This window comes from Aedes albopictus, chromosome 3, assembly GCF_035046485.1.
Source record: "Aedes albopictus strain Foshan chromosome 3, AalbF5, whole genome shotgun sequence".
Lineage (NCBI taxonomy): Eukaryota > Metazoa > Arthropoda > Insecta > Diptera > Culicidae > Aedes > Aedes albopictus.
The window spans coordinates 18,265,116-18,332,789 of NC_085138.1; the positions used below are offsets into that span (position 1 = coordinate 18,265,116).

The 67,674-nt window shown below is 40.3% G+C and overlaps 3 protein-coding genes across 3 annotated transcripts; 2 read left to right on the forward strand and 1 right to left on the reverse strand.

Moving 5' to 3' along the window:
* Positions 1 to 4,547: 4,547 nt before the first annotated feature.
* LOC109418192 (carboxypeptidase Q) lies at positions 4,548 to 6,326 on the forward strand. Its single transcript, XM_019692361.3, has 3 exons — positions 4,548 to 5,742; positions 5,811 to 5,936; positions 6,004 to 6,326. The coding sequence occupies exons 1-3, from the start codon at positions 4,559 to 4,561 to the stop codon at positions 6,128 to 6,130; spliced, it is 1,437 nt and encodes a 478-aa protein (XP_019547906.3). The 5' UTR covers positions 4,548 to 4,558; the 3' UTR covers positions 6,131 to 6,326.
* Positions 6,327 to 11,417: 5,091 nt separating this feature from the next.
* On the forward strand, positions 11,418 to 13,273 carry LOC109428018 (carboxypeptidase Q-like). Its single transcript, XM_019703673.3, has 3 exons — positions 11,418 to 12,827; positions 12,889 to 13,014; positions 13,076 to 13,273. The coding sequence occupies exons 1-3, from the start codon at positions 11,476 to 11,478 to the stop codon at positions 13,206 to 13,208; spliced, it is 1,611 nt and encodes a 536-aa protein (XP_019559218.3). The 5' UTR covers positions 11,418 to 11,475; the 3' UTR covers positions 13,209 to 13,273.
* Positions 13,274 to 13,704: 431 nt separating this feature from the next.
* Positions 13,705 to 60,109, reverse strand: LOC109418242 (solute carrier family 7 member 14). Its single transcript, XM_062860091.1, has 11 exons — positions 59,448 to 60,109; positions 59,138 to 59,291; positions 48,612 to 48,743; positions 35,391 to 35,489; positions 33,722 to 33,930; positions 24,747 to 24,918; positions 24,058 to 24,654; positions 21,621 to 21,767; positions 21,394 to 21,559; positions 20,729 to 21,324; positions 13,705 to 20,668 (listed from the first exon to the last, which is right to left on the reverse strand). Exons 1-10 carry the CDS (start codon positions 59,571 to 59,573, stop codon positions 20,739 to 20,741), a joined length of 2,388 nt encoding a protein of 795 aa, XP_062716075.1. The 5' UTR covers positions 59,574 to 60,109; the 3' UTR covers positions 13,705 to 20,668; positions 20,729 to 20,738.
* Between the last annotated feature and the right edge of the window lie 7,565 nt (positions 60,110 to 67,674).

Here is a 67,674-nt window from a genome sequence, read left to right on the forward strand (position 1 = left end):
GACTTTTATTTCAATTCGTTTCTGGTAATAGCGATGGCTATGAACATATGAATATACATGAGTTGTATATGTAGAGAAGAAAGAGAGAGAAAGTGGATAGAAAAGATACAAAGTAGGATGAAAGGGACGGGCCAGGGAATGAACCCATGACCTTCTGTATACGAATCAGAAGCGGTAGCCATTAGACCACCAAGCCTGTCCTTTCTTCAGTCTAAATAGGCTCTAATATTTTTTATTTTATTTATTTATTTATTTATTTATTTATTTATTCATTTTATGGTATTCCTAATTAGATAATTATTCTATCTTCCCTACTGAACATATGTTCTTTAAAAGGGACGTTAGAAACAATGAACTAGCTAGTTACATATATTCTAGAGATTTGAGATTATCAAAATTCAAACAATGAAAATGATAGTTATAGCAATTAACGTACAATAAATTCACCAATGTTAGCTTTTACATAACTTATTAAACTACGTTTAAACTGGTGAACTGTTTGAGCATGTTTCAATTCTTCCGGTATCTGGTTGTATGTGTAATATATCTGATTAGAGATAACTTGAGAACAGAAGTGGAAAATCTTTGGATAGCAACATTAGGATTTATTGACAATGATGTGAAAAAATTAATTTTTTTCGAAAAAAATCCAAAAAGTGTCAATCCATGATAACTTTTTTCAACGTTAAAAAAGTACATATGTTTTAATAGTTTGTGAAGCATATACATATTGTTAGTGTACGTTCTAAATTTCATTCAATTCGGTTCACTGGTTTCCGAGATATGACAGCTCAAAAATGAGTTGTCTAAAAAATAGTGTTTTACCCGAACGGTTCTAACTTAGCGAAAGTTTTAAATGTTTTACCCCATTTGTACCAATGATGCACATATCGCCCCCTTAATGCTAGAACTAGGTAACTCGTTTTGGGAAGTACGGGTAAAAATGGCTGGTTAAACTTATCCTGCTATAAAACAAACACTTTGTTGGTCTTAAAAGAAGAATCATTATGTGTTTTTGTAGTTTCAATCGACAAACTTTTGTTTACTGTGATAAACGTTCAGATGTAAACAAATTGCTCGTGATTTCGCAAAACCAGTTACCTAGTTTTAGCATTAAGGGGACGATATAATAGGTTGACAAACATTCAAAATTTGAGATTTTTTGATGCACTCTATGAAAAGTTACAGCATGTTGAATTTTTTTGTGAGAAAAAAATTTGCCTATCTCAAACATTTTGGCCATCCCCTGTACATACAATGGTACATTTAAACTTACAAATAATTTTGCTAAGCCTATTCTTATTAACTAAATGAGAAACATGGAAGTCAAATATTACGCTTTGCAAGAAAACTTTTAGTTTCAGTTTAGTTTTAGTTTAGTGTCAGTCAATTGTGCGCAAATGAGTTTGAAGGAATCGTAGTAAGCCGTGACGGCGGACGGTTGCATTTTTCGTTCGCGTGACGTTTTCACTTCGCTGGGAATTCGGGCAATAAAAAAGTTTCGTGCTGGGCAAGGTGCTGGTGATTCGGCAGGGAAATTGTGCAAATAAAATTGATTCGGCCTACAATTTTGCTTTTAAGTTCTCGGCGTTTTTTCACCGCGCGTCGACGTTTCCGGTGCTAGTAGGAAATCGGTAGTGGCTTTCGCGGGAATGCATCAAATTCCAGTTGATCGATTGCTGATTTCAACCAGTTCTTATCGTCTTCCCACCGCACGTTGTACATTTCAGTGCCAGTAGAGGATCTGGAGTGACTTGTGCGCGAGAATTACTACGTAGCTAATCAGCCGGGCGCGTACTAGGGGGGATCGAAAGTGACGTCGGTGTGGGTTGATCGAGAACCGTTTCAAGACTGCGGAAAAACTACGCACCAATTGGAACAAAACCAAGGACAAATAATTCAGATAATCAATAAATGAGGCTTTCAAATCTAGACGTTGATTATGCTGAGCTACCCTTGGTTTTTGTTAGTGAAGGTCAAATTTCATCATTGAAACTCGGTGAGAATATTCTATTTTTCACTTTACCATCCATTACACTCGAATATTCCAATATTTCAGTCTAAAACAGATTTTGTTGTTTCTTTCTTCCTACATATACATATATGCACCGGTGATAGCACAATCGACCCCATTCGGCATCGTATGATCCTCTAAATCGAAATCAATGAATTTTTAGTTGTGAATCAGTATTTTTTGATATTTGTTTATTGATTAATCATTAATGCTTCCACTTTTTAAAGGGTAATTATCATTTGGGTTTGCCTAATGAGGTCACAGTAATGCCACAGACAAACAGACGTAACACTTGCGAAATTTCCATCGACCACGCTTTTAACGGTTATTTTAAATTTTCATAGTTGTGGCTTTCACAACCAGAGGCGCGTGCATCGTTTTTCTATGCGTTTGACGTTTCACACTAGCGCTTTCTGTTGACGATATTGCACAACACAGTGATTCGTGCAACTTTTTCACCAGGTGATGGTAGTGTGAACTGGGCGATGGATTTCCATGAAAATCGTTCAAGGTGTTACGTCTGTTTGTCTGTGGTAATGCTTTTTAAGTTAATGCAACATATTCATCTAATTATTTGTCTCGAATTCGACGAAAATCGATTTGTAAGCTTAAATGGGTTATCGCTTGGGTTATGTATGAATAATTGATTTGATTTTTAAACTTTATTATTAAGGCTGACACAAATTTCGTTTTTCTCTTATGTCACCCATCCAAACCCCCATACCATTAAGGTGTAGCTGTCTCTATATGAGAATTCCTACCAAATATTTATAACAAAATAATGTCTAAATTTCAGATAAAATTGTGGAAACTTTTACCGATTCCATAATAGACTCGCAGTTATAATTCTAAGTAGTTTGTCGGGTAATAATACAGGGTATTTAATCCAGTCGGGGAAGGGATCGTTATATTTTCTTCTCGTTTCAGAGAGCGAGCAATGGCGCTTAAACCTAGGCTTTCGAGCCAGGGCATAAGGGGTTAATACCATAAATACCTTTGTCCCATCCCAGGAAGAAGAGGAGCCCCAACGGAGTGACATTAACTTTCTTAGCAACGTCACTCCCAACGTTTTTGCTTCACATTTATTACACATACGATACGGAGCGGCTGACGAGATGTCGCCGTTCCATAGTTCTATTCAATTGTATTCAATAACGCTGCACAGTAGGCCTGGCCGCTTCAATACTTGTAATACATCTCCGATGCCTTGCAAGTATTGATAATGACAAGAAAAATGGTAGAAGTAGTCGATTCTATCATTTTCCAGGATTCTTTCAATGAATGGCTGTGTATGTGAAGACTAGACTAGACTAGACTAGACTAGTCAATTGTGCGCAAATGAGTTTTATTATGGGAATATCCATAGCCTGGTACACGGTTTATATGGGAAAATACAAAAAATGGAAAAACTCAAGTTCCTGTATACTTTTTGAGTTCCACTTTGGTCCCATATCAACTGTGCAAAATTTCAGATCGATCGGAAAAACTATATTTTAGCGCCCGCCATTCTTAGTTTTTCATACGATTTACTATGGGGAAATTTTACTCCTGCAAAGAAAAATCGCTAGGAGTCACCCCTAGATCCCTGAAAATAAGTCGACGAATGATTTCTGTAGAAAACTTTACTAGGAATCAGACCTCTGAAGACAGCAAATCGATGCGACGTTCGTGGAATAAGTTATTAGGCCTCACCCGATCGATAAAATAGCGAGATTTTATTATTTATTGTTATTCCTTACATGTTAAACAGCGTTTGCATGCCATTCGGTTTTCAGTCAATAACTTTTTTCACATGCCTCAGATCGCTTTGCGGTCTTCGGAGGGTTGGTTCCTCGTAAAATTTCCAACAGAAATCATTCATCGATTTATTTTTAGGCGTTAAGGGGCAACCTGTGGCGATTTTTCTTCGAAAAAGTGATTTTCCCCATACTAAAACGTATGAAAACTTAAAATGACTGGCGCTAAAATATAGTTTCTCCGATCGATCTGAAATTTTGCACAGTTGATATGGGACCAAAATGGAACTCAAAAAGTGTACAGGAGTAAAATGTCTTTTTGTGTCCCACGCTAATATCCACTTGCTTGGACTTTTTTTTGTCAAATTTTAAATGAATCTTATACCCAATGTTACAAAAGAAGGAAATGAAATTTGTTCTGTTCTAAAGTATTCTCAGGATTCAGGAACACTTCGGCTTACGTCGACGGAAAAATCTTGAGTACATATTCAACGAGAAAGGCACTAGGATTCACATGAGTTTTTTTTTAAGAAATGTATTTAAGGTGATTTATCGGTAAACTTTTTTATGCTTTCACGCACCCTGTATACCTCCATTATACATAAAGGAAACTCACAAAGCCATGACTAGTAATTTACATCCACTCCGGATGGTGCGATACTGTTCACCGTTATCATGCTGTTTAACTGATGCATTCAATCTTTTGAAACTGATAACCAATTTTCATCAGCTCTCATGTGATTGATGGAGAATCTTAAGCCCTATCGATAACAGCAAACAAGCTACAGCATTCAACGCCAATCTTTCCATGTTCAGTCCACCAGCAATGCTGAAACTGTTCGCATTGAGTTTTCTACTGCTCGGCAGCATCACTGGCCATCCCGTGAAGGAGTTCAACAGCTGCCAGCTATCCGAGGGCCTGTTGTACGAAATTCGCAGCTATGGCCCTATAGTGCACAAGATCATCAACGAAATCGTGCACGGTCGCTTCGCAGGACAAACATGGCAAAGCTTGGCCGAACTAACGGATACCTTTGGACCACGCATGAGCGGATCGCAAGAGCTGGAAGATGCCATCGATTATGTAGTCAAGGCGATGGTTGACGATGGTTTGGATAATGTCCACACGGAGGATGCCCCTGTGCCGCAGTGGGTTCGAGGATATGAAAGAGCACAGTTAGTCGAGCCGAATCGTTTGGAGTTGCCCATCCTTGGTTTGGGTACGTCAGTTGGTACTCCGCTGGGTGGAATCACTGCAGACGTGGTTGTAGTGGAGTCGTTTGAAGAGTTAAACGAGCTGCCCAATGAAGACGTTGAGGGCAAGATAGTGGTATACGTTCCACAATGGGTGAACTACGGTGTGACTGGAGAGTATCGACGTCTTGGGGCATCCGCTGCAGCTAGGAAAGGAGCCGTGGCCAGTTTGATCAGATCCGTAACTCAGTTTTCGATTGGATCTCCCCATACGGGAGTCCAGAGCTATGAGGAAGATGTTGAAAAGATACCTACGGCCAGCATTACGGTTGAGCATGCAGAAATGTTGTTACGTAAGTACCGTCGAGGAGAAAAGTTGCGCATTCATTTGGAGATGCAAGACGAAAACCTGGGAATATTCACATCACGGAATACGATTGGAGAGTTGGAAGGATTAGTCCACAAAGACAGTTCGGTTGTGGTAGTGTCGGGCCACTTGGACAGTTGGGATGTTGGAGTTGGCGCAATGGATGATGCCGGCGGGGTGATGATCTCTTGGAAAGCTTTGACTTATTTGAATGCCATGGGCCTAAGACCACGACGTACGCTTAGAGCAGTTTTGTTCACCGGTGAAGAACAAGGAATATGGGGTGGCACCCAGTATTACGAGGATCACAAAGAACATGGAGAAGAAGAGTTCAACTTTTTCTTCGAGTCAGATAGCGGCACATTCGATCCACGTGGCTTTGGATTTTCAGGAAATGAAGAGGCTAGGTGTATTTTCGAAGAAATTGTTAAGTAAGCATTTCATTAAGTTATTGCAGACGCGGAAGCTATTTGGAATTTGATTGATTTAAATCTTTCAGATTGATGTCACCACTCGGTGCAATGGAAGTTACCAGCTCTTCTAGTGCTGGACCAGATCTATCGGGCTGGAGCAACGCTGGGTACCCTGGCGCGGGATTACTGAACGCGAATGAGAGATATTTCTGGTAATTGCCCATTCTGCTTTATTTTCTCAGGACTGAAGAATCTAAATTAGACAATTATTCTTTCTAGGTTCCATCACTCTGCAGGAGACAGCATGTTGGTGGAAGATCCAGTGGCTTTGGATAGATGTGCGGCACTCTGGGCAGCTACAGCGTACGTTATAGCTGATTTAAGTGTTGATATACCGAAAAATTGAATGAACATAATATAGGCGAAGGCACATTTCTTGTTGTTGTAACTGAGCAAGGGTAGTGTAAGCACTCCTAGCAAAGATAAGCTCTCGTCTTCAAGTTTAAGGGTCACTCGTGATACTCCGCGGAAGAAAACACTTATGGATTAGATTGAAGAAACTCCCTCTATTCTGTAGTCTCGTATACACTTATATAATACCCCGGACAGACATGTGATACAAGTGTGATTCCTGTACAACGGTACGCAGTGTCAAGAAAATTCTAACAAGACTGACTTAAACTGAGAAAATTTTCAGTATGGCACTCATTTCAAGCGCAATTGTACAGTGATTCTTGTATCACATGTGTGTCATAAGTATAACACTTCCTCTTTGATATCATACTCCCTGTACACGTTGTACAGGGAGTATCGACAGTTAGCCTCCTTACTCCTACCTTCCTGGCATCCGCCTTCAACACTGGAAGACGCCTTCCACTTCCTTATTATTCCAATCCAGTGACCTTCAAGCTCCGGTGCGTGAGTCGCATACGGCACTAGATTTTGAGCGGCTGTTATTAAAATATCTTTTTACTTTTATGGGAATAAATATTAACTACTGTAATTTATTAGTCTAGAAACAGAAATATGAACAAATTACAAAGTTTTCTGAATCAGTTTTGTTAATTTTGGATAGAAAAGCACTCAAAAGCTTGATGGTTTTTAGTTTTCTTTAAATACTCAGGTTAGTTCATCCTCATGTAGGTACTTTACTTATGAATTTTCTCAGCGTTTTGAAAGTGAATTCATTTCAACTCACCCAATTTATATTTTTTTAACAGAATCCCTCTTCACATATTTTTATGCTTTTTGCCTTTCTCGTACACTAAGTGTACTGGAAAGGCTATATGTTCACTCCAAAAATGATTTTTTGATAGAAGGCCCGGAGGGTCGAGTCACATATACCAATCGACTCAGCTCGACGAATTGAGGTGATGTCTGTGTGTGTATGTGTGTGCGTGTGTGTGTGTGTGTCTGTATGTGTGTGTACAAAAAAACTCACATCACTTTTTGGCAGTAAACCTCATCCGATTTCAATGACCGACGGTTCATTCGACGCGGAATCTGGTCCCATTGTTTCCTATTGAAAATAGTTCGGATCGGTTCAGCCGTTCCGGAGATATGGCCATTTAGGTGTTCCGGAACGGTACCCCAGGAAGGGACCAGATATGAAAATGCATTAAACCTATGCATGCGACACATCAAACTACGGCATTTTCGATAACCTGATGAGCGGTAAGCAGGAAAATAGTCTCAGACCATATCTGAACCGGAAGTGTTCCCGAACCGGTTCTGGGCGTCCCAAAGTGGAAGTGGCCAAATAAACAATTGAACCAAACCCATGCAAGCGACACATACCACGGCATTTTCGATGACCTGATGGACAATGAGCAGGAAAACCATCTCAGATCATATCTGAGCCGGTAGTGTTCTGGAACCGCGGTTCTAGTCGTCCCTCTGGAAGTGGTCAAATATACAATTGAACCAAACCCATGCATGCGGCATATCAAACCACGGCATTTTCGATGACCTGATGGATAATGAGCAGGAAAATCATCTCAGACCATATCTGAACCGGTAGTGTTCCGGAACCGGTTCTAGGCGTTCCACTGGAAGTGGTCAAAAAAACAATTGAACCAAACCCATGCATGCGACACATCAAACCACGGCATTTTCGATGACCTGATGAACAATGAGCAGGAAAACCATCTCAGACCATATCTGAACCGGTAGTGTTCTGGAATCGGTTCTAGTCGTCCCGCTGAAAGTGGCCAAATATACAATTGAACCAAACCCATGCATGCGGCATATCAAACCACGACATTTTCGATGACCTGATGGATAATGAGCAGGAAAATCATCTCAGACCATATCTGAACCGGTAGTGTTCTGGAACCGGTTCTAGGCGTTCCACTGGAAGTGGTCAAAAAAACAATTGAACCAAACCCATGCATGCGACACATCAAACCACGGCATTTTCGATGACCTGATGAACAATGAGCAGGAAAACCATCTCAGACCATATCTGAAACGGTAGTGTTCTGGAACCGGTTCTAGTCGTCCCGCTGAAAGTGGCCAAATATACAATTGAACCAAACCCATGCATGCGGCATATCAAACCACGACATTTTCGATGACCTGATGGATAATGAGCAGGAAAATCATCTCAGACCATATCTGAACCGGTAGTGTTCTGGAACCGGTTCTAGTCGTCCCGCTGGAAGTGGCCAAATATACAAGTGAACCAAACCCATGCATGCGACACATCAAACCACGGCATTTTCGATAACCTGATGAGCGGTAAGCAGGAAAATAGTCTCAGATCATATTTGAACCGGTAGTGTTCCGAAACCGGTTCTAGGCGTCCCGCTGGAAGTGGCCAAATATACAATTAAACCAATCCCATACATGCGACACATCAAACCACGGCATTTTCGATGACCTGATGGATAATGAGCAGGAAAATCATCTCAGACCATATCTGAACCGGTAGTGTTCCGGAACCCGTTCCGGGGTTCCCACCGAAGTGGTTAAATCTGAAAGAGGAACAAACCCGTACATGCGTCACATCAAATAGCGGCTTTTTAGATTACCTAATGAACGGCCAGCAAGTGTTTCGGAATCGGTTTTGAGTGGCCGGAAGAGGCCAAATGTAAAAGTAAACCAAATCCAGGCATATGACACATCAAATCGTGGCTTTTGCGATAACCTGATGAACAGTTAGCTAGAAAATAGCCTTACGTCACACTTAAGACAACTGGTCGTGTTCCGGAATTGGTTCCGAGAGTCCCGTCGAAATTGTCAAACCCCGCATGTGACACCTTCAATTTGCAGCGTTTTTTGTTAACCGATGAGCAGTTAACAAGACAATAATGTTAGACCATATTTGGTTCAGCCGGTAGTTACCCGGAATCACATCAGGGTAGTAAAATGTAAAATTTAACCAAACCCATGGATGCGGTACATCAAATCACGACTAGTCTTGTAAACATTCGACTTTTTTTACTACCTTCATTTCGTTGCCGCAGTCGGGTGTCAGTCGGCTTTGTTACATTCGTGCGCTATTGTTACCTCTTACCTACACACAACACGAGCAGTAGAACGAAGATCAATATGCATGTTGCATTGAATACGACACACAGATGGGCAACATAGCTCTTATTATGGAAGAAGACAGGAATAACAAAAGCCGAAAAGTCTTCCGAAGCCGCTATCGTGGTGAAGTGCATTCGTTTGACATTTTTGTTTCGAACAGTAGTTTGATTGCTTGTGTTGCGAATGTCGGAGACAAAGGACGCCGAATATCGACGAAAAGGTTCAAATGACTGTGATCTCTAACAAGACTTATCGACAACCTGATGGAAAAATAGGGTCAGACCACATTAGATTCCCGGTAGTGTTGCGGGTTCAGCCGTTACTTCGAAAGTGATTAGAAGTAAAAGTGAAGCAAACCCATTCATGCAATATATCAAATCGCGATGATTAGGTAAAGGTGAATAAATAGCAATAAAATATTCTCAGACCATAATTGGGACAACCGGTAGTGTCATGGTCCATGACTCATGGAATCAGATCCGGCTATCCCACCGGAAATTACCAAATATAAAAATGAACCAAACCCATACATACGACACATCAGATCGCAGATTTTTTGATAATCTAATGAACGGTTAGCAAGAAAATAGCCTTAAATCACATTAGAGACTAGCTGTTGTGTAGCAGAACCAACGTTCATGTGAAAAATTAAATCGTGGCTTTGTTTAATGGCCAGTGACGACTAGGTCTAAGTTCTCATATATGGGAACAAAATATAGACAAAACTAAAGCGATCTCATCAAATCGTACCATTTCAGATTCCTAAGGTGTAAATTTATAGCAGGATGGGTCAACGTTGAATGAAAAAATAAGAATTTGATCGCGTCAACAGAAGATGGTGGCTGTTTTAATGAATTGTGAGCTCTAAAACTATGTAAAATAAGTGTATTTGGTTTGGGAAATATGTTCGGAGTCCACCAGATTATCCAAGATAGCGGTCCAAAGTCCAAGATAATGGCCCAGTATTCATGTTAGTGCCTATTTTATAGGATTTTAATTCTTGCATTATGGGCCTATTTTGTATGAAAATATGTCCAGAATTCAAAATTTGAAATCAGAAAACCCAACCTGTGCGCTGTTTCACAAGGTCTGCAATATGACATAGTTTGAATGGGGAAGAATGCTGGTCTTCGTCCAAAACTGGTAACCAGAAAATCATAAACGACATGCCAAAATTCAATACGGCGACTATTTTATGTAATTTTAGGTGCAGAGTCCAAAAATGAATACCAGAGCATCCAATATGGTGTCTCAATATTCAAGATGGCGGTTAGTTCAGGTGGGGTAGATATCCGGAGTCATAAAATAATGACCGGAAAATCTAAAATGACGTTTCAAAATTTTGCGGCTTCATGACACTTGTTTGGTTTGAGTTTTGGATCGTTGTCTTATATTTTCTGAATATTGGATATTATGCTAATATAAAATGTATCCATATTGAGTAGATTTAGCAAGCAGTTTTCATTTTGTATTTATGTCAATGTCATCAACATGTCGCTCGAGTTTTGTTGAAAGGATATTTTAAAGCACGAGAAAGGCACCATCACCACTAGGTGGATTAATTAGGGTTTTTGTCTCTTGAAATCAACCTTTTGTTTCTTTTTACATTTTTTTTTTTCTATAACAACTTAACGTTCTTTTCCTTGAGAACATTTCTGTCATGACACATCTGTCCAGAAAAAAGACATGACATTTCTGTCTAGTGGAGACGTTGGGTTAAGCAAACTTTAGCTTAAGAAACTGCTATTCAGCTTGTTATGTTTCTTGGGTTATTTCCATGTGGGTGAAAAATTCATTCAAAATTACCACCGCTTCGGAAAGGTGGGGGGGGGGGGTCAGGTCAAAGTCTAATCTCCATACAAATTTCGAAAATTTTGTATGAACTAAAGTCAACGAGGGGGGAGTGGGGGTCTGAGATGACTAAAAATGTGTCTACGTAGTTTATGGACAGCGCCTTACCTACCCAATAATCTACTATAGAAGCAGGCCACAACTCATCGATCGAAATTTCTCGTTTCAGTTGTGGATTATTATAACTCGCTCACAACACAACACGCTACCCGAGGGACTGATAAGCACACCGTCATTACTTTCTCCACTCACATGTTCATATAATTTGTAGTATGTATTGTATTCTCGTAAGTCACGAGAACAAGTTCTCGTTACTCTGCAGCGCAGCGGGAAAGTGCGCAGACACGGTTCGGTTGGCGTGAAGAGATGGACGCAATGCGGTTTCATTCTCTACGGGAGACGCACTCAAACTCAACTGATATCGCTCACAGAAAGGGGTGGTGGTGGCGATCATCCACGCTCGTCAGTCGGGTTCTGTCCAAAGCCATGGGAACATCGCGTTCTAAGTTCGTTCTGCTGCTCGCAGGCAGCCTAACTCTGCTAGCAGTGCAAGTTCTAGCCGGTGTGTTGGACAATCGCGTCGATCAATACTCATTCGGTGGCGGTGGTGATAATGGAGCAGAATCGTGTAAATTGCCAGACAGCTTGATACGGGAGATCGAAGGTTATCAACCGATTGTGGACAAAATCATCGGCAAGATCGTTGATGGAGAGTTTGCGGGGCAGACGTGGCAGAGTTTGGCCGATTTGGTGGACACTTTCGGTGCGCGACCGGCCGGATCGGATCAGCTGGAGAATGCGATCGATTACGTGTTGGAGAATATGAAGCGGGATGGATTGGAGAATGTGCACACGGAGAATGCTACGGTGCCGCATTGGGTGCGGGGCTTCGAGAGTGCTCAGCTAGTGGCGCCATTCAAGAAGAATTTGCCTCTGCTGGGGTTGGGGGGAACGGTGGGGACTATGCGAGGTGGAATCATTGCCGAAGTGATAGCGGTAGAATCTTTTGAAGAGTTCAGTCAACTTACTACCGATCAGGTGAAGGGGAAGATCGTGGTGTTTGTTCCAAAATGGGAAGGGTACGGAAAAACGGTTGTCTATCGAGGTAAAGGAGCTTCGGTGGCATCAAAGAAAGGAGCCGTGGCCAGTTTGATTCGATCCGTTACGCCCTTCTCGATCGGTTCTCCACACACCGGATGGCAAAGCTACGAAGATGGTGTTAAGAAAATCCCAACGGCTTGTATCACAGTGGAAGATGCCGAAATGATTCTGAGAAAGTACCGAAAGGGAGAGAAAATGACGATTCATCTGGAAATGGAAGATCGGAGCTTGGATCCGTTTGTGTCGCGCAATACGATCGCCGAACTGCAGGGTACAACGTTCACGAATACTTCTGTGGTGGTTGTGTCGGGGCACTTGGACAGCTGGGACGTGGGTGTCGGTGCGATGGATGACGGAGGTGGCGCGATGATTTCATGGAAAGCTTTGACTTATTTGAAAGCTATGGGCTTGAGAGCGCGGCGGACGATAAGAGCTATTCTTTGGACAGGCGAGGAAGAAGGCTTGCTCGGAGGTCAAGCCTATAAAGAGGCTCATATGGAAAACGAACAGAAAGAGTTCAACTTTTTCTTCGAGTCCGACATGGGAACATTTGAGCCAAGGGGCTTGGATTTCACCGGGAACAAAGATGCTGAGTGCATCTTTAGAGAAGTAGTCAAGTGAGTAATTGAGAGCAATTGAGTTGATGGCATTGATGATCATTTTGTTTTCTATCGATAGACTAATGACCGCACTGAATGCAACTGAGTTCGGTACGCCTGCTGATGGTGGACCGGATATAAGCCATTGGACTAGTCGGGGATTCCCAGGAGCATCGTTGCTGAACAAAAATGAGAAATATTTCTGGTAGGGTGGACAAGCATGCATTTTTGATGGTATACAATAACATTTGATTCCATTTTGATAGGTTTCATCATTCTGCCGGGGATACCATGGCCGTTGAAGATCCGAAGAGTTTGGATAAATGCGCTGCCATCTGGGCTGCGGCAGCCTATGTAATTGCTGATTTGAGTGTGGCAATGCCGAAAGATGTTGTGTAGAATAGTTTTAGATATCTAGTGGGAAAGCTTTAAAATAACATAATAGCAACAAAATTAAAAATGAGTGTTTGGTCTCAATAGTCCTGCGTAATCTCACAACGAATGTGTTCTTATTCTGCCACAAACTTAACGAACACACGGAAAGATAATCTGAAGTATGGCGTAGTGAATGGCAGGTACGCACCACTTTAGAGCAAGGGAGGGGCAGTTACACGCATGAGTCGTTCTCTTCATCCTTCAGAAGTTCGCTTTCACCTTACGTTGGTCCATCACTATGGACCAGGAAAATCTTCTTAGAAGAATACTGTCTCAGGTAAAGTTGCTCAGAATAATAAGAGCTTGGGTCATAATGGCTCTGATGCACGATGAAGGAGTAATGCGTTGGTATAATGCGTTGTATTCTCGATGTTGCATTATACCAAAATCAACAATACCAAAAAAAAAAATAGGTACTGAAAATTCTTTCTTTCATCCAAGTAAAAACAATCACACAACATTCATTTTATTGCATTTATAGATTTCATTCTCTTTCATCACTAACTCCACAACATTGCAACCCCATAAACTCACCACCACTCTTTAGACACTGGATTCGATCGTTTTGGGGCAGGTTTCACGAGTGGCCACGATTCGTATTAATGTGTTTAAACATCCGATTCAACTGTTCTATTTATTCCGTATTTCTTTTCTTCTTTTTTTTTCACTAGTCTTATTCGAAGTAGTTCAACTATTCTGGTTTTCGTTTGTTGCCTCTGGGTTTTCTTTACCAAGATAGTTGCTGCTGCGGTTGATCACTAGAGTTCGGGTAATGTTGTTCGCTTTCCCTTCGGGGAGACGTTCTTCAGTGCTCTTATTGAATAATTCCTAGTTTTAGTTTAGTTCCTCGATAATCACTCAGTAATCGGGTTCCTCATCTATTTGCTGTGTTAGTTTTTGCTTTATTTTCTTTTGTTTGTGGTTTTTTTTTATTTGTTTGCTATGTTTTCATTATCTTAACAGTATTTAAGATTTTCTTCGTGACTATACGTTAGATTTCCATTTTTGTCGCTCTTAAAGTTGGTAGATGTAATTATACATATGCTTGATTTTTGTTTCATTTTATACAGACACCTAGAAGATTTAAATGCGCTTTTTTGTTTCAGTGGAGGAAAATTTGAAAAGATACTCTAACTATAGTTTCGAAATAATCACTGGCTTGGATTCTGTTCGGTTTTGAGTGCCAGCTATTTTGTATAGTTGTAGTCCTACGGAGCACTGACCGATATATATGTATATTCCTTTGTTTCTGTGGTTGGTTTCCTAGCAGTTTTGCTATGCTTTTTTAAAACTTTGCTTCTTTTGTACGGTGAGTTATTTCAGTTTAGAGTAGACGAATGATGTCAGCATTTAGAGATGGTTTCCACTTTTTGGTTATGACTTTGGGTTTAAATATACTTTGTTTTATGAATTAATGAAATTTTAAATCGTAACACGGTCGAACACGAATAATGATCTTTTTAGTGTTTGTGATTTTCAATGCGTTTTTTCGGTAATGTATAGAGTCAATAAGTCTGCAATATGCAATATAATTATATTTGTTCTGGTAATGTCTATATAGTATATATGTATATAGATAAATATCACACTTAGAAAAGTTAAAACTTAGTTTTTGTTTATTCCTTCTTGTTGTTTTTTTTTTTTGGAAACGAGTAAGCTGTTGTAGCCTTTGCTTTTGTAAGTCGTTTTGTGTTCAGTGTATTGTAAAAGATGTCGCGTAAAATCCTGGCTGTTTTAAACTTTCTTTTTCACAAGAGTCAGTTTCGTGTGGAAGAGACGGAGGGCTAAAATGTGCCTAGCGTAACATATAAAAGAACCCATCGGGTTTCTGTAAACGAAGGTTTTGATGGTTCTGCCAATCTAGAAGCGCTAGAGTATGCTGGAAACAGTATGCATAAATATAGATTGATATGGCTTCGACTCAAGAAAATGTGGTATTGTCTACCATAAAGATGATAGGTCCTTTTTACATGTCACGCTAGAAATAGTGTAGATTACTCTGTTATAATCCGATGCATCTGAGAACTGAAATGCAGATCTGTTGAACTGAGTCTTTAGGTAATCGATCGCTAGAGTAAGAATATCTTTGGAAACACAGACTTTCACTAAGTGTCCGTTTTTATTTTTCTAATATATTAGCTTATTTTGCAAAACCACTTTAACAATCGTTTCTGCTCGATAGGTTTGCCTTCTTTTTGGTTTCAACTGCAATAATTGTAATAAATACACTTTTCAATCAACAATATCAACAGTAAAATATCACTTAATTCATTGAAAGATGCTGATTTTAATCTCTGTTAATGTAATGTATATATACCTTTTATACTCTTTTCCTGTTTAGGTGAAGTGTTACTTTATTTTTCTTCTTAGAAGCGCTGCCAGTGTATAAAGCGACGCTCTGCCATGACTTTACTTTCTTCCTACACATGCAGTCTGTGTTAACAAAACATCCGTCGATGTCACCCGATATAGCTTGGAAATAGTCAGAAGTTGACACCTCAATGGTGGTCAGTAAAATTTATGCTCGGTGTCTCTAACTATAATTTATTATTACTATTTAGAGGAAACGAAATCATATAATCTCCTGGGCATCAGGTTCACTCTTCCATTCCTCGTACATTGGCTTCGTCATGCCTTATTCGTCACCCTTGAGCCTGCTTACTCTCTACATAAACTATCTACGTACCTTGACTCTTTTCTTCTTTCGTATTGGGCTTTCCTTCTTAACGTTAACATAATTTTATAGTAATCTCTTCCTAATTAGGTGAGCATTTTTTACAGTGCAATACTCTACGTGATTTACCGGTCAATTCTAACAGATCGATGACGATTGATGATTTTTAATGCTGATATTTTACAACGATAGTGATTGCCTCGATGCTGTCCTTTTCTTTTGGCTTTGCGACTTAAAATTCCTATTGCGGATAAATCTCAAACACAGTAGATGACAAGTTTTAACTATTGATCGTTAGATGTAGAAGCTTCTGCGCTGCATTTGAGATCATCAGTTGGAATAAACTCTATTGATAAAGGGAAACAAATCTCAAAATCAACAATAGCTATTACTAAGGAAAGTATTAATGTCAGCACGACCTATGCTTTAGCTAAACTCTCTCTCTTCTTGGCGTAACGTCCTCATTGGGACAAAGCCTGCTTCTCAGCTTAGTGTTCTATGAGCACTTCCACAGTTATTAACTGAGAGCTTCCTCTGCCAATGACCATTTTGCATGTGTATATCGTGTGGCAGGCACGAAGATACTCTATGCCCAAGGAAGTCAAGGAAATTTCCTTTACGAAAAGATCCTGGACCGACCGGGAATCGAACCCGTCACCCTCAGCATGGTCATGCTGAATACCCGTGCGTTTACCGCCTCGGCTATATGGGCCCTTCGCTTTAGCTAAACTATATTGTACTAAACGTTAGAAGACGGATTGTAAAACTAATGCACTAAACTGGACTTGCTACATATAACTTAGACGTAGTTGCATTGATTGAATCTAACTAAAGATATGTACCATTTCACTTCAGTTCACTGGAGAATATCACATGGAAAACTTGCGCCGTCGAGGAGGATTAGGGAGTATCGGTTTTCCGTCGTAGAGCTATGTGTGTACAATCACGGATATGATGATGAGAAACAGTGTCAGAACAAAGCTACGTTTAACTTATGAAGAGATATAGAGTTTGTATTGAAATACTACAAAAATAGCAGTAAAAGCTTCTCGGACCTGATATTAAGAATATCCTTAACACTAAACCCCACAGGGAATCAAAGTATCTTCAAAAACTTTACTGGAACCCACTCAGGCCCTCTGGGCCCTCTATCAATGATCTTGTACGCAATGTGGCACGGTAAAGGCTGGGTATGCTGCGCAATACAGATCCCATTGTGATCCACTAGCCTCTGCCCAGCAACTCCTATCCCTAACTCCTCGTGGTACCGGCCTGAAACTATGAGCAACCTTAGGGAAGATCGGGTAACCAACCCCGGTGGGAACTTTGGTCGTAGGCTGACAGGGAAGGGGGGTTGGGGGGGTTTGCTTCGACAAACCTGAGCGTCTGTACTCCAGGAGGAGCGGCTCACAACAGCGTCTGATCCTCATGTTAGGGGCGGCTGATCAACGTCCGAGTGCCAGGGAAGGACTCTAAGCTCAACGGTGCACTATGGTCCTCCGGAAAGTAGGGGATTGGTGTCAGGCCCTACGAGCCAGCCGTAAAAAAACCATTTTAACGGAAAAACAGCAACAGAATAATACGAACCGAGACCAACGGCAACGACCCCAGCGAACAAAAAGGATTTGCGATTGGAAACTCGGTAAGTGGAACTGCCGATCTCTCAACTTCATTAGGAGCACCCGCATACTCGCCGATCTACTGAAGGACCGCGGGTTCGGCATTGTAGCGCTGCAGGAGGTGTGTTGGACAGGATCCATGGTGCGAACGTTTAGAGGTAATCATACCATCCGCCAGGGCGCCGGCAACACACGCGAGCTGGGAACAGCTTTCATCGTGATGGGTGATATGCAGAGGCGAGTGATCGGTTGGTGCAGATAGAAGATCAAGGGTCGATTCTTCAACTTCAGCATAATAAACGTCACAGCCCACACTCAGGAAGCACTGATGATGACAACGGCGCATTCTACGCGCAGCTCGAACGCAAGTACGATCGCTGTCCAAGCCACGATGTTAAGATCATCATAGGAGATGTAAATGCTCAGGTAGGCCAGGAGGAGGAATTCAGACCGAAGATTGGAAAGTTCAGCGCCCACCAGCAGACGAACGAAAACGGCCTACGACTCATTGATTTCGCCGCCTCCAAAAATATGGCCATACGTAGCACCTTTTTCCAACACAGCCTCCCTTATCGTTACACCAGGAGATCACCACAGCAGACGGAATCTCAAATCGACCACGTTCTGATTGACGGACGGCACTTCTCCGACATTATGGACGTCAGGACCTATCGTGGCGCCAACATCGACTCCGACCACTATCTGGTGATGGTCAAACTGCGCCCAAAACTCTCCGTCATCAACAATGTACGGTACCGGCGACCGCCACGGTATAACAACCGGATGTCGCCTCAGCATACGCGCAGAATCTCGAGGCCGCGTTGCCAGACGAGGGCGAGCTAGATGAGGCCCCTCTAGAAGACTGCTGGAGTACAGTGAAAGCAGCCATCAGCGACGCCGCCGAGAGCACCATCGGGACGTGGAACGGAATCGATGGAACGAATGATTCGACGAAGAGTGCAGAACGGTTTTGGAGGAGAAGAACGCAGCGCGGGCGGTAATGCTGCAGCAAGGGACCCGACAGAACGTGGAACGTTACAAACAGAAGCGGAAACGGCAGACCCGCCTCTTTCGGGAGAAAAAGCGCCGGCTGGAAGAAGCGGAGTGCGAAAAAATGGAATTGCTGTCCCGTTCCCATGAAACACGGAAGTTCTACCAGAAGCTCAGCGCATCCCGCAACGGCTTCGTGCTGCGAGCCGAAATGTGCAGGGATGAGGACGGAGGCCTCTTGACGGACGGACGTGAGGTGATCGAAAGGTGGAAGCAGCAATTCGATCAGCACCTGAATGGCGTGGAGAACGTAGGCACGGGAGACCACGGCAACGGAGGAAACGACGACACCAGTGCAGCGGAGGACGGAAATGAACCAACTCCCACGCTGAGGGAAGTTAAGAATGCCGTTCATCAGTTCAAAACTAACAAAGCAGCTGGTAAAGATGGTGGTATCGCAGCTGAACTCATCAAGATGGGCCCAGAAAAGTTGGCCATCTGTCTGCATCGGCTGATAGTCAGGATCTGGGAAACCGAACAGCTACCGGAGGAGTGGAAGGAAGGGGTAAACTGCCCCATTCACAAGAAAGGTGACCATTTGGAATGTGAGAACTTCAGGGCGATCACTATTTTGAATGCTGGCTACAAAGTGCTATCCCAGATCATCTTCCGTCGTCTGTCACCTAAAACGAATGAGTTCGTGGGAAGTTATCAGGCTGGCTTAATCGACGGCCGGTCGACAACGGACCAGATCTTTACCGTACGGCAAATCCTTTAGAAATGCCGTGAATACCAGGTCCCAACGCATCACCTGTTAATCGACTTCAAAGCGGCATACGACAGTATCGACCGCGCAGAGCTATGGGAAATCATGGACGAAAACGGCTTTCCTGGGAAGCTGGCTAGACTGATTAAAGCAACGATGGACGGCGTGCAAAACTGCGTAAGGGTTTTGGGTGAACTATCCAGTTCATTCGAATCTCGTCGGGGACTGCGAAAAGGTGACGGACTCTCTTGCCTACTCTTCAACATCGTTCTGGAAGGTGTGATGCGACGTGCCGGGCTCAACAGCCGGGGAACGATTTTCACAAAATCCGGTCAATTTGTGTGCTTTGCGGACGACATGGACATTATCGCCTGAACATTTTTAAACGGTGGCAGAGCTGTACACCCGCCTGAAACGCGAAGCAGCAAAGGTCGGACTGGTGGTGAATGTCTCAAAAACAAAGTACATGCTGGTAGGCGGAACCGAACACGACCAGATCCATCTGGGTAGTAATGTTACGATAGACGGGGATACTTTCGAGGTGGTGGAGGAATTCGTCTACCTCGGATCCTTACTGACGGCTGACAACAACGTGAGCCGTGAAATTCGGAGGCGTATCATCAGCGGAAGTCGGGCCTACTACGGGCTCCAGAAGGAACTGCGGTCGAAAAAGATTCACCCACGCACCAAATGCACCATGTACAAAACGCTAATAAGACCGGTGGTCCTCTACGTGCACGAGACATGGACCATGCTCGAAGAGGACCTGCCAGCACTCTTAATTATCGGGCGACGCGTGCTAAGGTACAAGCTCGTACAAGCTCATAGGTTCCCAAGTTACAACAAAAATCTATTGAAATATTAAATCAAGCACGAGAAGAAGAGGAAATTCAACATACCGTGAAAGCCTATTGCAACCAATGAACACCACGTATTACAATTGCCTCTTATGCGCCGTTAGATAACACTGACTGTAGCATAAAATCAAAGCTACAAATAACCCTTTCCCACATAACAGCAAATCTCAAACCCTCTTTGTCCCCCATTCCCGTTGAACGCAACTTTGTATGTGCCTCATCTCGTGTATCTCGTGACGTGACTAATGATTCTAGATGGAAAACCGCACATGTTGCGCGCTTGCAGCTGTTGCTGTTGATGGCTGTCTCGTGTTTGTGTATTTGCTGCTGTATGCAGAATGCTAATATGATGCTTAGAAGACTGAAAACGACAAGGACAAAAACCTATATGATGTGATGATAATAACCGCACACAACAGATAATGATGACGATGGGCTGATGATTGCTTTCCCGTGAGTTGTACAGCTTTTTCAGTCCTCCGGATGCTCTCTCCGAGTCGGTAACGTGCATTCGAGCTCTGTGAATATGTAGTCAGAAATTGATTGACGATCACTGGAGAAATGCACGATACCCTTACCATTGGTCGCTTAGTCGTCCCACGTGGGATAGCTGGGGGTTTCCTGGTAGAACATCCCGAAGCCATCCTTTTTCGCCTCGGGTCGCTGTTGCGTCGGCGGAGGCTGGAAAATGTTGGTCGATTCGTACTGATGCGACGAGCGCTGCGGCACTGGAGCTGGCTGTTGACGGGGCGGATCGTAGATCGTCGTATCACTCCACGCATCGTTGGGGTTCCAACTGCTATTGCTCGTACCCCACTGCAGTTCGCTTCCGTCGTCGTTGGTCGCCATTCGATTCTCGTACCCGTGTCGGTCCCACACCGCCGTCTGCTCCCGGTGATTACTACTACTCTGGGAAGGAACTTTCAGATTGGTCTTCTGACCGGCAGGCGGCTGTTGCCCGTTGCCGTCCACCGTCAGCTCAAACTCTTCGCTCGGATTCTCCAGCGAACTGTGCGTGATTCCGTAGTAGAAGTACATGATCAGTCCCAGCGACATCCAGACCGTGAACCGGACCAGCGTCAGTATGCTTAGCTTAAATATCAGATAGATGTTGACGGTGATGGCAATCGTCGGAATGAATGGAAGTCCCGGCGTCAGGAAGGGGAGTGCGTATCTACCGGGGTATGCAAGTTGCTCGTTAGATCTCAAATTAACCTATACAAAATACCCATCTCAAACTTACCGATTCTGGGGTTGTCGCGAGATGATGAACAGGATGCACAAGATTCCTAGCACCAAGGCAGTGTAAACTAAGGAGAAGAACGTACCCGTAATACCGATCGCCATGAACAGATCCAGAAAGAATATACACGCGTACATCAGGCCGACCATTTTCGTCACGAACATACCTGGAAATCCAATGATATTAGCATTCATTCGGTAATCTAGATCGATTCCGCGTAAGCATACCGCTTTCGTGCGTCGCTGGTCCCGGGTTCACCCATGGAAACAGACCCGGACATAGATATGAGTATTGCTCGATCTTCCGACCGATGTAGCTGAAACCCCACAGCGTGAATGGATTCGAACCACCCTGAGGAGCACCGTGGACAGCACCTGGAATTAGAAAGTTAATCGAATAGAATGTTGCATTTGCACTACTGTTACAAGTTCTGAAGAATTTTATCAATACATAACCCATGTAACATTTTTACGGCTTATTAGACTTTGTGAACCACCTTAAAATTCATTCTTTAAAAGGGTTTCGGGATTGTATCTTATTACTTGAACGCGCAAGTAACAACTTCAAGGGGGAATTGAAGGCCTTAACTCCTAGAGGCATTTAGATGGGTCTTAAGGTCGTCTCAGGGGATTACAGGGAGCTCCATAAGTCTAAGGGATGCTTCAGACCGTCTCAACAGCGTTTAAGGGCGTCTCTAGGAGCGTTAGAGGGGGTCCCAAGGAGTATCAAGAGATCTCAGGTATGTTTCAAGAAAGCCCGAGGGGGTTTCAGCGGATACCACGAGATCTTGGCGTTTCAGGGAACTTCAGAAGATCTGAAGGGGGTTCAAGGGTGTTTCAGAGGGTCTCAAAAGGCCTTCTAAGGGTCTCAGAGGAGTTTCAGATGATCTCAGGGGTATTCCGGGGTATCCAAGGACGTTTCAAAGGGTACCTGGACGACTCAGGGGAGTTTCAGGGTGTTTCAGGGGGTATCAGAAGGTTTCAGGAACCCCTGGACAGATCTCAGAAGTGTTTTATGGGGTCCTAGGGGATTTCGGGGAGTACCTGTAGGTTTCAGGAGCGTTTCAAGGGAATGCAGGGGGTACAAAGATGTCTCAGAGTCGTTTAAAGGGGGCCTCATGTGGTTTCAGGAGCGTTTCAGAAAGTCACTGGGTGCTTCAGGGGTCCAAGCAGTGTTGGTAAACTCACACTCAAAGCACACTCATGAACCGCTCCTGCGTGAGCAAACTCGCGCGCGATTCTGAATCGTTTTCTCACGCGCGAGAATTTCATGCAAAATCTCGCTCTCACGAGTCACGCGCCGAAACCTCTTTCGCTTGTAAAACGAATCCAAATCAATTTAAACGGCATTCAATGTTGTTGTATGCTAGATTTGCTTTCGTTCTATTATACAATCCTAAAAACTTCGATTTAAATATTAAGAACACCAAGAAATAAAGCAATGAGTGAAATCATGAGTCAACTCATACATGATTTTTTCGGCGATGATTTTGGCGAGTCAAGAATCGCGCGTGAAACAACTCAACCATGAGATTTGAGAATTTGAGTTTTTACCAACACTGGGTCCAAGAGAAAGTTTCGGGGGTCTCAGGGACATCTCAGGGGTTCCGAGGGGATTTCAGGGTACCTGGTTGGCTCAGAGAAGTTTCAGGGCATTCTATGAGGAGTCCCAGGGTGCTGTAGAGGGTCTCAGAGGCGCTTCAGAGGGTCAAAATTTTAATGAGGTTTCAGGAGTCCTAAATGGGGTCTCAGCGACCCTTCAAGGAGTCTCAGTAGCGTTTAAAGGAGTCTCAGGAGTATAGAGATGGTCCAAGGAGCTTTTCGCGGAATCCCAGGGGGTTTCAGCAGCGTACCTGGAGGTCTCACGAGCAGCGTACCTGGAGGTCTCACACGCCCTCAAATGTTATCAAGCCTCCAAGAAACATCTCAAAACGCACCTAGCTAAAACGTTCTTGAAACCTCCTGAAACTCTCTGAAATGCTTCTGCAATGCTTTGCAACGCCCCTGAAACCATTGTAAAGGCACCTCAGGCCTCCCACTCTTGAATCAACCCTAAAACCCCTTGAAATGTTCCGGGAACCCCGTAGTACTACTGAAGCGCTCTTGAAATCTCCGTCATCTCATTCAAACGCCAACGAAACCTGTCACAACGCCAGAGATCCCCTTGAACAACCTTCTGAAGCGCCACTGAAGTCCCTTGGAACCTTTATTTTTTGAGCTCTCTTCCTGGAAACCCCCTTAGCCGCATCTCAAGTGCCCAAGAGCAAGACATTATGTTCTTACGAGCTAAGTTTCCTCATTAAAGCCTGGTCTTAATTTTGTACAAAATCCCCTCTTTTTCTAATTTATGCACCTTCAGCTCATGATATAAAAAGGGGTTCCAGTGTATTAGGCTAGTCAAAACTTCCCTCTAATCAACTCTAAACGCTCGTTGATATCACTTTAAACTACATATCATACAGTTCATTCAGATTTTACGTAACTCTAAGGGTAAGAGATGGAATCTAGCGTAGTGTTACGTTTTATACAAAATTTCAGAATTTCCCATATAAAAAATATAAAAATTGTTACGTAAAGGAGGGAGGGGTTACGTAATATTTGAATGAACCCAAACGAGTTCCAATTACATTACATTGCATGTTCATGAAACTTAAATTCAACTCACCATAAAACTTATTCTCGGACTTGTCCGATACCAGGAACTGATCATCCCGCCCCATGAAACCATCCGGACTGTCATCGGCAAAGCTGTCATCCGAATCGGGCGACCCCCTGGTGATCTTCTTCACCAGCACGTTTCCTTTCACTCGCTGCTGCGTCGTGGGGTCCGGTGTGCTCGGTGGTTGTGGTGTTCGCAGCTGTGCCGGCAATAAATCCACCAACGTTGTACTGTGCGGTTGGTAGCGTAGAATCAGCACACAGGTCGATACCAGCGTGTAAGCCAACAACGTGCCAATCGACATCATCTCCACCAGGACTTCCAGCCGCACGGTCAGCGCCACCAAAGCGGCAGCCAGTCCACTGCCAATCGTTGCTATTCCAGGCACTCCGGTTCGGGTCCACAGCTGCGACAGCATCCGGAAGACCAACCCATCCTGCGCCATTGCATATATCACCCGAGGCATAGGGAACATGGAACCGAACATGGCCACACTGAGGCCGGCCGTGGCACCCAGCGCCACCAGGGCACGACACTTCGGGGCTCCCACGTAGGTCCACATCTGTACCAGCGCCGAACCGGTGTCGATGTGGTCGTAAGGAACTGAAACGAGATTGACACAACATGGATTACACAACTTAATCCCTCTCGTAATCCCCCTTCTCACGTCTCCCCCACCTCCCTCATACGCGTACCTGTGAGCGTCAGGATAAAGCTACTGGTGACATACACGAACAACACAATCACCAGTGAGCCCACGATTGCCTTCGGAATGCTCTTCTGGGGGTTGTGCGCTTCCTCGCCCGTAGTGGCAATTATGTCGAACCCGATGAAGGCGTAGAAACAGGTGGCTGCTCCGGTAAACACCTGAAAACAATAAATGGTGGCATGAGAGGGTGCCGTGCAGTAGTGGTAACGTGAGGATATTTACACCCATTTCGATAGGAAGCTTAACAAATAATTAAATCTACTTCCATTGTGTTTGACTTCGGGCATTCCACGTTAAACAGCTTTAACTGAAATTGATGGTTGATTTACAACCGCGGTTTCTTGCGGTGAAATAAAGTGATTTTCAAACGAAAATGAATCATTAATTAATAACAAGTCCGACAGAATTTTCAAGCATCTAACATTGCTATTCGTTTTCCATGGAATGACCAATTTGTATTTACTGTTATCAGAATGCTGGAATCGCATGAGGATGTAAAAGCAAAACAGTCGAGGTGTAGGTACAAACTGCCACCAACTGCCGAACAAACAGCGGACGGACCAAGGCACGAATGGAAATAAAGCAACAAAAGCATGCAACATAAACTCGATAAATTTGATTAATCTCTTTACGCGCTGCTCCCTACACACTGGCTGTAAGTTCATCCTACGCATAAGTGTCCGTTGTTACAATCAATTCAGAAATAAAGTCTTGTTTTTATGCATCAAAAGGTAAAGTCAGGCTGCATCTAAAAGTAATGCTCCTGAAAAACTCAATAAGCCCATAATACGAATAATATCGGAGTATTTCACGTTTAATATGGACCCATAGTGCTATTCTATTGATAGGTAATTTATTTATGAACAACTATGCAAATCAAATAAGTTGTCTTGATTTGAGACAGGAGGCAGCAAAATGGTCAGTCGATAATATGGAAGTAGTATCCAACATAGCTCTGATCTTCACAAATACCTAATTCATTTCTTCTAAATCGAGGACACCTGAACAGAGAGGTCCAGGTAGGGTGGGGTTGAAGTCGTCTTCTACAACAGCCAGAACTACTCTCTCCTCCACCCACTTGGTCGACCCACCTAGCTCACTGCGCTCAACGTCTTCTTGAACCGGTTGGATGACTCTCGAGAACCATTCAAGTCGGGTTGCTATCCGACATCCTGATGACGTGACCCGCCCACCGTAGCCTCCTGATTTTCGCGGTATGGACGATGGTTGGTTCTCTCAGCAGCTGATGCAGCTCGTGGTTCATTCGCCTTTTCCAAGTCCCGTCTTCCATCTACACTCCGCCGTAGATGGAACGCAACACCTTCCGTTCGAAATCTCCAAGGGCGCGTTGGTCCTCTGCACGTAGGGTTCATATTTCGTGCACACAGAGGACGACCGGTCTAATCAGTGTTTTGTAGATAGTTAACTTCGTGTTACGGCGACTTTTATTCGATCATAGAGTTCTGCGGAGTTCAAAGTAAGTACGATTTCCTGCCACAATGCGCCTCTGAATTTCTCTGCTGGTGTCGTTGTCGGAGGTCACCAGTGAGCCCAAGTACACAAATTATTCAACCGCCTCGATTTCATCACCGTCGAAATAAATTCGGGGTGGCGGGCGCGGTGATTCCTCCCTGGAGCCCTTTGCCATCATGTACTTTGTCTTCGACACATTCGACGATTTGCCTGGCTTCACTCTTTAATCGGATGTACGTTTCCGCCATCGTCTCAAATTTACGAGCAATAATATCAATATCATCAGCGAAACCAAGCAGCTGAACGGACTTCGTGAAAATTGTTCCACTTCACGGTGTGCCAAAAACCGTTATTAACAAATAAAAATGTCCACCCAAATGGCACCCGGCATTCGAAAGATATACTATTCTAGTATCTCCTCTGAAAATTTAAAAATGTTTCATCGAGGGAAACTAAAGTTTTTGTGATTTGAAGATTTTGAGACATTTCTATAGATTTTTCTAATATGTGTAAATATGGGCGCACGGTGTGCCTGAAACCACTATTTACAAATAAAAATATACACCATATTGACACCCGGCATTCGAAAGATATACTATTTTAGCATTACCTCAGAAAATCTGAAATTTTTTCATTGAGGGAAACAATAGAGTTAAGAAACTATAGAGGACGAATGTCGCTGCTGTTCCCTTTGTTCTTGTTCGCAAACATGTCGGGTATATATCTGTCAAACTGCATACTTTTTCGCTTTGACACTTATATCCCGGCCTATATCTACCAGCAAGAGATGTTGCGGCAGCGACGCCAGCGACATTCTTCCTCTATAGTTTATTACCTCTATTAGGGAAACGAAAGTTTTTACTGTTTGAAGATTTTCCTCTATTTTTATAGAATTAGCTCATATATGGGAATATTGTTATACAGTGCTCTTCATATCATAAAGAATAATAACACTGCTCGACAAAATTTTAATTAAGTTCGTTTTATGGGATGAGAGAAAAAAAAACAGGGTTTTGGAACCCTAGAAGTGTCATAGTAAAAGAATTTTCGTTTCAGGCACACCGTGCGCCCATATTTACTCATATTAGAAAATTCCACAGAAATGGCTCAAAATCTTCAAATCACAAAAACTTTAGTTTCCCTCGATGAAACATTTTCAAATTTTCAGAGGAGATACTAGGAAAGTATATCTTTCGAATGCCGGGTGCCATTTGGGTGGACATTTTTATTTGTTAATAACGGTTTTTGGCACACCGTGACTTGTGTTTATCCCTGCTCTCCTAATTACACCTTCTAAAGCAATGTTGAACAGCAAGCACGAAAGCCATCACCTTGCCGTAACCCTCACAGCAAAAAAAATCTTGTAATATCACATCTTTTTCGATGCACATCAGTCGCGTCGTAAAATTGATGTACAAATTACATTCGTTCTACGCAGCAAATCAGCCGCCACAGCTTGACAGTGGGTCTAGCAATCGCTAGAACCGGAACGATTGATGAATTATATATAAGTAAAATATTGGCATGGATTCGTACACTGATCCGTTGATTGTAAGGCGTATCCCTTACCTCTCGGCTATTTCACCGAGTTAGGAGGTAGATGATAAATATGATACTGCTTCTGAGTGTTTGCTGGAAAGGGTTTGTTGACACTTTCCGGTACCAACAAGAGTGTACATGGTGAGTGTGATAAATGTCGGAAAACGATGTAACCGATTGAAATTACGTTCAAAAATGGATACAGTCGGAACTCGCTCGTTGAGCCACAACCTCCACCCAACCAACGAATTCGATTCGCTAGTTGGGTGAAATGACAGCAGCACTAGGGGCGTGTGCATTGTTTTTTTTTTAATCATGTTTAGGTTGGAAGTCAAAAGTAAAATTTTTCAATTTGTTTTACATTTAGAGCAAAACTGATAAATACGTTTTGCAAGACACATATATGTCCAATGCGAGAAATAATTATTTTCACCCATTTTCAGTCGGTGAAGTGAAAATATACATGTTTATGAAACCACCCGGACCAAAAGCAAGCACAAAACACTATCAATGATCGACAAAATAAAGATTGCCGATGTTTTGCATTTGTTTCGAAGTAATTGTACAAATTCTTTTTTTTTTTAAGAAATATAAAATAGAAATTCTTCTCGATTATCAGTAAAGTTTAGGAAACCAAAAACTCATTAGCTCGCCCCTCGGAATTACAGATTGGTTGTCATTTTCAGTTTGACATTGAATTATGACATCCAGGTACTTTTTAGTTGGCAGACAGCTCAACTAACGGGGCCCCAACTAAAAAGTCACCCAACTATTAAGCCCCCAACCAGCGAGTCATGACTGTACATCGTCAGAAATTACGCGCCTGGAAATTACGAAATTATTTGCTGTGCTCTGCGAGATTCGAAGACACTCGAGAGTGTCCCTGATACTCGGACTACGCACATCTTTCGATCCATCGTCATCCATATTCGTGCATAATCTGCCATAGCTGTTCTCGATCGATTGTATCATACGCCGATTTGAAATCGATGAACAAGTGATGTGTGGGCACGTTGTATTGGCGGCATTTCTGCAACATCTGGTCCATTTTTACGCGTTCACCCATGAATCTAGCCTGATATTTCCTGACCCCTGACCCCTAATTCAAGGTGTTATGCGGCTTTACGCTTACCGTGCCTAGGAATGAATGGTTAGGGGGTCTTATAAAAACCTAATCGCAAACGGAGCCTGTGGAGTACCAGGGCACAGTATTTTGCCCTTACTGCGCTAACCGGAGTAATAGTGCGGTGGACCTTGTGTTTCTCCGAGACAATCAGCTGCCCTTCTTCAATCTCATACTTGAGGCTGAATAAGGGCGGGATTATGAAGATGCTATTAATTAGTTTGAATTTTCACCTATATGGTTTCGCATTATGCGTTTTACACAGTGTATTTTGTGCATCCTCGCCTTTGGCGCACTCAAATCGATACCGATCTGGCTTTATTGTTGCTGTTCTTTTTTGTGCTGTGATTGTTAAGAGTTTAATCTTGCCTAGTTTGGGTAGTGGCTACGGTTAGGATAGCTCAGATCAATCTTCAGCACAAAAGAACAGCAACGATCAATCTTTGTAGACTTATGCAAAATGGTACAGCCCAAGTGGCGTTAGTCCAAGAACCTTACTTTCGTAAGGGGAATTTCTATCTAGGAAACCTTGTGAATCCGGTGTTTGCTACTTTCAGTAAAATTGAAATGGCAAACTCACGTGTCATGCCTCGAGCATGTGTGCTTGTCAAAAACGCAATCGTTGCTACACTCATCTCTGAGCTAACTACTAGAGATGTATGTGCTATCACAATCGATGTATCTGTTGGAAACCTCAACAGGAAATACGTTTATTGTTCGGTTTATTTACCGCATGATGAACCATCCCCTACGGATGCTTTCAAGCAAGTCATTGCATACTGCACTTCAAAAGGCCTTCCGCTAATTGTTGGTAGTGATGCTAATGCTCACCATATAATCTGGGGCAGCTCAGACATCAATTTGAGAGGCTCTAGTTTGATGGAATACTTAAGTAGTACAGATCTTGGATTACTTAACATAGGCAACCGCCCAACCTCTAAGTGTAGAATTAGCTATAAGTTAAAATATACATTAATAAAAACAAAAAAAAACCGCCCAACCTTCTTGGTATCTGCTAGAGAGGAAGTGTTAGACATAACTCTTTGCTCTAGCAGAATTAGTCACGAGCTGACCAATTGGCATGTGTCAGATGATGAATCTTAATCTGACCATCGCTACATCTTGTTTGAACATGTGAATGTTACTTCGCATACTTTGCGTTTCAGGAATCCCCGATCAACCAATTGGGATTTGTAATACTGATTTGGTTACGGCCAAATTTCATGGATAGTCACCATCCATTGACACTTCAAGTGATTTTGATGATGCCGTTAATACTAGAACGTCCTCCATCATGGAAGCTTTTGAAGAAGCTTGCCCTCTGCGGTCTGTGAAGACCACAAGAGGACCCCCTTGGTGGAACTCTGATCTGGCCAAGCTCAGGAAACAATGTAGAAAGAGTTGGAACAGGCGACGTTCGGCTGGATCGGAGGCTTTCAGGTCGGCTCGCAAGGCCTACCAGGAAGCTCTTCGGTCTGCTGAACGATCCGGCTGGAAAAACCTTTGTACAAATGTTTCCAGTCTGAGTGAAGCCAGTCGATTGAACAAAATCCTTGCAAAATCTAAGGATTTTCAAGTGAACGAACTTCGTTTGCCAAATGGTGATTTCACTTCCTCTGATGAGCAAGTTCTGGAATGCTTATTCAGCACACACTTCCCTGGATGCGTGGATATTACATCTTCGGATGAACCTGATGTCTTTTCTTGTAGTTATGATTCTTTAGCTTGGGCTCGGAGTATTGTAACTATAGAATCGATTGAGTGGGCTCTTAATAGCTTTGCTCCTTTCAAATCTCCTGGGGCAGATGAGATTTATCCTATTTTGCTTCAGAAGGGATTTGATTACTGGAAAAACTTGTAATTAGAAGGCACGAAATGTTGCTAATTGGCAAATTGAGAGATGAAATTTGTGAAAAAAATCGCGTTCTGGTGGGATTCGAACCCACGACTCCGTATTCGCTAGACCGGCGCTTTAACCAACTAAGCCACAGAACAGGTAATGGTTCTGCGGAATAGAAAGCCAAACTGACTCCGAAGCCGCACCGTGAACACTCCTATTTCACAAACTCATCTCTCTTTTCGGCTTAGATGCCAATCCACAACACACTCCTGTTTGTGCCCACTACCTACAAGGGATTTGATTATTTCAAACATGTTTTGAAAAAACTACTTGTTTGCAGTTTTGCTACAGGGTATATTCCTAAATCCTGGCGGGATATTACTGTAAAGTTTATTCCGAAAGTGGGTCGTGCGTCGTATGAAGAAGCAAAGAGTTTCATACCTATCAGTTTGACCTCTTTTCTTCTGAAATGCTTAGAACGCATTGTGGATCATCACATCCGTGATGTTCATCTGGCCAACGTGCCTCTTCATGTGAACCAACATGCCTACCAATCTGGTAAGTCCACTGTGACTCTTTTACACAAGGTTTTTTACGATATCGAGAAAGCATTCGCTCAAAAGCAGTATTGTCTGGGTGTTTTCTTAGATATCGAGGGTGCCTTTGACAACGTGCCTTTCGATGCCATATTGGAACCCGCACGGAGTCATGGTATATCTCCAATTATTTCCAATTGGATTCACCAAATGCTCAAAAACCGATATCTCTTCTCGACATTGCGTCTAGCAGGGATTAGGAAATTGAGTGTTTGTGGATGCCCCCAAGGAGGAGTCTTATCACCGCTTTTGTGGAATCTCGTAGCAGATACGCTATTGAGGCAACTCAATAATAGCGGTTTTCCTACTTATGGTTTTGCCGACGACTACCTAACATTGTTAGTTGGTATGTGCATCAGCACCCTTTTCGACCTGATGCAAAGCGCCCTTCAGGTAGTTGAGGGTTGGTGTCGCCAACGGTTCGGTCACTGTTCGGTTGATCCGTGTAAAACATCTATTGTTCTTTTCACGGAAAGGCGAAACCGTAATGGCGTTCGACCTTTGCGTCTCTTTGATTCTGAAATCGATGTGACTGAACAGGTAAAGTACGTTGGAGTCATTCTTGATTCCAAGCTTTCCTGGACACCTCACATTGAGTTCAGACTCAAGAAAGCTTGTACATATGGCCTTCGGGCAATGCCGGCGTACTTTTGGTACAACTTGGGGTCTAAAACCCAAGTAGGTATATCAAATGGATTTACACAACTGTGGTCCGGCCAATATTGGCTTATGGATGTCTTGTGTGGTGGTCCAATCAAAATTGGGCCATCTCCAAAGGATGTGCTTAATGGCGATGTCTGGACTGTTCTCTTCACCGGCAGCGCTCGAAATTCTCTTTGACGTTGCCCCACTACACATTCATCTCAAACAAGAAGCACTTTCTTGCACTTACCGTCTACGGGTACTCGGTCTACTAGAGGAAACTCCTGTGAACCACACATCAACACACACCTCGTTGTTTTCACTTTTGGTGAATTGGGACAAAATTGTTCTTGCTCCAAGTGATCTTACAACTGCTTGTAATTTTCCATATAGGACATTTTCCACGAATTTCCCTTCCCGGGACGAGTTGACATCTGGTTATCAGACGGCATCGTATGTTACACTGATGACTCCCTTCTCGAAGGTGCTGGTGTTTATTCTCGTGAGCTAAGGCTGTATCAGTCTTACTCACTTGGTAGACACTGCACCGTTTTTCAGGCCGAAATCTTTGCTCTTATGTACGGAGTGCAATCAGCACTTCAGCAGCACGTAATGGGCAAAATAATATACTTCTGTTCAGATAGCCAGGCTGCTATTAAAGCACCTGCTTCAGCCAACTCTAGGTCGAAGGTAGTTATCGCTTGTCGAACTCAAATCGAGGAGCTGAATTCAGCAAACGTTGTTCACCTTGTTTGGTTACCTGGCCATTCTTCCATCGCTGGAAATGAATTGGCTGATGAGTTAGCTCGCACTGGAGCATCACATGAATTTATTGGCCCTGAGCCAGCTATTCCGATATCGAAGTGTTGGGTAAAGCTTCAGATTCACACCTGGGCTGCCACTCAACACAGACAATACTGGAATAGTTTAGAGTCATGTAGTCAAATCAAATTGTATTATACTGAGCCATATCCAAGGGTGGCGAAGTTTCTTACAAATCTGTCAAAGCAGAATTGCAGCATTCAGGTCAAAGCATTGACTGACCACTGCCGACTCAGCTATCACATGGCGAATATTCAGCATGCTGATTCATTTGCATGTGATAGCTGTGAATCCGATTATGGAACTTCGTATCATTTGATATGTAACTGTCCAGTTTTTGCGCAACTGCGTTTCTGAGTATTCGGTAAACACTTAATAAGTGAAACTGACTTCAGAAACCGGAATCTTCAGGATATTCTGTTGTTCTTAACCCGCTGTGGTAAAAAGCTATAGGATCTCTTTCGCTTTATGCGTTATTACAGTGCCCTTTTCAGGGCGCTGTTTGAACCCATTGTGGTACGCTTGTGCGTTAGTACCCTATTCTAGGGTATTTTTTCCTATTTCCCTAATCCAAATCCTTTTCCCTTCCTTTTCCCTCAGGTAGATGATGAAATAGGCTGTTATTTTGGCGATGGCACAAATGTCCCAAATGGAGGATAACGTGCCTCTGGAGCCGGCCTTCTGATACCTGATACCTGATACCTGATGAAGGTGTTTGACATAGATTCAATATTCAATGACATCGGACACATATGCGTAGAACAACACCCGACCAGTACCAGAAAACCGGGAGGCATGTAATTGCAACTAACTATCCCGCAGCGACATTCTCACTTATGTTCAATCTGTTGCTACATCCACACTTTTAAAAATTGAAACGGAAATAAAAATGAAAGGAAAAAAAAAACAGAAATCTCTGCACTTACCCCACTCCACCCGTACGGCAGGAAGCCTTCGTGTTCGTTCCATGTGGCCGTGTCGACGTAGAACATCCCCGCCGTCAGGATGAACACCCACGAGGCCAGGTTGACCGTGTTGAGGACGTTGTTGAAGAGCACCGATTTGCTGGCACCCAGCGCCAGCACACAGGTCATCACCAGGGTGATGCCGAATGCGATAAAATCCGGCGGCCGACCTGCATTGGGTGTTGTAAGCCGTGTAATGGGATTTGGTTGATCGTCCGGGTTTGGTAGAGGCAGCATCGTATCGTTGGGGCAGGCAGCCAGCCGGCGTCAAGTGACGGACGGCCAGATAATAAAAATTGTCAACGAATCGCAAGCGGAAATGCGAGCAAGTAGTGGAGAAGAAAAATAAGAACAAAAATACGGAAAAAGACGGAAGTCGTAAATTTTAACTGATGAAAAGGCATGACGCACTACTGGTATGACAATGCGATGGATTTGGTGCACAATAGGGGTGATCTATGATAAGTATTATATTTAAGGACTGTATCGGAAATTAACTATAAACATTCAAAATGCTCTATCTCGACGCATGGTTGGTCTTTTCATTCCGGTTCTTCTATGAAATCTTAACAATATAGTTCAGTTTAAAACAGCTTGAAGAAATTTGGAAAATGTTTAGTATTATTGAAAATATGGTTCGATGAGTATACCACACAAAATTACAATCTGTACAAACTGCATTTTTTTTTTATTTTTTTTAACGTTTCGAATATTTGTTGCGAAGAAAAATTGTACGGGGAAAAATCTGGAAAATAATTATTATTACTAGCAGTTATGTACACATAACATATCACTTAAAACCGACTTTTAAAATTCTTATTTTGGATAGAAAAACCTCCAACATTAAGAATATGGTCTATCCCAAAAAAAACCTACTTTTTGGTCGAACTTTGACGCTCTGTTTTAAATATTTTTAGAGGTTATAAAATTCCGTTTTCTGGTAAAACTACCTCTTCAATAGATTTAAATACATACAAAATCGAAAAAAATGCAAATTTTCAACTTTATGTATTTTTTTTATTTGCGTATTCATTCTTTGAGGACGCATAAAAAAGGAGTTCCTCGAAAAATGGCCTTTTTTCATTTTTAGGAATTGCCCTAAACTGCGGAGGGAATTTTTCTTGATAAAAATAGCTTTCCTATATCATGAGCATTCTGGAAAAGAATACATTTGCGCAAAAATAAGAGAAAAAATTTGATATTTTCCTTCAGTTTTCACAGTTCTAAATTTTTAGGAGGTGTCCAAAATTTTAAAAACATGTGTGCAATCTTTGGGATAAAAGTCCAAGTTCAATGATTATTTTTTGAAAATAAAAACTGTTATTCTTTATTTAAGAGATTTATATAGTATCTCCAAAAATAAAGTTTTGTTTATTTTGAACAGATTATTTTTCAGGCCATTGTGAACGTTTATAGTTAATTTCCGATACAGTCCTTAGTTTATTAGGGATATTTATCATGATCCAGGATAAGGTAGACAGGGAAATTTATGAATTTTGGATATTGTATTTCCAAATGCAACGCCACCATCTCGTTGTCATGGTTGGAAGATATTTTGTAAAAGATTATATAAACAATTTGAAAAAGAAAAAAACTGAACTCATAAACAATAACCAACAGAGATACGTACCAAATATGGTCCCCACGGCGGAAGCTATGCTTCTACTGATGGCACCTCCGGAAAGCGAATCGAAGCTTGCACTCAGTGCACAGGCACACGCGCTCGTACCTGTTGAAAGTGAAAAAAACAAATAATTCTTCTCTATCTACTCCTGCTTTTGCAATAATCTCGAGCCAGTCGGGCTGAAATCTCATTAATAATTAAAAGAACGGCACAGCTGATACAGAGTCGAGTGGTGTGGTTGGATCATACAACGAACAAAAACCTTAAACTTTGCATCACATAAATCACAAATACCTTCTTTTCCTCCCCCAAGTCTGGTCGTCTTCCCAGCTGAAAAGCCTTGAATGCGCTACTGAAGTTAATATTCATGTTCTTTGTCTCACCTTCAAGTTTCCCGAACAGAATTCTTATCACTGCATCTAAATCAAATCCCACCGAAAAAGGCGATGGCATCTTCCATAAATTGTTCCCATGAAAATTAAAAAATAAAACTGCAATCGGGACTCCTGAAAGGCAGAGAACCATTTGTTCAATTTGGGGATCCTTCCCATGCCTTCCTATCCCGATACCCCGATATCGATCGGAAGCTGATGCCGAATTGAACTTTTCTTTATTTATTATTCCAACCCGTTTTGCTTTCTCGATGCTGAGCTGGCGATTGCTGCTCTCGTCGTCGTCGGTCCGGGATTGGGGATCCGATTTCATGGCAAAAGTTGCGAAAACAAAAAGCTATTTTTAGCTGACTGGAAGTCACATTACCTATTGAAATCACATGTCGTCGTCGGTCGGTATGCTTGTCGCCGGCCGGGAAGGAAAACGGAGACCAGTCAGTGACGACTAGTGGAAAATTTGAATCCGACGAATTGTGACGGCGAATGATGGATTTTCCGGAAAACGATAGGTGGTGGAGCTTGACTCGGTGTCGAGTGGTGTGTCATTACGTTCGGCGAATTGGATTCCAGTATATTTGGAGAATTCCACCACGACTGACGTTGAAGTTTGTAGCTTTTAGAATTCATTGGAACTTTAAGAACCTTTTTTTCATAAGAAATCTGACTTTGATAATTAAAAAAAAAAAACATAAAGGGTCTCCAGTTAGCCTAGTGGTTAAGGCTTTGGATCGCCAATCCGGAGACGGCGGGTTCGATTCCCGTTCCAGTCGGGAAAATTTTCTGGACTCCCTGGGTATAATGAATTATTGTGCTTGCCTCACAATATACGAATTCATGCAATGGCAGGCAAAGAAAGCCCTTCAATTAATAACTGTGGGAGTGCTCAAAGAACATTAAGTTGAAGTGAGGCAGGCCAAGTCCCAGTGGGGGACGTAGAGCCATAAAGAAGAAGAAGAACATAAGGTGTCAATCTTATTCTCGTCATACTAAAGCACCAACCAATAATGATCGAGTTCATTATTGCACCTCGTGCAATGCCTCATGGCCAGTTTGGTTTTAATGACTTATTCATAAGCATCTACCATTTCCTTAAAATAACACTAGTTTACAAAATAAAACGAAAGTCGTGAACATCTGTCAACGACCAAAATTTTTTAAGTACAATTTAGTGCTGATTTCGAAACCGCGCTTCAAAAAATTTTAAGTAGGGCAGTTTTTGAGTTTTGGCTCAATATCGAGTTTTACAATTTTTTAAAATATGGAATTTACTGTAATTCAAATATCTTGCGTTTTGTTCAACCAATTTCAAATCTTTTTCCATAAATTAAAAGCTGAATACAATACCTTTCGATCATCTGAATGCAGGTTTTACGTCAGATTAATGAAATTCAAGATATTAACGAGTTTTTGGGACAATCTCTTTAAATTTTAGCAAATTTTCCAAAATTTTTTGAAGAAATGTATTTTTTTCAATAAGAAAAAAACAATTTAAAAATTCTTTCTCGACGTTTATTTGACATATCATATGTAGGCGAGTTACAGTAAAAATTTCAGCTCAATAGGAGCATTGATTACGGAGAATGAGATGTGTGAAATGAGCGACTTTGCTTAAAAATAGAACAAAAATCGATTTCAAATCATCAACCTTGTATGGAAAGTCGAAAAAATTTCCGCTCTACTGTAATTTTTTTCCTTCTCAAAGCATGATTCTACGCCAAAAATGATCATCAGCTTACCGAGTTCAAAAATGCTGTAAACTAGTGTAATAGGATTGAATAATTTGCCTCAAATTCTATTTCCATCTAGACCTCGTCCATTTTGGGCACAACATGAATTTAATTCCCGTCACACTTTCTACGTGACACTGTGGTACATAGGATGGTCAAAAATTATAATTTGGTCTTAGCTGTGCATTCGAAAAGTCGGTCAAATTATTCATAAATCAAATGATGTGTTGAAAGTAGTGTTCAGCAAGAAGCTTTTAAATTGAGATAGATGTAGCTATCTAATTTTTCAGTTAATATTTTTGTTGAGCTGATAATAATTTTGCTCACCAGATTATAAAACGCCATCTCAGTGCAACGAAGAAATCTATCTATGTGGTTGTGAAATACGATGTTTCGTATGCACGTAATCAACGCACACATCTGCCCGGATCTTCCCTGGAACAAAGAAAGATTTGTTGTTTCAATTTTACCGACGGGCAGAAAGCAATTTATTTGCTGCATTTTGCAACAGTGAAATCCATCGTTGAAGTGCCACTGAGCTTTCGTAGGGTGTGAATTGCAGGTGAGCTCAAGAAGTGAATTTAATGAAGTGAAAATTGAGCGATGATGAAGATCAATTCGGCTAGCTGCTGCTTTGCTGCGGTTGCATTCGTCTAACGCAACGTTGCATTCGTTTAATGAGAAAAATTATGAAGTCTTATGTGACGGGAACTATCACAAATGACGAAGTAAATTTCTACCCTATGTTTACAAATGAAATGATACCATAAAGGAGATGCAGAGGAATTTGTCAGAAAATTCACTGAAATATAGATGAATTTAAAGCACAGTGGGAACAGTAACTCGGCTTTTTTTTATTCGATTTTCAAAATTTTGGAACCAATCAATTTTCCCAGTCGATTCATCAAGATCTGAAATACTTAAAGCACAGACAAACAGACGTAACACTCTGATAATTCTCATCGTACACCGATTTAACGGTCTTTTTCAAAATTTGATAGTTGGCCAGCTGCCCAACCGTGGCGCTCGCATAGTTTTTGTTCGAGTTTGACGTTTACTCACTACCGCCACCTAGTTGGTGGTCGGCCAAACTTAGTCCTTTTAGCATTGGGCGAATATGTTTCCGTGACTATGATTTGAATCGAAAAATGTTCGAAGTGTTACGTCTGTTTGTCTGTGCTTAAAGTATTAAATGGGTCAAAGTCTAGACCAAAGTTGTATGATTGAGTTCTCAAAACCTCGGAGCAAGTACTTTAAAAACGCATATTTTAGGAATTATTTCGAATGCAAATAAATGAAATCAACATTATTTGATGTTCAGTTGCTCGTATTGTTGATGCAGGAATACTGCATAGAAATATCGGGAAATACTCTATCTTCAAACTATAGAATCATCACAAAATTATGTTTAATACAGGAATTTTGTATTATCGATTCAAACTCAACATTCATCGCGACATTGAAAACAATCATAGGAACAACCCAACTAACAATGATAGCTGAAAAAACAGCTTGTTCCGCCAAAATTTTCAAAATTGAACTTAAGAGCGGCTTGTTGATCTATTGTACAGCAATGACGTTTGTTGGGAATGTTTCAGGTCAATTGAGAGAAGTTTGATTCATAAAAACTACAAAATCTTCACAAAATGACTTGTAATACAATAAATTTGTATTTTCTGTTTGAAGTTCAACTTAAAGAGTGCTTTAGAATACTTTTCAGAATAATAGTAGTAATAACTTTTTGTTATGATTTTGGCTCCGTTTCCTTTCATTCATTTTCATTTCTCGGTAATACATTCCTTTCCTTTTCATTCCTGTGGTAATTCATTCAGATTTTTTTTGCTATTTATTGTTTTAGTTATTTCCATGAAAAATCCCCTAACGATTCTTTAGGCATTTTATTTTAAGAATTCAATTCCTTTGTGAATTTCTTCAGTAATGTATTTAAAACTAGTTCGTCGTTTGAGATTTTTCTCTTAACAGACATTTAAAGCCTTTGTAGTCAATTCCATCGGAATTCCTTGGTTAATTTCTTTGAGAATTTCATTAAAAAATATTTCGGACATTGCTTTGGCGACTTCTTTAAAAAAATAATCCTTGGACAAAGAACCTTATTTCTTCAGCAGTTTAATTAGAATTTATTCTGCATTTTTTTTTTCCAAGTGAAACAAATATAATTTCAAATGCAATTTCTTTGATATTTTTACAGCATTTTAAATTTGAGCAGAAGTTTTTTTGAGAATCCCTTTTGCAACGCCTTTGAGAATTTTTTGGCAATTTTATTATATAATATATTTATACGTATTCTTTTGCATACTGCTTCGGCAATTCCTGCGGGGATTCCTTCGGTAATTTCTTTGGAAAGTTGTTCACATTAAAAAAAAGTTTATGAATTGCTTTAATAACTCAATCAATTTAAACAGCTAGTCTTTAAGGAATTTTGGAATACCTTAGGCAGAGTCTTGAAGTAGCAAGAAATGGAGAAAGCACCAACACAGTTACCTAAAGCTTTGCTTAAACAACATCCAATAAGATAAGGAATCCTAAAACACATTCTTTTTGCACCATTTCATAGCAGAAAAGAATAAGATTTCGTAAACAATGACGTACATGTCAAGATGAGCATTCAATTTAAGTCGTGGCTTTAAAAATAGCGGCGCTGCCGAAAATTTTTTTTTCTTCTGATAGCGCTTTACACTGAAAATTTGTTCCTCAAATTGAGGTTCTTGGGGTTTTTGGTAACATCGCGGCCCCCCTGGACTGGAGAGAGCGCAGTAGGCGTTGCCGCGTGCAGACGTGTTTGGAGCTGCTCGTCACATATTTTTTCGCGTCCGCTTATTTTTCTATGTTCGCGATTATGCTGACGGTTTGGCCGGTGCTACGCCATCCGGATCCGCGTGTGGAAGAGTTTTTGTGCTGAGTTAATTGTGCAGTGTTTCGTGGGTTTCGGAAGAATTATTTATGGAGAATTATTTTCATTTTTCAAAATCAATTCCACGTTGCCGAAGATTGTGTATGTCAAATCGTGATACGATTGGCAGCGCTACGCCATCCAGAGGAGATTAATTAATTATCGTGTGTGTGATTGCATGCCGCTGCTAGCAGATCGAATAACGCATGCGGTGCCGGAATTGTTATCGGGAGTGTAGAAATTTTCCGCGTTTTGCCAGCCGATAACTATCCATGTTTGGAGTGTTTATTTTGTTTTGTTTTTCGTGTTGTTTTTTTTTGGTTTTCGGCTAATACATCATGCCATCAGTGATTAGAGAATTGTTCTAGAATCAAACATTGTGGTCTCATGCCCATAATAGAGATAAAGTGACGTGTGTTCTAATGATGACTGACAGCGTGCGCGAAGGTGTTGGGGCGAGGAGTGACCTGATTGCGGCGAGAGGAGGAGTAAACCTGACGGCGCCGTAAAGACGTTACCATGGTGATGGCACTGATGGCACTATGGCAGTGCTACCTTGGATGGTTTTCGGTGAGATTGTTCCGATCATTAATTAACAAATTAAACTAAATACGTGCCAGTTTCGAAGATTATCTTTGAATCAGGAAGTGTGTTTGCAGTATCATTATCCATTTGATAACGGTAATGCACACATGCGGGGCTTATTGTAAGTGAAAGTGACTTCTGAATGGACGTGTCTCTCCAGCCATTCTGAAATGGGTCTCTGAATCTGCAATAGAGCTATCACCTTCTAACTCCCGGACTAAAGCCTTTTGCAGTAGCATCAATATGGTATTGCAGAAATCTTTCTTCCATAATATCACTGCCGGACAGTGGGGGTTAGTTGGATCACACACACACACACACACACACACACACACACACACACACACACATTTCATAGCAGAAAAGAATAATTTACCTTCTCACTATACAAAAGAAAACTGCTCATTACTACAAATCTAGAACTTCATCGATCGTGTCCCATTGACCTAGAAATTTTACTCACCATCTATTTGTGGATTTCCAAGGCAATTAGCTAGGAATTCTCCCACAATACTTTTGCAATTCTCTTTGGGAGTTCCTTCAGCATTTTCGTTGTGGATTCATTCGGTCATTTTTTTGAATTATACTGATGGAATTTTTTAACACATTCATTTCAGAAGAAAGACCCAATGAATTGCAATTTCCAAAAAATAGTCTAAAAATTTAACAATGTAATTTCCTTATCAATGACATCACAACAGATCTTATAACTAATAGCCACATCAAAATCCAAAAACCTGCCTTAGAAATTCGCAATGAAATTTCAAAGGGAATTTCCATTGCCGAAAAAAATTGTCAAAGAAATTGCCGAAGGAATAACCATAGGAGTTGCCGAAGAAAAAACGGGAAAAGAAATTCTAATAAATTTGTCAAAACATTTAAATAGAGGCACCTGAAAGAAATAAAAAATACATTTCTGGACGAACTCCCAAAGAATATGTTGTAGGCATTTTAAAAAGGATTCTCAAAAGAATTGCTTGATGAATTTTCGAATGGTTTTTCGAAAAAAAACACTATAGGAAACGCAAAAGAATTACTAACGGACTCCTCAAACGAAAAACAGCAGGAATTTCCGAAGGACTTTTAAAAGGAGTTGGCGAAGATATTTTCATAACTTCGCCTCATGCTTCATAGATTGATGTTTGACATTATGCAGTGTTGCCAGTTGCAGAGATAATTTTGAAGAAACAAATTTTACAAGGATAAATACTCAAGGTAAATCTAGGTGACTTGCGGATAATATATTACGTTACTTCAAACTACATTGAACATAAACACCATCCCAATTGAAGTGAATTACATATGCAGATTTTTATTAACAGTTCAGCAGTGTTGCCAGCTTATAAAAAAAGCCGGTTTTCTGATACCTGACCTGATATATAACAGCCATTATTATTTATGTATTCAACAATATATGATTCTATTTGAACAGTGTTGCCATCTAACATAAGAAATAATGACATCAGGAGCTGGTTGGTCTTTGATGTCCTTTCGAACTTTACTGAACCATACATGTGAATATTAAGAAAACTATTCAAGATTTAAAGCAATGATTGAAATGGACGTTAATCTTAAGTTTGGACGCAAATCAATTCAGCGTAAAATAAACGGACGTAAAATAAGGTCGGATTGTATTTCTGAAAAAATTGCCAAAGTAATCCCATAAGAATTGGCGAATAATTTTCCATAAAAATTTAAAAAAGAATCTCATAATTATTTTTACAGAAATTTTCGAAAAAAAAAGCTCATAAATAATTGCCTAAGAAGGTAACAAACAGATTTTCGATGTTCGCAGAAAATGCCGAAGACATACTCAACGAAAAAGCCACAGAAACTTCCAAAAGCTGAAGAACTCACGAAGAAATTGACTGAAAAATTCAAAGGAACAGTAGAAATAATTCACAAAAGAATTGTGTTAATTCCTCCCGCAAATAATTTTCAAATGGGTTTCCTGAAGGAACTCGCAAAGAAAATGTTGAAGGAATTTTGAAAAGGATTCTCAAAAAATTGCTCAATGAATTTAAACGTAATTTACGAACAGTTTTTCAAAGACAACGCCCGAAGAAATTCCTAAGAGAATTGCTGAACACTCCTCAATGGAATATCTGAAGGTATTTTCAAAGAAATTTCAAAAGGAATGCCAAGGACTGAAAGTCTCTATAATAAAGACAAATCAAATCAAAAGGAATTGGCCAATGTATTTTCAAAGCTGTTTCCGAAAGAATTGCCAACAAAGTAAACCTGAAAGAATTGCCGAAGAATCTTCCACAGAAATTTCCGAAAAAAAAACCTCACAGATATTTGCCTACGAAATTCGATAGGGGATTTTCGATGAAATTGTTAAAGAAAGTTCGAATGCATGTTAGAAAGAAATAGCCGAAGACACTCTCAAAGAAACAGTCACAGAAATTTCTAAAAGCATCACTGAAGAATTTACGAGTTTAAAATTAATTCTCAAAAGATTCCTAAAAGGATTTACAGAAAATATGCCCGAATAAATTGTTAAGGGAATCCCAAAGGGATTGCCGAAAAAAATACGTAGATGTTCCCAAAAGCAATTCTGAATTATTCACTAAAGGCATTACCTAAGGAACTCTCAAAGAAATTTCCGAAGGGATTGCTGAAAAAATCCCAGAAAATGTAATAGACAAAACAATGGGAAAGAAATTGATCCAAACCTCCTTGGTGGAGAGACGCTCAGGACTTATCTCCTCAATCAAGCTGAAGTCAGAAGTACAACTAGTACCAAGTTTGCACTACAAGCTAAGCACACAACTCTTAGCTGGCGATATTCCTGATTAATTTCCGATAAATTTCCGAATAAAAACTTGTTGAAACCCCTGACATAAATGTTGGAGGAATCTCTGATGAACTGCTTGGGAGAATTCCTGAAGGAACACTTGGAGAGATTTCCGAAAGAGCTTCTACAGGATTGTTCGAAGTAACTCTTGGAGAAATTACCAATCGAACTTCTGGACAAATTCCCGAACCAATTTTTTTAAAAATATTCTCGGAAAAACTTCTACAAAAATTCTCGAAAAAACGCCTGGAACATTTTCCAAAGGAATTCCCGGATAAATTTTCGAGTGAATTCCTTGAGGAATTCCCAAAAAAAATCATGAATAAAAATACGGATAAACTCGACTGGTGGAATTGCAAAAAGAGCTCCTGGATGAATATTTGCAGGAACTTTTAAAGGATGTCACCAAGGAAGAAGAACTAGGAATGATTTTCAAAGGGATTCCTGAAGAACTTCTGAAAGATTTCACGTTATACTTCTGATGGTATTCCTGAAAGCACTTCTGGGGCTATTTGGAAATAAACTCCTAGCTTCTATGATTTTCGATGATTTTTTGGAAGAAATTCGAAACGAGCTAGTGGTATAACACTTTATGGAATTTCAGTAGGAACTTCTTGACAAAAAACACTCCTAGCAGAACCCCTATAAAAATTTGAAAGAATTTCTGAAAAAGTCCTTGGAAAAATTTCCGAAAGAACTATAGAAGGATTTACTGCAGTCGCCTTTGTAAAAAGTCTGAAACAAACACGTTAAGCTATTCCCGAGCAAACTCTATCCTCGAGCAACTTCTGGATCGATTCCTACAAGAATTTCAAGAATAATTCTCAAAAGAACTCCTGCCAAAAAAATTCGAAGGATTTTTTTTTTTAATTTCCAAAATGAAGGAGCTCCTGGTGGGGAATTTCCAAAACAATTCTCGGAGAGTTTCCCAACATAACTTTGGAAATAAATGCCTAATGAGCTTCTTGAGAAATTCCCGAAAATACTGCTGAAAAATTCTTGATGAACTTTTGGAGGAATCCCGAAGAAATTCGTAACTGCATTTGGCCGAAACCCGGATTCGAAAGGACCACGACCCGAAAGTTACCACATGACCTCACATAATAGTCACAACTCCAAGAATGCCTTTCTCTACTCCGAAAAGATAAATGAATAAATAGCTCATACTCCTTATGAGAATGTATGTGAATTAATATGTCTCACTACTGGGTAATAGTGGTGTCAAGCCATTCGGCCGATGGTCATTAAGCCGAATGATCATTAGGCCGAATGGTCATTAGGCCGAATGGTCATTAGGCCGAATGGTCATTAGGCCTAATGGTCATTAGGCCGAATGGTCATTAGGCCGAATGGTCATTAGGCCGAATGGTCATTAGGCCGAATGGTCATTAGGCCGAATGGTCATTAGGCCGAATGGTCATTAGGCCGAATGGTCATTAGGCCGAATGGTCATTAGGCCGAATGGTCATTAGGCCGAATGGTCATTAGGCCGAATGGTCAATATTCCGAATGGTCATTAGGCCGAATGGTCATTAGGCCGAATGGTCAATGGGTCTTTTTTGCCGTTACATCCCCACTGAGACAAAACCTGCTTCTCAGCAGCTTAGTGTTCTATGATCTCTTTCACAGTTATTATCTGAGAATTTCCGCTGCCGATGACCATGTTGCATGTGTATATAGTGTGGCAGGCACGATGATACAAAATCAAGAAATTCAAGGAAATTTCCTTCACAAAAAGTTCCTGGACGGACCGGGAATTGAACCCGTCACTTCTCAGCATGAATGTTTCCTTCTTTTGAACATAGTTCGTTGTTTCAAGTATCATTGTCAAAATAGCTTTGGCGAAATTCAAATAATAATTTTTTCCTCCAATAAAAAAAGCTATTCTTTCTATTTTCATTGTTAACATAGTTTTTGGCGATTATTGTTGAAAAAGGTGAAAACAACAGATCCGTTTCCAGTTTTATAACTGCTGAATTGCAATTCATCCTGATAACTATTCGGCCTAATAGCCATCGGCTAATGATCCTGGATCGTATAACTTTTCGGCCTAATAGCCTTCGGCTAATGACCCTGGATCGTATTTAGTATCCTGAATACTGTTTTAGATACTGAAACCGACAACATAAAAACATGCGATTTATGACTCGTCTTTATCCAAAGTGTTTCGGTTCGATTAAATAAGATGTACAAGTACACAACAGTATTTATACACATTCAAAGCTAATAATCATAAATTCTGACCATGTTTTCAGTCCAAATGCCCCCACGTGACCATCTCACTCAATCCGCGAAGCGTGTAAACTGCGGCAGGAAAATATTTATTTTATGATTCCTCTGATAATAACAATAACAAAACCTTGCTGCTACACTAAGGACTGTTCATTTTATAAAGAGGACACCTTATTTGTGTGATATCTTTTTTATTTTTCAATAAAATCATTATCGGTTTTTTGCATAAATTTCCATAGCTATTCTACAGTGTAGGAAAAATATAACATTATACAAATTGTCCTTAGTTATGGAACTGAAGCGGTTTTCGTTAAAACTCAATAAAACCCCATTTCTCAAAATTCTACACAACTTTCCACATACATAACTTTAAAATTTTCATGAACTTTTCAATGTGTTGGGATCTAATACTATTCTTCTAAAGGTAGAGTGTAATAGTTGGTCAGTAATAATGCACCAAGCATTATACAGCTTGATATAGTGAGTTGCCTTGTTATCAATGAAATTGATAAAAAATACATATTTAAGTCCAGTGATGCAATAACACTACGGAATCAGTTCAAAATTTGTCCAGTATAGAAGAGAATCACATTCTCAAAGATACCGAAGAAAAATATGCTTTAAAGTACATTCTTCATCATAAATTTAATACTTAATGATGGCCATAATGAAAAATTGCATACTTTTTGCTCCATAAATGCAAGTTTTTGATTCTAGAGAAGCTTATTATTATTTATTTTCAGCAAGGTCTAACCCTATGTGATTATATACCTTATTTGAAAATAATTACATGTTAATTTTTATTTTCGACATCATTGTTAAGTTGTATTTGCAATAGAGTACATCGTTATTTAGAAGAACCTTCAAAGAACGAAGCGGTTTTATCTCCGGTAACTGCCATGAAGCACAGTAACCAAGCCAACAATACTATCAAGAAGCGGTTTTCTGCATTTGAAATCGCATTATTAGTACTTTCGACTAGATCCATTGAAAACATTCAAAATTTAATATCTATATATATAAAAATGCAGTGGCATACGTTGGACCGCGCATAACTTGCAAACGGATGGTCCGATTTGGGTCGTCTGAGTTTTGTTCTGTTAGTTTTCACCCAAGGAAGGTTTATGAGGCAAAAAACATGGGAAATTTGAGGGTTTTTGAAAATCAGGTATGAACGGAGACTTGAGCTTGGCTACGCACTTGAAACGACAAAAAACGCAGTAGGCAAAACAAAGTTTGCCGGGACAGCTAGATCCATTGAAAACATTCAAAATTTAATATTTTTATATATTTTTGTTTAACAAATAAATTTTATTCTGAAAATCGAGTCCAACTTGTAACTTTAATATCTCAACAACCATAATTCCGATTAGGTTTATATTTTGCCAGAATATGTATCACTCAAACTGCTGCAGCATGGCAAACACTTTTATGCAGTTAAAAACGATACACCGATGTTTTACAGAAATTTTGTGTTTATCTTTAGTTTTTGGGAATTGAAAAAATGATCTCTCGAAACACTTTGCCACATTTCTATGAAGTTCAATAATTTTAACCCAATTTATTTATGGTTATTATCTGCTAATATAATGTACTGAACAACTAACCAAGGCTGCTCAAATTTGAACTACGCGTTTTCTTTTTATAGCCTTGCAAAGTTGTCCTCTTTATAAAATGAACAGTCCTTAGGTGGGAAAATTCAACAGGCCAACCAACACTCAGCCAGCTGCGGTAACGACTTGCACTCTAGGGACTCGGCAATCCCTCGAAGCCAAAGCCACGTTGCGCAACCGTCAGCAGCAAAAAATGAGCAGCGAGCAAACTACCTACTATTTTTAGTTTTGCATCGCTGCAAGTGCAGATATTTTCCTTTGATTTGACTTTTCCCTCCAGCCGACGACGACGACGACGACGACGACGACGGCGACAACGACGTCGTTGTCGTCCCAAAGGACATTCTCAACTTGTTCCCTTTGTTTGTTCTACCCTGTCCTTCAAGGCTGGCTGGTACCGGCGGACCAGTGGACGTGAATGGCCGTCAGCAAAGTTTTCGGTTTCCCACAATACTGGAAGTAGGTACATTGTCATTGTCATTGCCTTCTGAAGAGGCTGAACCAGCTGATTGTACGGTTTCGTCTCAGGGGAGTGAAAATGTACTTGTGGTCCGAAAGTATTTTAAATTGAAGCCGGAAAGGACGTGACACATTGATTCCATTAGGATTGTATTTCGTTTCCCATTGAAGAAATTTACTAAAATTTACGAATCTCATATATTTTTTTATCATACCTTCATGAGCACTACATATTTATAACACCCTAACTTGATTTAGCAAAAGAGGTTGAAAATACAGAACATAAAAAATAAATAAAACAGAAGATAAATATAAGATCAAAGACAAAAATTGAGCATAGAAGATAGAAGATAAAACATAATAACAGGTAGAAGATATGTACATAGAAGATTTAATGTATCAAATCAAGCTATTTTAATGAACAAAATGTTTCCCTCACACAACCAACCACCACACTTATCTGCTAAATAACAATTCCACCTTATCAAAACCCCACAACCATACTCACCAATTAAATATTCTAATATCATGTTCCATCCGATGACGAACGCCACGAATTCTCCCACCGAGACGTAGGAGTACATGTACGCCGACCCGGACGTGTGTGGCACTCGGACGCCAAACTCCGCATAACAGGCTCCTGTAGGGACCGCAAAAATTAGGATGGCGGCGCGCCAGCATAACAACCATGAAAGTGGAAATGGAAAAATTATCGTTAGCGTAACGCACGGGAAACAGGATATCTACACTTATAAAATGAAAAAGCACGCTGACATCCACATAAACGTTTACGAGCGAATGTGAGAATGGGGAGTTTGCACAGATGAATGGAGCAGGGAAAATGTCGGGTCAGGGGTGATAACGAAGCTGAGGTAGATGGATCCCACCTGGATCGAGGTTGTCTTTCGTTGAAGGTGAATAGGTATCATAAAGGTAAGTTGTTTCCTATAAGGTTGGCCCAACGTTCTTATGGAAAGGTTCATACGACGAGAGTTTGTTTCCCATTATTACATGTGTTATTTTATCCCCAGCTATACTTTTCTTCCTTCACAGAATACTGAGGATCCCTGAAAAGCTAGCATAATGGGTGACCGCAAGGAAAGGAAACTAAAAATACAGATGAAAGTGCACATTGATGAACAAATTGCATGACAATAGAAAGCGATAATCACGGTTGTCTTAATATGGGAGAAAAACATTCAACGATCTTAAAGCTTGAGTGTAGTGTAACGTAGGGCCTATAGGACTAAGCATCCTTGGTTTTAGTCCCCGTTCGAAAATTCTTCCACGAAATTTATCGAGAGCTCCTGCAAGAGTTCTATTGTGTTTTTTTAGAGTTTAATCAGAAATTCCTCCAGGGATTAAATTGAGATTTTTTCCAGGTGTTCCATTGAAAAGCCCACCGAGAATTGCTCCAGAAGTTCCCTCGGGATTTCTTCAAGAAGTTTCTTCAAGAGATTCTCCAACAGTTATTTTAAAACTTTCTTCAGGCCTTCTCTTAAGAATTCCCGCTGGAACTCCCAAATGAACTCTCGAAGGAATATGTGGAGTAATTTCTAAATGAACTTCTGGAGGAATTCTCGAAGAAATTTCGGGAGTTTCTTCGAAAAATTTTTAACGGCTTTTTCTTTATAAGTTTTCTAAAAATTTTCTTCAGGAGTTTTTCAGGTTGTTTTGGAATTCTTCCAAGAGTGTTCTCGGAAATTTCTCCAAAGGGTATTTAGAAAATTTATTTGGTAGCTTCCTCAAGAAATTCTCCAGGAGTTCTCAGTGGTTTTTTTTTACTGAAAAAATTCTTCGAGAATTTATCCATTTGTTTCTTCAACAATTATCCCAGAAATTTCTTTAAAAAATCCCCTATCGAAAATTTTTCCACGAAATATATCGAAAGCTCCTGCAAGAGTTTTATTGTGTTTTTTTTTTTAGAGTTTAATCAGGAATTCCTCCAGGGATTATATGATTCCAAATGGATTCCCGAAGGAATATCTGGAGAAATCTCTAAATGAACTTCTGGAGGAATTCCCGAAAAAAACTGCGGGAGTTTCTTCGAATTTTTTTTCAACAGCTTTTATTGTGTTTTTTTAAGAGTTTAATCAGAAATTCCTCCAGGGATTGAATTGAGAATTTCTCCAGGTGTTCCATTGGAAAGTCCATCGAGAATTCCTCCAGAAGTTCCCTCGGAAATTCTTCGGGAAGTTTCTTCAAGAGTTTCTCCAACAGTTATTTTAAGATTTTCTTAAGGAGTTCTCTTAAGAATTCCCGATAGAACTCCTGGAAGAATTCCCGCTTGAACTCCCAAATGAATTCCCGAAGGAATATCTGGAGTAATTTCTAAATGAACTTCTGAAGGAATTCCCGAAGAAACTTCGGGAGATTCTTCGAAAAAAATTTCAACAGCTTTTTCTGCATAAGTTTTCTGAATTGGGAATTTCTCCAGATGTTCCATTGGAAAGTCCATCGAGAATTCTTCAGGTGTTTTTCAAGTTGTTTTGGAATTCTTCCAAGAGTTTCTTCGGAAATTTCCCCAAAAGGTCTTTAGGAAATTTATTTGGTAGCTTACTCAAGAAATTCTCCAGGAGTTCTCAGTGGGTTTTTTTTTCTGAAAAGTTTCTTCGGGAATTTATTCATTTGTTTCTTCAACAATTATCCCAGAGATTTCTTTAAATATTCCTCAAGGGATTAAATTGAGAATTCCCCCAAGTGTTCCATTGGAAAGTCCATCGAGACTCCAGAATTTCCCTCGGGAATTCTTCAAGAAGTTTCTACAAGAGTTTCGCCAACAGTTATTTTAAAATTTTCTTCAGGCGTTCTCTTATAAATTCCCGAAGGAACTTCTGGAAGAATTCCCGAAGGAATATCTGGAGTAATTTCTAAATGAACTTCTGGAGGAATTCCCGAAGAAACTTCGGGAGTTTCTTCGAAATTTTTTTCAACAGCTTTTTCTTTATAAGTTTTCTGAAGAATTTCTTCAGGAGTTTTCAGGTTGTTTTGGAATTCTTTCAAGAGTTTCTTCGGAAATTTCTCCAAAAGGTCTTATGGGAATTTTTTTGGTAGCTGCCTCAAGAAATTCTCCAGGAGTTCTCAGTGGTTGTTTTTTTTCTGAAAAGTTTCTTCGGGAATTTATCCATTTCCCGAGCAGGAGGAAATAGCTGAAGAATACAAAACTCAGGTATGGAAAACCCAATACCTACAACCTGAATGAGTTATTAATTAGCCCTGCATAAGAGGTAAAATACCTCAAAAAATAACTGGATTGTATTCTGTGCATAACTAGTGAATATTGACATCAGGTATTGCAATACCTAAATAATAATCGGCGATTTTTCTATACAAATAGCGCTTTTTCCATAATTGAATAATACCTCAAGCAGTCCTCAACATCAAACCAATAACTCGTTGAGGTATTTTATCGATACCTACAAAATACCAAAGTTAGTTATTTTCAGTACCTGGGTAACCGACCAATACCTTGTCTTGGTATGATACCTGACTTTGGTATGCTGCAGTTATGTGTCAGTTATTTGTTCCTGCTCGGGTTGTTTCTTCAACAATTATCCCAGAAGTTTCTTTATAAAATTCGCTATCGTTAATTCTTCCCCGAAATTTATCGAGAGCTCCTGTAAGAGTTCTCTTTTTTTCCAGAGTTCAATCAGAAATTCCTCAAGGGATTAAATTGAGAATTCCTCCAAGTGTTCCATTGGAAAGTCCATCGAGAATTCCTCCAGAAGTTCCCTCGGGAATTCTTCAAGAAGTTTCTTCAAGAGTTTCTCCTACAGTTATTTTAAAATTTTCTTCAGGTATTCTCTTAAGAATTCCCGAAGAAACTCCTGGAAGAATTCTCGCTGGAACTCCAAAATGAACTCCCGAAGGAATATCTGGAGTAATTTCTAAATGAACTTCTGGAGGAATTCCCGAAGATACTTCGGGAGTTTCTTCAAAAAAAATCAAGTGCTTTTTCTTTATACGTTTTCTGAAGAATTACTTAAGGAGTTTTTCAGGTTGTTTTGGAATTCTTCCAAGAGTTTCTTCGGAAATTTCTCCAAAAGGTCTTAAGAAAATTTATTTGATAGCTTCCTCAAAAAATTCTTCAGGAGTTCTCAGTGTTTTTTTTTCTGAAAAGTTTCTTCGAGAATTAATCCATTTGTTTGTTCAACAATTATCCCATAAAGTTCTTTAAAAAAAATCTCCTATCGGAAATTCTTCCACGAAACTTATCGAGAGCTCCTGCAAGAGTTCTATTGTGTTTTTTATAGAGTGTAATCAGAAATTCCTCCAGGGGTTAAATCGGTATTTTCTCCAAATGTACCATTGGAAAGTCCATCGAGAATTCCTCCAGACTGCCGTAATTCTGCAAAGTGACGTAAGCGACATTGATAGTTTTGGCCCATTTTTTGGTTATTATGCATAAAACTCTTGTTTATCCTTTAAGTTTCTTTCCATAGATGATAGATTACGGCTAGATCTTGCATTCTAATACAGCGGGCATAATACAGTATTATTTTTACATTAGATATTGGCGCTTACGTCACTTTGCAGAATTACGGCAGCAGATGTTCCCTCGGGAATTCTTCAGGAAGTTTTTTCAAGAGTTTCTCCAATAGTTATTTCAAAATTTTCTCTCGGAGTTCTCTTAAGAATTCCCGATGGAACTCCTGGAAGAATTCCCGCTGGAACTCTCAAATGAATTCCCGAAGGAATTCCCGCAGAAACTCCAGGAGCAATTTTCGACCCGGAGAAATTATCGATTGAACTCATGGAGGAATTCCAAAAATACGGTAGAAGAAGCTCCTTGAGGAATTTCCGAACTTAAACTTTGAGAAATTTCAATGAAACTCCAAGAGGAATTCCCAAAAGAACTCCTAGAGAAATTGCCGATGGGGAACCTGGAAGAATTACCGATGGTATTCCTGGAAGAATTCACAAACGAATTCCAGAAGAAACTCCTTGAGGTATTCCCGAAGGAACTCCGGGAGAAATTTCAGAAGTTAAACTTTGAGAAATTCCAAAAAGAACACCTAGAGAAATTATAGACCTGGAGGAATTCAAAATGAAACTCCAAGAGGAATTCCCAAAAGAACTCCTAGAGAAACTCCCAAAAGGGCACCTGGAAGAATTACCGATGGCATTCCTGAAGAAATTCTCAAAAGAATTTCAGAAGAAACTCCTTGAGGAACTCCGGGAAAAATTTTAGAATCTAAACTTTGAGAAATTCCAAAAACAATTCCTAGAGAAATTATAGACCTGGAGCAATTCTCGATGGAACTCTTGGAAGCATTTCCAAAGGAATTTCTGAAGAAACTCCTTGAGGAATTCTCGAGGGAACTCCTGAAGAAATTTTCGTAGTTATACTTTGAGAAATTCCAAAAGCAATACCTGGCAGAATTCTCGTTGGAACTGTTGGAGGAATTAATAAAGGAACTTATGGAGCGGCTCCCGATGGAACTCCTAAAGGAATTCCTGAGGGAGCCCCTGGAGGAATTTCCTATGGAATTCCTGAAGGCATTTGCGATTCTCGAAAGAACTGTTTTAGGAAACCCTACTAGGAAATTAATTCCATTAATGGAGCTTCTCAAAAGTTCTCAAAGAAATCCTGGAGAAATTCTCAAAAAAAAAATACCTGGAGGAATTTCCGAAGGAACACCTGAAGCAATTGTAAAAAAAGTCCTTCAGAAAAACTCTATGGAACTCCTCAAAGTATACCCGAAGGAACTACTGGAGAAACTATCAACCCAGCTATCGGAAATTCTTCCACGAAATTTATCGAGATCTCCTGCAAAGGTTAATTCCTCCAGGGATTGAACTGGGATTTCTCCAGGTGTCCCATTGGAAAGGCCATCGAGAATGCCTCCAGAAGTTCGCTCGGTAATTCTTCAGGAAGTTTCTTTAAGAGTTTCTCCAACAGTTATTTTAAAATTTACTCCTGGAACTCCTGGAAGAATTCCCACTGGAACTTCCAAATTAAATTCCCGAAGGAATTCTCGCAGAAACCTCAGGAGTAATTTTTGACCCGGAGAAATCATCGATTGAACTTTTTTTTTCAAAAAATAAAAACAACTATAGAAGAAGCTCCTTGAGGAATTTTCGAATGAACTCCTGTAGAAATTTCCGAACTTAAACTTTTGAGAAATTCCAAAAGAAATACCTGGAGCAATTCTCTATGAAACTCCAAGAGGAATTCCCAAAAGACTCTAGGAGCTTCCGATGGGACACCTAGAAGAATTACCGATGGCATTTCTGGAAGAATTCTCAAAGGATTTCCAGAAGAAACTCCTTATTCCTGAAGGAACTCCGGGAGAAATTTCAGAAGTTAAGAAGTTGAGAAATTCCAAAAAGAACTCCCAGAGAAATTATGGACTTGGAGAAATTCTCGATAGAATTCTTGGAAGCATTCTCAAAGAAATTTCAGAAGAAACTCCTTGAGGAATTCCCGAAGGAAGTCCTTAAGAAATTTCCGAAGTCATACTTTGAGAAAATCCAAAAGCAATACTTGGCGGAATTCTCAATGGAACTCCTGGAGGAACTCCCGAAGGAACTCCTGGAGTGGCTCCCGATGGAACTTCTATAGGAATTCCCGAAGGAGCACCTGGAGGAATTTCCTATGGGATTCCTGAAGGCGTTCCGAATTGTCGAAAGAATTGCTTTAGAAAACCCTAATTGAGAATTGTTTCCATTTATAGAACTTTTCAATAAGTTCGCGAAAAAATCCTTGAAACATTTTCGAAAAAAATACCTGGAGCAATTTTCAATGGAACACCTGAAACAATTCTAAAAAAACTCCTTCAGAAAAACTCGATGGAACTCCTCAAGATTTACCCGAAGGAACTCCTGAAGAAACTATCAAGGATTTCATGGAGCAATGCTCGAAGAACTAGATGAAATTTCTGAAGGAACTATTGGAGGAATCCAATGGAATTCGCAAAAAAAACTCATGGAGGTATTTCCGATAGAATACATTAAGGAGTGCCCGAAGCAAGAGCTAGAAGAATTTTCAAAAAAAACTTTATTAGGAATTCCCCATTGAGCACCTGGAGGTATTTTCGAAGGAACTCGCGGAGGGATTCCTGAAGGAACTCCTGGAAGAAGTCCCAAAGAAACTTCTGGAAAAATTGCCGAAAGAACTCCGGGAGAAATTTCCAAACGATTTCTTGAAGGAATTATTGAAGCAAGTCCTGGTTGAGTTCCCGGTGAAACTCTGCAAAAATTTCCAGAGAAACTCCTGGAAGAATTTCCGAATAAAATGTTTGAGAAATTCCCGAAGAACATCTTATAGCATTTCTCCAAGAATTTCCTTGAAGAATTCCATAAGAAATTCCTTAAGAAATTCCCCAAGAAACTCCCGGATGAAATCTTCAAGGAACTACTTGAGAAGGTACTATTGGAGGCATATCCTGATGAATTCCATAAAATTCCTACTCACTGAACTACTAACGAAGGTATACTCGAAGGAACTCCCGGATGAATTCCTGAAGGAACTCCTGGAAGAAGTCCTGAAGAAATTCGGGAGAAATTCCCGAAAGAACTGCTGGAGAAATTTCCGAACGAACTCTTGGAGAAGTTATTGAAGCAACTCCTGGTTGAGTTCCCGGTGAATCTCTTGGAGAAAATTCTGCAAAAATTGCCGGAGGAACTCCTGAAAGAATTTCCAAAGAAACCCGTGAGAAATTTCCCAAGAAACTCCCGGACGGAATCTCCAAGGCAATACTTGAGAAATTCTCGAAGGAACTCTCTAGGAATTTCCGGATAAATTTCTGAAGGAACTGTTGGAGGCATATTCTGATGAGTTCCATAAAATCCCTACTCACTGAACTACTCACGAACTAACCCATGAAGGAGTTCTGGAGAAATTTCCTACAGAACTGAAAAAAGTTGTCGAATGAAATCTAGGAGAAATTCCCAGAAGAATTTCCAATGGTACTCAGGAGGAGTTCTCAAAGGCGCGTCTGGAGAAAGTTTTGGAGAAATTCTAGATGTAACTCCTGGGGGAACTCTCCAAAGATTTCATTAAAAAAAACCCCAGTTAAAAGTCCAAAAGAACTCCTGGAAGAATTTCTGACATAACTCCTAGAGGAATTCCCGAGGAATTTCCTTAAGGAATTGAGGAATCACAGAAGGAATTCCTGTTTTCAGAATCCCATATGGAATTCATTTTGCCGGAACACCACTTTGAGCCTCTGCATAAAGAATCCTAGACGAAATTCCTACTTGAGGAAATCCAGAAGGGATTTCTGTTCCCGGCCTCCCGGAGGGAAATCCAGATGGTAGAATTGAAAATAAAAAGAAGTCCTGGGGAACTCCCAAATGAAAAGATGCCTAAAATTAAATTAATTTCTGGGGGAACTTTAGCAATAAGAATCCTTGCACAAATGCCAGTTGGAGGAATTCCGAAAGTAAATCCCGCTTTATTATATTTACGAGGAATTAGATGGGATTCATGCTGAAGGAAAGGAATATTTCAACACAAGACAGCTCAGACGGAATCCCTGGAGGGATCCTAAAAGAAATCTGTGAATGAATCCCAGAAAGAATTTCTGCTGAAAGGATGCGAAACGTTATTCCTGTCAGAGAAAACTCACGAGTTCCTGCTGGAGGATTCCTGAATAGAATTTTAAAACGGTCTCCTGGAGGAATGCTAATCATTAGTTTGATTATTTTGATTTCTCTTTTCCGGGTTAATAAATCCCGATTAAATACCTGGAAAGTGACAAACGTATTTAAACACTCAGAAAGTAGGAATTTTATTTATGAACTTTTTTCAGATAAATAAATATGTATACATTGCCGCCCAACATCCAAACCGAGCTGTCAGTTAAATCTGAAGTCGAAGTCGACACAGCATTGTGGCTCCCGTTCATTGCCCAAAATTACCTGAATGTTGGTCATCAAAATGAGACTGATGAGATCTCATGATGCTCTATTACGCCAAAGCATTACAAATGTGAATTTAACTTGGAACTATACCCACAAGTTAAAATGGGACCGATGACACACAAAATGAAACTTGTACTACAGTTCCATTTCTTCATACTACGCTTCTCCCAGGAGGCGCTTTTTCTACGGAAAGAGGCGGGTCTGCTGTTTCCGCTTGTATTTGTAATGTTCCGCGTTCTGTCGAGTCCCTTGCTGCAGCACTACCGCCCTCGCTGTGATCTTCTCCTTCAAAATCGTTCTGCCTCTTCGTCGAACTATTCGTTCCGTCGACTCCGTTCTCGTAGGGTCAAGTGGGGTAAAATGCCATTTTTCAAACTTTCATCGTTTTCAATTATCATTTGTTAGGCTTTCAAAGTGGTAACAGCAACTAGACAATATTTGCTCGATACTTCAGCAAAAATATTCACTAAACTATTTCATTTACATCGATTTATAGCTATTCCAAAAACTGGTTCGTAAAACGGAAGTGGTGCAAAACGACCATCTGCCATGGGGTAAGATGCCACTTCATGAAAACATTCGAAAATTACGTCCATCAGTTTTGGGCATTTCCGACTTCTTTTCCCCCCTCTGTCCCGCTTTTTTCGTATACTTAATAAATGGAGTGTTACACCCCTCCCCGTAAAACGATGATCGTAATATTTGAATGACCCCTAACATGGAAAACGTAGACATCAACAACCATGCGTCTCCATGTGTGCCTCAATCTCGTTGGAAACACTTGGCTGGTAATAAAATCACCAGAAAACCTTAATTGCAAGCACGAAAAACCGGAAGTTGCCAATTTTCATTGGGAAATCAAAAGATTTTTCGTGGGTTTGATGGCCTAGCTTCTAGAAGAATGTTCGATGCAAACATATCTTGACACCATTCACCTATAGTAATGATCAAGTCCCATTCAGGAATGATTTTATGAGTTGGGCCATTTTACCCCATCTTGGCATTTTGGGCTTTGTTCCCCTACCCGATCGATGATGGTGCTCTTGGCTGCGTCGTTGTTGGCAGCATTAACTTTCCTCTAGAGGGGCCACATAGAGCTTGTCCTCGTTTGGCAACGCTGCCACGAGACTCTAAACTTAAGCTGCTTAAGCAAATATTTGTCCAAAAAGAAACCAATGCTCAAACATCTTGTTTGACTCGATCGAATTTTCATTAGTGTCAAACTGATGTTGTTTCTCGAGTTCTTTCCTTGTCAAATATTTGACCCTGTGTACTTCTGGCCTTAAACAGATGCGATATTCGGTTGCTTTAGTCGCTCTAGGTTTTACCGTGGCGGCCACCGGTACCGTACAAGGTTGTTGACGGAAAGTTTTGAGCACAGTTTGATCATCACCAGGTCGGAGTCGATGTTACCGTCACGATAGGTCCTGACGGTGGTTATATCGGAGAAGAGCCGTTCGTCAATCGTGGTCGATTTACGATTCCGTGATAATCTTGACGTCGTGGATTGGGCAGTGGTTTATTTCGCGTACCGAGATTCCAATCGCATGTCTGTTTTGTTCGCTGGAATCGTTGCCGATGGTCTCGATTCTTATTATTCTGTTGCTGATTCTCTGTTGCAATGTCTTTTTTACGGATGGCTCACTGCCCGGAGGACCATAATATACAGTTAAGCTTAACCGTTATGTGGCCGGCAAACTTTTTGCTTTTTCTACACCGTGTATTTTAATTGGGTGCTGGGCACCCGGGTACCCTGCCGGCCACATAAGGGTTAAAGTCCTTCCCTGGTACTCGGACGTCGATCAGCCGCCCCTAATATGGGGATCATACACTGATGTGAGCTGCTGCTCCTGGCGAACAGACACTCAGGTTGGTAGAAGTAACAGTATGGTGTACTGTTTATCGACCAGGTATTGCACACGTTCCGTTTACCCTTAAGAAAATTAACGCCGAAACGATTAAAGTCTGATATGGGATAAACGACCCACAACAATTGATTGTATCTCCCCTGCCGTCTTTCAATCCAGATAGGATCCACCACCCAACCAGGGAGAGGAGAGAACGAGTGCGCGAGGAAAGTTGGAAAGCAAGAGTGTACACCGAGCGAACAACAATCATTAGCTCTATAGTAAATACGTATTAGAGTAAATTAAATTTTATCTTTACCTGAAAATATACTAGCTATTGCCGCTATGATAAAACTAAGCACTACACCGGGACCAGCTATGTTTCTCGCTACCATACCAGCGACTAGATACATACCGGTACCACAGCACGATCCCACTCCGAGTGAGGTTAGGTCGAGTGTGGTTAGACATTTCTACAGTGGGAAAAACAAAACGGAAAGCGGAAAGAGCTGATTATATGGCTTGTGCTGCTGCTTCGTGACGACGATATTTCTAGAGTGTCGCCGATTTCAAAACTCATCAAACGATGCCAGACTCGACAGGAAGCGGAAGCAGGAAGCAACCCTTACCGTTAGTTTTGGCTTTGTACTTTTCGGATCTTCGCCCTGAAGCTTACGGAGGTCCTTGGTTCGGACTAGTTTCGAGAAGAGTGTCAATCCAGTGCCGCCACCTGGGAGCGGAATTGAAAACTTCATCTTTGCCCGGCAGGACCTATGGTGGATGGAGATGAGCTGGGGTCGTCGAGCTGGATGAGAAGAAGCCGGAGATGCGTGTGGAAGATATAGGGATTGTTCCTAAGCTGGATGCCTGTGTGCGTTGCTGGAAAGCGTCCGTGGGTTGGTTGGTTGGTTGGATCAGTCGTTGAAGTGGCCCCAACAGCCACGTTCGCTTCTGCTACTGCTGGTCGTTATCTGGAAGACAAAAAAAAAACGTAGAAAGAAAATTAATCTCCGCCACACCGTCGTAGCACCATCGTTTGTAGAAGCATCGTGTAATAGTGGGGTTGAGGGAGGAACGAAAAAAAAAATGTTCTGCTTCATCTAACGGTTGGTCCGGAAACGAGTCATGAGACACATTAGACAGGATGTTTCAGACTCAGTAAGGTCCCCTCCTCTCTCGAGGACACCAACAGGGCGGGAAGCATGAAGTGTCATTTGTCAAAGAGGGAAAACATGGAACCGAGATGGCCCTCATCTACATCTACAACATAGTCGGAATATCGGATGACACGCAAATGACGGCATTCTCTTCAGGTTTTTTGTACTTAAACCCCGTTCAAATTAAAGCTTCTGTTGCATAGTAGCTGTTCGTTCAAAAATAGGCATTCACATTCTACTGCAATCATCAATCAAAAATATAAATCCATAGTTTACGTGAATTTGATTACTTTTGGATTTAAATTCTTAAGAAATTTAATCTTAAACTTTATTAAATTTTCAATAATTTCTTCATAATATCTAACAAAATCATGCAACAATCACCTCTTCGTTGTAAAAAGCTTCCGGTTCATAAAGTCTCGGTCTCCTGGTCGTTTAGACACTACTAGGTTCCACAAGAAACTAACATGGAAGGCCTTCTCTGAAAGTTGCCAGAATTTCTCCCAATAATCTCACAACAAACTTCTGCAAAAAAAAACCTACAAGAAAAACCTCAGTTCGAATAAGATCATTTGGGTCCGACAGTAGCATGCGAGACGAAACTTATTGAAACCACATGAAACCCCCGGAAACACCATTAACCTTCCGTAACTCGCGCGGTTGACTACCTGTGTCAGCACCACGCTAATGCTGAGTACAAAAAGCGAGATTTTTTCAACGTGTTGTACAAAATACAACAGCGCGATCGCTCGAGGGTTAAGCCGCTCTACCTTCAACATCCTCTGACACCACCTGAAACTTCTTTGAAGCCAAGGGTGTCCCTCTGATACCTCCGAGGACTTTTCTGAAGCCCCAATGAAACCGACCAGAACAACCTCGAATCTCACTCTAACCTTTCTGAATCCTTGAAGACTTGTTGTTCTCTCAAACTACCCCGATGCCCACTGAAACCCTTTGAAAAACACTGAAACGACTTGAACAATTTTTGAAACTTCTTTGAAACTCCTGAAATACTTTTAAAATCATCTGGAGCCAACAGGAACTCACTTGAAGCTCCCTTAATTCCATGTGAAATCCACTGAGAATTCAAGAAACTCTCGTAAATTCCCAGGAATCCCTCTGTAACCTCTGAGAACTCCCTCGAATCGCCCGGGGACCCTCCTAAAGCCTCCGGAATCTTCTGAAACCCTCTGAAATGTTTTAAAATTCCTTGATATGACTCAAAACTCCTCTGAAATTGCCCCCAGAAGCTCTCTCATAAGTTCCCAAAATTCCCTGGAACCCCCCTGAATGTTCTAAACTTCCTTGGGCATAGAGTTTCGAGTACCTTCGGCACTGCCACACGATATACACATGCAAAATGGTCATTAGCAGAGAAAGCTCTTAGATAATAACTGTGAAAGTGGTGGTGTGCTAGTTGAAAAACAGGATTTGTCCCAGTTGAGACGTTATGCAAAGAAGGGAAATAAGCCTTTAGCTCCTCTTCAGCTAGTACTAGCCAATTGCCCAAATGTATGTTTTAGGGTATAATGGAATCTTCATTTAGGTAAACTATATTGAGGTAATTATATTAAGCTAACAGTACCTAAATTTAATTCGTTTGTATACAGAACAGGTTTGTGATTTGAGCAGATGTTTGAGAGGGAAAGAAGCGAAGGAGAAGTTGAAGCGCGTTTAAGGCGAGTTTAAAATCAAGCGAGAGGAAGTCTAAGGCTATCCAAGAACTCCCTTGAGTATATGTCATTGGATCTGCAAGACTGACTAGTGATCATTTGGAGCACTATGAACAAAGCTCATACTCATACCACACTGTTTCATACAACTATGTTCAGGCAAGCAGTGAGTTCAATGGTTTTAAAGGATCTTCTAGTGATTTCTCGCTGTATTACGGATGAAGTGTAATCTCTCACAGCTCATACACACATGTTTCAACAATATCTCTCTGAAACTCTTCAGAAACTTACTCAAAAAACTCACCAAGAACTTCATTTGTAGGCCCCCGAAACCCCTTTGAAAAGCTTGCCAAAACCCATCAAAATGCTTTGAAATGCACCGAAATGGATTGAAATGCTTTGAAACCCCTCTGGAAACCCCCATGAGATGCCCATTGACTTTCCTCATACTCAACTGCAGCCCGCTGAAACCCCCTGAAATTCATTGAGACACCTTGAAACCTCTCAAAACCCGAGGCCCACGTAGACTCCCCCTTGAACTCCACAGATGTTCCATGCAACCTGACGCATTGAAACGCTTCTGACAATCCCTCTGAGAACACCGAAGACATTCTTTAAATACAACAGTAGCCCCAAGAAAACCCAATAACATCCTGACGGCCCAATAAGTCCCTGACGGCCCTTGAAGCCCTTGGAATCTCCCAAAATCACCTGGAGCGCCTTTAAATCCCTCTGGGACCTTCAGGAGGTCTCCTGGAATCGTAATCCCTCACATAGCTCCGGAAAACGTCCCAACACCAACAGAAATACATTAATCCCCTTAGAAACATCCCTAAAAGTCACTTTGAGCATTCCTAGAACTCCGCATCACCTTGAATTTACCCTTTTTATAGGGCACATTAACGCACATTGATATCCATTTAGATAATAAACTGATTTCATTTTGGTAAAACTTCAGATAAAATTCTCCCGAACCAATACAGATTTTGGAGTAAAACTACGAACTGCTCCGAGGGTAGTTTCTAATTTCGTTCCGGGCAAATTTTGAGGATACTCACTATCTGTGGACCCTGAAAGTGATTTGAATGCTGCCGTTGTTGGCATTTCAACTTCCTTCATAATGAAACCTTTTGAAGATGCTTGCTTTGCGCGATCTGTGAAGATTACAGGAAAAATCTCTTATTTAGGCACGCTCAAGAAGCACTTCAGATGGATTTGGAACAAGTTTGGTTATACATAAGTGACCCGATTTTGTCAGCCCCTTTCCGAAATACATTTTTTTCTCCCCTCAAAAACCCGAGCAGAAGGAAATACCAATAGCATAATAAAATGCGTTATTTTGGCAAAATAACTGAGTAACGCAGAGTTATTTTCATGTTAATAACATATCATACCATGTTATAAACTTGTCTATCATAAGCGGCAAAATAACAAAAATCATAACAAAAAAATGGTTCTGGAAGACCAGTTAAATAACAGGTTTTGTTAGTTTCATAACAACTTAATAACAGTGAATTTATACAATATTTCAATACCAAATTTTGAAATTAAAAAGTAATTAATAACAATATGGATGCAAAATGAGTTATATTATCAAAATCATAACAAAGATTTTTTTTTATCCTTACAAGGTAGGTATGTAACCCCTAAGTTCGAGCCATTTTAGAGGAAAAAAATGAATTTCTGTTGGTTGAAAAGGAGCAGTAATAAACAGCCATGACTATTGTTCAATTCCGGCTTCGACTCTTGGGTGTGCTGCTCCAACGAACGATGATGCGTCCGGCGTGTCCGACGGCCAACCGAAGAAAAGAGGCAACCCGACTAGAAAATTATATCAAGTTCGTAATATATTGTGTTATGATGTTATAAAATTTTTCAATAACTTATTATGTTATAAACTAGATGCAGGATGATGTTAAAATAACTAAAATTGTAACAAAAAGTGCTCTAGTGTAATCAAGAAAATAACTTATTGGGTTATGAACAGATCAAAATAATAACAAAACGTGATAGAAAACTTAGCTTCAAAATAACTAGTTTCTATCATAATTTGATACAACTGTGTAACAATGCTATCTCAATGCCAAAGATTCGAAACTTAAGTATATTACAATGAGTCATAATCAGATTTCATAACATAATGTAATATAATTGTGTTATAATATTTATGTACACCCAATGTTTCTAACAGAAATATAACACAATAAGTTTTAAATATCAGGATTAGTTAGAAATATGTTACATTTTTGTTAGAAACTTCTAGGTGGGAAAGTCATGGCCAACCTTGCGCAGCTGGTTGGCAACGCACTGACAGTTGGGCGTTGGGCGTTACATGGAAAAGGGCTGTTCACGGTTCGTTTGTAGATTGGGGAGCAAGACTCTAAACACGCTAAAGACATGTTGCTCATAATGCATTGCACTCCACACAACTAAGGCCATAACCCACTATAACTCATAAGCCAGTCATTCAAAGAGAACGGTACGCTTCCAGTCTTCCTTGGCCAAACGGCCTTCAGATAATTTCAAAATTAATTTGGTTTATGGGCTGTGGTAGATCATGATTGTTCACTTTTTTATTTCCAAAATATAACCAACAGAAATTCTACATTTTTCCACTGAAATGGATCGAACTCAATAGAACTAAAAATTACAAGTAATTTTTAGTTCTGTGTCAAAAGTTCAGCTTAACATGACACCGAAGATATGACTCATAGATACCAAATATGGCTTTATGGAAATCAGCAAATGTTAACTTTTCCATTTCGTTTGCTGTAAATCTAGCATGGTGTAGTTGTGATTGCAAAACTTTATTGTTGTGCTATTGATGATCAAATAATGGTGCACTCTCAATACATAATACAATAATAGCAGAACTTGTTCTACAACAAAAAATCTTATTAAAATTTTATTTACAGAAAATATACCAATGGCAGGATCATAACAAGATAAGATTGCCCAGCCTCAATAAGTTAATAATGACAAACCTAGATATAACAACAGGTTTTGTGATTCTGTTGTTATTATTTTGATATTCTCGGGAATGTAAACAGATATTCAAACTTTTAATCCCTCTGTGTTCTGCCTTTCAGCAGTAGTTTGTTGATTATCTTAAATGAATTCGTCAATATTTGACCGTTAGATAATGAGACCAAAAAGTTCGTCGCATAATGGTGCTGACAAAATCGGGTCCGTACTGTATGAATCGGAGACTACCACATTGCAAAGCGCAATCCGGTAAGGGACATCATGGCATTTGAGGATGTTTCAGAGGATTTTCAAAGACTTTCAGAGGCGTTACAGGAGCGTGTCCGGGGCTTGGGAGGGTTTCAAGTGTGTTACAGGGGGTCCAAATGGGTTTCTTGGGGAGGGGGGTGGTGCTTTATGTTGAAAACATTTCAGGAATTTCACTTACAGCGTTACAGCGTTACAGGGTCTGAGGGGGTTTAGAGGAAATTCCAAAGGCATTTCAGGAAGCTTCATGGGATTTTTAACGGGATTCAGGGGGATTTCGTTGGCATTTCAGAAAGTATTAGAGGATTAATAATAATAAAAAATCACGAGATTCAGGCGATAAGTATCTTTGGAGCAGTTCTGGGGTATAAAAATCTATATCTACATGGCCCTACTGGTGCAATATCTGGAAAAAATTCTTATCGATTACCATATTTGTTTGGTAAAACTGTAGCATACAAAGATCCAAAGTAACAGCGAGGGAAGTTTTTGATGACCTTCCAAAAGAAATTTTTACAAAACTTATGGTAAACTTTATGGAGCAATGGAAATTCTGTAGTTCCTAGCGAAAATTTTTACACCAATTGTTGATCCAATCCATGAATAATTTCTGATGAACTTGAATTTCTGACTTCACACCTTATATTTTTTTTCAATTCGATTCAATTCATATTAATTTGTTGTTTTATCAATTCACTAAAGGAGTTACATTGGTTCATTATAGAGTTTTGGTTTGCCTTACAACTATACCATAATTTACTGTATCATTTGATGCATTATACAAAAAAATTCTCGCAAAAAATCTGCCATCAACCCATATAAATTTCATGTGAAATTTCTTGAAAAAATTGGTTGAAATTCCAAATGAAATTTTAGCCGATTTTTGAAGAAAATTTTTGCAAAATCATTCAAATTCTGTCAAGCTCTGAAAAGATTTCTCCATAAATTTCTTCTGTATTATTTTCAAGCCCTTTTTCAAAGAGATCGCTATATTGGTAACATTCTTAATTCAGCCACAAAATCTTATAAATCTAATCTTTTTTTAGAAAACGAAGCCCTTCGAATTAATCCGCCTAAACCAGGCCTGCCCAACCTTTCGCGGCCGCGGGCCACAGGTTACACTCCATATCAGTCGACGGGCCAACAATTAAAATTCGACGATAATACATTTTTTTAAATTTTTTGAAGTTTGCTTGTCAAGATAACGACTTAAAAAAATGGCTTCAATCCGAAAAAAAAATAAATCTTAAAAATGAAAATGAAACTCCTCTCTACACTTTTCAGAATATATTCAATCAGCACTGGAATTCCATAAGATTTCAGTGTTTATTACATACATGGAAATTCTTGCAGGATATTGAAGTTCGTGTCAGTACAAAGAAAGAAGCAATGGCGTTCATAAAGCAGAATTCTATACTGAATCCTTAAAATGTTTCTATACTGTACCACAGCTTGTTGAAATTTAACGTCAAAATCAAATTTCCGAATGCTCGTAGAATTATAATTGATTTGATTTATTTGTTTCAAAAGTTACTCAAAGTTCTTGTTTATTTTTTTAGTAATTCGTTTATATTATTTCCTAAAATTTCACATACACTTTCACATGGAAGTAACCTGATCCTTCCTTGAAATTTGTATACTAAAAAAAAGTGTTTAATTATTTCTATTAAATATAAATTCTAATCAATCAAAATACACTCTAAAAATATCTAATTAGATTTTTTAATTACGTTTCTCTGAAAAAAGAGAAAATCAAAAAATATTACTCGGGCCAAATTATATTATTTTTCTTTATTCGTGCCGCGGGCCGCACAAAATGTCCTCGCGGGCCGGATGCGGCCGTACGTTGGGCAGCCCTGGCCTAAACTCTTGGAAGAGTTCTTTGAAAGCGTTTCAACAGTACTGGAAATCAATTTGAATAGGTCGTTAGTTTGCCTTACAAAACCTATCCCTATATTTGCAATCATATTTTGAATTCCGATAGAAATTCCAGAAATTCTTCTGCGAACTTTGCGTAAACTTCTTGAAATTGGGGGACCGGAACCCATCTTCAGCAAGATGTTTCCATTTTCGCCCTATCGAAAATAAAGTTAAAAAGCGTTATTTCACAATTCACTTTACAGTTTTGCACTAACTTAAGAACTACACGACACGCACAATACGCGACGCGAGACAAGACATAACACTTATCGATGTTTACAGAGTTCTTACAAATAGATTAACACGGGAAATCTGAACACAAACCACTACCACACAGGAATGTGGATTGGTTAATAGCACAATAGCCCTGTTTGTCTGTCCTGTGACTAGCCAACCAGACGCAGCACGCGGGGAAATTCTCACAAAAAAAATGTTTTTTTTAAATACTTGACACTTTAATTCTTTTTTACTATCAGATGCAGAAAACAAAACCAGTGACAACCTAAGACAATCAGACACAGCATTTGATATAAAAAAAAAATCACAGACAACAGACGTTGAAAATTCTGATGTTTTTAAATATTTGACACTGGATTTTTTTACTATCAGAAAACAAAACTAGTGACATCCTAAGACAACTAGAAACAGCATTTGATGAAAAAAAATCACAGACAACAGACGTTGAAAATTTTGATTTTTTTTTTAATATTTGACACTTTAATTCTTTTTTTTTTCTATTAGATGCAGAAAACAAAATCAGTAACAACCTTCGAGAACCAGACACAGCATTTGATGAAAAAAAATCACAGACAACAGACGTTGAACATTTTGATTTTTTTTTTTAATATTTGACACTTTAATTATTTTTTACTATC

What these genes read in the sequence shown, in the direction of transcription:
- LOC109418192 (XM_019692361.3), top strand. Translation starts at nt 4,559, where the DNA reads ATGTTCAGTCCACCAGCAATGCTGAAACTGTTCGCATTGAGTTTTCTA. An exon ending in ATTTTCGAAGAAATTGTTAA is followed by an intron (nt 5,743 to 5,810) that starts GTAAGCATTTCA and finishes TAAATCTTTCAG; the next exon opens with ATTGATGTCACCACTCGGTG. An exon ending in GCGAATGAGAGATATTTCTG is followed by an intron (nt 5,937 to 6,003) that starts GTAATTGCCCAT and finishes TATTCTTTCTAG; the next exon opens with GTTCCATCACTCTGCAGGAG.
- LOC109428018 (XM_019703673.3), top strand. Translation starts at nt 11,476, where the DNA reads ATGGACGCAATGCGGTTTCATTCTCTACGGGAGACGCACTCAAACTCA. An exon ending in ATCTTTAGAGAAGTAGTCAA is followed by an intron (nt 12,828 to 12,888) that starts GTGAGTAATTGA and finishes TTCTATCGATAG; the next exon opens with ACTAATGACCGCACTGAATG. An exon ending in AAAAATGAGAAATATTTCTG is followed by an intron (nt 13,015 to 13,075) that starts GTAGGGTGGACA and finishes CCATTTTGATAG; the next exon opens with GTTTCATCATTCTGCCGGGG.
- LOC109418242 (XM_062860091.1), bottom strand. Translation starts at nt 59,573, where the DNA reads ATGAAGTTTTCAATTCCGCTCCCAGGTGGCGGCACTGGATTGACACTC. An exon ending in TGCCGTACGGGTGGAGTGGG is followed by an intron (nt 24,919 to 33,721) that starts GTAAGTGCAGAG and finishes TATTGTTTTCAG; the next exon opens with GTGTTTACCGGAGCAGCCAC. An exon ending in ACCAGCGACGCACGAAAGCG is followed by an intron (nt 21,560 to 21,620) that starts GTATGCTTACGC and finishes TTGGATTTCCAG; the next exon opens with GTATGTTCGTGACGAAAATG.